Source organism: Oryctolagus cuniculus, chromosome 10, assembly GCF_051225735.1.
Source record: "Oryctolagus cuniculus isolate XC-2025 breed Fujian yellow rabbit chromosome 10, ASM5122573v1, whole genome shotgun sequence".
NCBI lineage: Eukaryota > Metazoa > Chordata > Mammalia > Lagomorpha > Leporidae > Oryctolagus > Oryctolagus cuniculus.
The window spans coordinates 102,020,405-102,081,352 of NC_142876.1; the positions used below are offsets into that span (position 1 = coordinate 102,020,405).

At 50.5% G+C, this 60,948-nt stretch overlaps 2 protein-coding genes and 2 long non-coding RNA genes across 12 annotated transcripts in view; 1 reads left to right on the top strand and 3 right to left on the bottom strand.

Moving 5' to 3' along the window:
- The window catches only part of FBXW12 (F-box and WD repeat domain containing 12), a 17,900-nt gene extending 11,669 nt beyond the window's left edge, over positions 1 to 6,231 (bottom strand). For all 4 annotated transcript variants that reach the window (XM_089306337.1, XM_089306335.1, XM_089306336.1 and 1 more), the window contains exons 1-6: positions 6,073 to 6,231; positions 5,581 to 5,618; positions 5,240 to 5,400; positions 4,410 to 4,528; positions 965 to 1,174; positions 275 to 433 (exon numbers count right to left, since the gene is read on the bottom strand). In XM_089306337.1, coding sequence (XP_089162463.1) covers positions 275 to 433; positions 965 to 1,174; positions 4,410 to 4,528; positions 5,240 to 5,400; positions 5,581 to 5,618; positions 6,073 to 6,162 — 777 coding nt within the window. In that variant the 5' untranslated portion in view covers positions 6,163 to 6,231. The remainder of the gene's footprint in view (positions 1 to 274; positions 434 to 964; positions 1,175 to 4,409; positions 4,529 to 5,239; positions 5,401 to 5,580; positions 5,619 to 6,072) is intronic.
- Positions 6,232 to 22,701: 16,470 nt separating this feature from the next.
- Positions 22,702 to 28,701, bottom strand: LOC149124373 (uncharacterized). 4 transcript variants are annotated; one of them, XR_016214853.1, is made up of 3 exons: positions 27,616 to 27,958; positions 26,972 to 27,218; positions 22,702 to 24,156 (listed from the first exon to the last, which is right to left on the bottom strand). It is a non-coding gene; the product is annotated as an uncharacterized LOC149124373 (long non-coding RNA). The 4 variants fall into 4 exon arrangements; XR_016214852.1 differs by having other exon boundaries at positions 26,972 to 27,222; positions 27,600 to 27,958; XR_016214851.1 differs by having other exon boundaries at positions 26,972 to 27,222; positions 27,616 to 27,957.
- A 13,719-nt stretch (positions 28,702 to 42,420) lies between these two features.
- On the top strand, positions 42,421 to 58,130 carry SPINK8 (serine peptidase inhibitor Kazal type 8 (putative)). 3 transcript variants are annotated; one of them, XM_008260586.5, is made up of 6 exons: positions 42,421 to 42,790; positions 43,583 to 43,831; positions 49,389 to 49,438; positions 50,960 to 51,081; positions 53,306 to 53,348; positions 57,935 to 58,130. In XM_008260586.5, exons 2-6 carry the CDS (start codon positions 43,765 to 43,767, stop codon positions 57,944 to 57,946), a joined length of 294 nt encoding a protein of 97 aa, XP_008258808.1. In that variant the 5' UTR covers positions 42,421 to 42,790; positions 43,583 to 43,764; the 3' UTR covers positions 57,947 to 58,130. The 3 variants fall into 3 exon arrangements, with proteins under 3 accessions (XP_008258808.1, XP_089162472.1, XP_008258807.1); XM_089306346.1 differs by lacking the exon at positions 57,935 to 58,130 and adding an exon at positions 53,448 to 54,164 and having other exon boundaries at positions 42,651 to 42,790; XM_008260585.5 differs by lacking the exon at positions 53,306 to 53,348 and having other exon boundaries at positions 42,651 to 42,790.
- On the bottom strand, positions 43,463 to 49,425 carry LOC138844107 (uncharacterized). Its single transcript, XR_016214854.1, has 2 exons — positions 49,330 to 49,425; positions 43,463 to 43,851 (listed from the first exon to the last, which is right to left on the bottom strand). It is a non-coding gene; the product is annotated as an uncharacterized LOC138844107 (long non-coding RNA).
- Positions 58,131 to 60,948: the final 2,818 nt, after the last annotated feature.

The window sequence follows — 60,948 nt, forward strand, 5'->3', positions numbered from 1 at the left end:
GAGAATAAAGCAAAAGTGAATACAGTTCCCAAAAACTCCCACCTTACTCCCTCTTTTCAAGTTTCATGAACAACTTTTCATTAATAAACATTTGCCATTGCAACTGGACATTTTTAATTCTCTTTGCATTGTTCCTGACTTCAGGAGAAGATTCCATTGTGCTATACCCTCTGGGAGCTGACACTGGTACGACTGTCATCAGGGATACCTCCTAACTGGGCCTTCCTCGGCTTCTCTCTCCCTTCCTGAGGTTGGAACTCAGAGCAGCACCTACCTTCGGGAAGGAACATTGTTGTGTCCCACACACAAAGACCCACTTCCCACACGGAGAGCAGCGTAGAATATCAACACTGAATTGAAAAGCTTTTGTTCTAGAAATTTCTGTCAAGCTAGGCATCTTAAATGTGTAGATGTCACCTGTAGAATCTCCCACCTGAAACCAAAACATTAACAACGTATCAACAGAAGGAGATGTGTACCTTAGGACTCCTTTCGACAGTGCCGCTGACTACAGGGCCAGCCACAACGGCTGCAATCAACCCTCCCAACCAGCCAGCCTAGCAGAATGGTTGCAAAAGACCTTTCTGAGCCCTGCGCACTCTTCTCTAGGGTAGTGATTCATTAGCCCGTCTACTCTATCCTTTTTTATCAGTCTCTGTCCAGATGCAAATCTTTCTCCACTGTTCCCATTTAAGTTCATGGACAGTATGATAATACACACCTGAAAGACAGGGCTATGAAATAAATCAGGCAGCTTCTTTAAGGAGGAGGGCTGGCTAAATGTACCTGATGGCACAGAGGTCCATACAACCAGTAACCATCAGTATGTTCTGACTGACTCAGAGAATGTGGAAGGGATGACCGTAGAGAGGCAGACTGGCATGTGACAGCAACTGGACCTTGACACCTGTGAAGGCAGCAGGCATCGCATTCGTGAGCCCCATCCAGACACAGGCCCACTTACCATGAGTACTGGGCCACGCGCGGAGAGAAAGGCTATCAAGGAGAAGCAGTCGTAAGGCATAAAGAATTCACTCAGAGCATCCTCACGGAGACAGTCCCACACTTTGATAGTTCTCTCCATATCCATAGTGACTGCCACACACAGATCCGGCAGGGTCACCAGATTCGTGATACTTGAGTCCTGGACTGGACTGGACCAGAAGATGTCACCCTAGAGAACAAGAGGGACACCATCTGTGGTCAGCAACTCTTCACATCACTTGTGCTTTTATTCTGCCCATGTTACCTGGAAACCTCTTCCAAATCAGATCCCCCTCCTGCTTCTGGGAAAAGGATGTGACCATGAAGACAAAACTTAGGCAGTACACGGAGACCCAGTAGCCCCTCAAGAAGCTATCAGACTCACTGAGCTCACACCAGTTCTGTCTCTTAATCACGAAACACTCAGCAAATCACAATCATGGATTCTTATGGGACTGTTAGTACACTTCCCAGTAAATGACACAGCAGTTCCAGCTGCTCCACTTCCAATCCAGCTCTCTGCTATGGCCTGGAAAAGGAGTGGAAGATGGCCCAAGTCCTTTGCTCTGACTCCCTGTGGGAGAGCTAGAAAAAGCTCCTAGTTCCTGAATACCTCAGTTCCAGCCATTGCAGTCATCTGGGGAGTGAACCAGAGGATGGAAGACCTCTGTCTCTGCCTCTTTCTATAACTCTTTCAAATAAGTCAATCTTGGGGCCAGCTCTGTGGCGCAGCAGGTTAAAGCCCTGGCCTGAAGCACTGGCATCCCATATGGGCATTGGTTCTAGTACCAGCTGCTGCTCTTCCCTCTACTATGGCCTGGGATAGCAGTGGGAGATACTCAAGTCCTTGGGCCCCTGCACCTGCATGGGAGACCTGGAGGAAGCTGCTGGCTCCTGGCTTCAGATCAGCCCAGCTCCGGCTGTTGCGGCCATCTGGGGGAGTGAACCCATGATGGAGGACCTTTCTCTGTCTCTACCTCACTCTGTAACTGTCTTTTAAATAAAACCTTTTTCCCCCCTTTTTTGACAAGCAGAGTTACTGAGAGATAGAAAGGTCTTCCTTTTTCCATTGGTTCACCCCCCAAATGGCCACTATGGCCGGCTCTGCGCCAATCCAAAGCCAGGAGCCAGGTGCTTCCTCCCAGTCTCCCACGTGTGTGGTGCAGGGCCCAAGCACTTGGGCCATCCTCCACTGCACTCCCGGGCCACAGCAGAGAGCTGGACTGGAAGAGGAGCAACCGAGACAGAATCTGGCACCCCAACCCAGACTAGAACCCAGGGTGCTGGCACCGCAAGCAGAGGATTAGCCTAGTGAGCCACGGCGCTGGCTAAATGAATTAAATCTTAAAAATATAATCTTTAAAAAAGTATCATCTACCATGAAAATTGTTATTCCACCACCAACCATGTACTTTGCAAACAAGACAGGAAAATGTTTACCTTCTAGACTTTTCTTTGCCCTTAAAAAAATTAATGTAAAAATCAATTTTTCTTTTGCCTGCTGAAAAGATTATCCCATGTGCAAAAAAATAAAGGATTTTAATGTATCATAAAAATTGCCAAGTCTGATAAATTACTAAATATCAATGTAAATACTTCTAGGGTTTCACAAAATCTCCTTGCATTTGATATATTTAGAAACTTTTCCATCACTCTCAAATGTAATCACTATTTTAATTTTTAGCACTATCCAAGTCATCTGTTGCAGTGTTAATCTCTTGCCATGTAACAAACCAACAAGCTTTTGGATTGGCTTCATGGTGATATGGGGCCAGCGCTGTGGTGTAACTGGTAAAGCCACCAGCTGCAGCACCAGCATCCCATATGGGCGCCGGTTTGAGTCTCAGCTGCTCCACTTTTGATCCAGCTCTCTGCTATGGCAGTAGAAGATGGCCCAAGTCCTTAGGCCCCTGCACCTGCGTGGGAGACCGGGAAGAAGTCCCCGGCTTTGAATCTGAATAGCTCCGGCTGTTGGGGCCATCTGGGGAATGCACCAGCGGATGGAAGACCTCTCTCCGCCTCTCCTTCTCTGTGTAACTCTTCAAGTAAATAAATCTTTAAAAAAATAAATAAAACCTTTGCAATATAGAAGCCATCTGTCCCCTAAATCTCCAAAATATGAGGGTGGAGTAGGCATAGCATAGGACAGCCGTTGTCACCCAAAACAAGACGATGGGGTGGGTGAGAAGCACCTGTGTATCGTTGATACACAGGAAATTTTAAATCCAGAGGAAAAATTGCTGGTAGTTTGTTGATTAGGATTCAATATCTAAGGAAGATTCTTCGGGACTCTTGGCTCCACTCTCCCGGCTCTTCATCCTGTCCCAAGTCACCCCTCCCTTCCCCTAGATGGTGGGCCAGTCCTGCAGCTGAGCAGTTTTCTCATCTGCTTCCTGACTGACAGTTTTATGATCCGAAGTCTTCTTTTCCTTTTGTGATGCCTCCTCCCCTTTAAATCCAGGCTGGTAGCGTTCTTGCCTTGTCATTAGACCTTTCTGGTCTCCTAAGAACCTTAGTGGAGTCTAGATTGGCAACTCATTCCCTACCACGTCCTATGTTCATGAAAGGGCATTTATCTGAAGACCCTAAGGTACAGCCAGTGCCCAGTTTTCACCAGGAGGGAGAGAGAACTCACAACAGGGAAAGCCAAGAAAATAGCATCATGTGGTCCCCATGCTGGAGTCTTCCAACTCCATCCCAGTGCTCCCTGTACTCCACGCGCTCATCCTGAGATCTCTGTGCCCCTGAGAGGCCATCTGCATTCAAGTACTTTCTGGGAAAGTCAGCACAGCCAACACACATCACTGACCGAGAGGCAGAAATGGGTAAGGAAGGCACACAATGCCAAAAGCTTGTTTATTCTGCTAAGGCACTTGGTGTTACTGGTAGAAAAGCAATTGTTGTACAGGCTTCTACATAGAAATGCCTACTCCTATAACAAAAATAAAGATATAGGGCCCAGCACTGTGGTACAGCGGGTAATGCCCTGGCCTGAGGCGCTGGCATTCCATATGGGTGCCACTTCGAGACCAGGCTGCTCCACTTCTGATCCAGCTCTCTGCTATGGCCAGGGAAAGCAGTGGAAGATGGCCCAAGAGCTTGGGCCTCTGTGCCTGCGTGGGAGACCAGGAAGCAGCTCCTGTCTCCTGGCTTCGGATCGGCACAACTCTGGCCGTTGCAGCCGATTGGGGAGTGAACCAATGGATGGAAGACCTCTCTCTCTCTGTGTAACTCAGACTTTCAAATAAAACAAAAAATGAAGATATAAACACATGCTCTGACTATGTTCTAAACGACAGATTCCGAGTTACCAAACCTGATTTGAAACTGTCTGACACCAGTTCTGAGGAGCGCTTTGCTCTCGGCCACAGGATTCATGCAGGCAGAGGAAGGCATTTCTTTTGCTGCTTGTAGGCCAGGCTCACCTTTTGGACATCCCAGGCATAAAGTTTGTCAAACGAAGACACAGCGCAGACGATGGGTCGTGAGGGTCTGTCTGTTGTGAGGTCATTTCTTGTGAGATAAGCTATAGGTCCCAGGATTCCTGAAAGGATACACAGACAACATCTGGCCAGCAGGTACCTGGCAATCCAAACCAAGTCAAAGTATTTTAATATCCTCTGCACCTTTCAAAGAGGGCCTGGGGAACAAGTGTGGAAAGAGTGGAAATTGGACTTGAGTTGGGCCAAACAATTCCCATTGCAGATTGGCTTTTCGGGAGAGATTGGCCAACTCATTTTACCTCTTTAATTTTCAGGGGCCAGCATTGTGACGCTGCACACTTGTAATGCTGGCATCCCGTTATCAGAGCATTGGTTCAAGTTCCGACTGCTTCATTTCCGAGCCAGCTCCCTGCTAAAGCACCCAGGAAAGCATGGAATGTGGCCCCAGTGAGAGACCCGGATGAAGCTCCAGGCTCCTGGCATAGGCCTGGCCCAACCCTGGCTGTTGCGGCCATTTGGAGAGTGAACTAGTGGATCGAAGACTTCTCTTTGCCTTTCAAATAAATGAGTGCATCTTTAAAAAAAAAAAATTCAAATGATCCCAAGCCCACTCTGGCCTCTCCCTTCAGCACAGACTGGAGGGGATAGAGACGGGGCAGGGAGGGTGTCACAGCCACCTGGTCCCGTAACATTTCAATTCCCTTTTCCCTCCACCAAATGAGAACACAAGACTGCGTACAGGACGAAGACGTACAGGACGAAGACTTCAGAAAGCCCGTTTCTGACGTCCCGCTAGGCCCCCGTTCCCTTACCCACATTCCCAGTGACTTCTTTGCAGACGAAGTCCTCTGGCCGTGCGTGCGCCATCCGTCGTTCCCGCCTGTTCATCTGGAGGAAGACCTGCTTCCACGGCTGAGAACCCAGCCACTCGCAGTCACATTTGCACAAGTGCCACCTCCTCACACACAGCGTTCTGCAAACAGGGGTCACCCAGTCAGGCTGCCTGTGCTCGGTCCCGGGCCCTGAGCTGCTGTGCCTTTGCGGGAACACCCGCCTCATGCTAACCTGCCTGTGTCTCTCTCCCAGCATGGCGGCACACACAGGTGCAGCCTCCTCCCTGCTTCCCACCTTCCCCTCCCCCTCCCTTACTCACTTCCACAGGTGATCACTGTTTGCAACCATTCGCCAGTGCTATGGGAGAGAAAGCAAGAGAAGCGAGCTATCAGTACCTGGAAGCTGCCCTCGCCTCTGCTGCCACCTGTTCTGGAAACTGGGCTCTCGCAGCTCCAAGCCCTCCCAGTGTGGGGAGACAGCAGGGAGCTATGGTTGCTAACATTCCATTCCACGCTTGGGGCCCTCAGAGCCAATGAAGCTAACCCCCAAACCCTCGGTGTGCTCCTCAGCCCGTCTGTAGACTGGGACTCAAAATGGTCAAAGAAGCAACTGAGCCCTAAGGCCCCTGGCCTATCAGAGGCGGAACAAGGGAAACTTGGGGAATGAAGGAAGGCTGTGCAGGACAATGCCGGGGAGCCAAGGTTTCACGGCTGGGGGTGAGAGATGTAAGCCTGTGCAAGAACCGACAAGGTGGAAGGGTGTGGGCAGGCAGCTCGTCAGTTCGAAGCAGCGGAGGGTGGCGAGCCTTGACCTTGTTCACTTGGGAAGCCTGGAGCAAGCTGAACCCATCCAGGAAAGAGAAGATCCGAGCCATTGGCAAGTGGGGCAACTGGACCGCCATCTCACGGGCCCTGAGCCTGCGGCCAGCCTCCTCCCTACTCTGTGCATTGCTCTGAATTTAAAGGCTTGGCCAAAGTCTGCAGCAGGTGGCAGGACTTCCACTCACAGCTCATCTGCTCTGATAGAAGCCAGCTGCATGTGGGCAGACCCCCAGCTGACATCGCTACCACCCCTTCCCTGGGGCCAGGCCCACACAGCTGAGGGCCCTGCCGCCTAAACTGGCTTGTTAGCGGGGGTCGTTGATTACCGGAGTCCGACAGTGCCGCCTTTGCTCTGTGAGCTGGAAGTGCAGGACCCCGACAGCCCCAGTTGCTGATGTGCCTGTCAGAACTCTCTAGGAAGCGTCAACTGATGTTCTTGCCATGTCTCTGTGTGACGTCTTTTCAGCTGCTCCAAAATCCCTGGGTAGGGCATCTTGCTTGCCATGTTGGTGTATCTGCCTCCAGATACTGAATCTGGCCAGCAAGGCCCATCTCTCAATGCCATTACAGCCCCAGGGTTTCTGCCTTTGGGCACTTAGCTTCCTAGGAGAAGAAGGCATGACCCATACAGACTTCGCCCTAGAGGTCTGTGCTAAGGGGGCAGGCCCTGTCTGAGGTCAGTGTTCCTCACCCCTGCCCGTGACACACCCTTTTCTACAGTTCCAAGTCTCCCCAGAATTTGACAGCCCATTCCAATATTTTCTACAGAGTATCATGGGCTGAGCGTGCCCTCTAACATACATGTAGAAATTCTAACCCCAAATGAGATTGGAGGTGTGGCCTTTGGGAGTAGGCCTTGAGGATGGAGCCCTCTCCAATGGGATTCATGACTTCTATTCCCTTATAAAAGAGACTGAGCCTAGCAGTGAAGATGCCCGCACTGCACATCAAGGATCCCTGGGTTGGATTCAGGCTCCAACTCCTGACTCCAGCTTCCTGCCAAGTCAGATCCTGGGAGACAGCAGTGATGGCTCAAGCGACAGGGTCCCTAGGACCACGCGGCAGACCCAGATGGAGTTCCCACTCCCAGCATCAGACTGGCTTGACTCCAGCCACTGAGGAAGTAAACTTTGTGTTTCTCTCTCTCTCTCTTTCTCTCTCCCTCTCCCTCAAATAAACAAATGCAATTTTGCAGGAAGAGGGACCCCCGGAGGGTTTTCTAGCATTCTGCCTACCATGTGAAGATACAGGAAGCTGGCAGGCTGCAATCCCGAGGAGGGCCCTAGCCAGAGCCTGCCCAGGCTGGCCCCCAACCTCACACTTCTGAGATCAAAACCCTAGAAATAAATTTCTGTTGTCTAGAAGCCCCCAGTTTATGGCATTCCGTCACAGTGGGTGGAACAAACTAAGACAGACTAAGCAGTGCTGAGCCCTCCTGTAAATGGTGGCCTCCAGCCTGGCCCACAATAGCAATGCCAGGTTCCCATTTTTCTTGCAGTGTTATTTGCTCCACTAACCAAAACAAGATGGACCTGTTCAGAGAGAATGAAATGTCCTCCTCCTTAGAATTTAGAATGGAAACTTTCATGTTCACAGAGCCATGAACTGCAAACCCTACAACTACGGGAGGCCACATTTTTCCTTCTCTTCAATTATTCATAGGAAATGAGTTTGAAGAGAATGTGGCTTTAAAGAGAGAGAAACTGCCATAAACAAACAACATACTGGTTTAGAGAGAAAGAGAGTCTGGATAGTGTCTTTTTGTGTCAGTCATTCTAATCCTTCCTAAGTCCTTCCATTTCCTAAGAACTTTACATTTTACTCATTATTAAATTAAAATACAATTCCTGCCTTTGGTTTACCCAATTCAGGTGAATGGGCACCTGCTGACTTGACATACAACCTGAATTTTGTCATATAGGTAAAATTAACATGAGGGACTGGCACCCGGTGCTCTCATCTCCTAGCAGAGTGCCTGGGTTCAAGTCCTGGCTTTGCTTTCAATTCCAGATTCCTGCTATTGCAGCCCTGGGAGGCAATGGCGATGGCCCAGACGGGGCTCTGTTGCCCATATGGGAGAGCTGGACTGAGTCCCAGCTCCTCCTCAGCCTGGCCCATCGTGGTGTGGGCCTTTGGAGAATGAACCAACGGATGGGAGGCCTCTCTTTCAATGAAATAACTGCTACATGGGTCTGTGGCCCATTAGTGACAAGCTTCCTTCCCACTCTAAGGGGCCGGGAGACAAATATTAGGACTCATTTTCAGGTTGCTGCACTCTTACCCTTTTTCTAAATTTTTTTTATTTGAAAGTTAAAGAGAGAGAGGTAAAGAGAGAGAGAGACAGAGAGAAAGAGGGGTTTTCCATCTGCTCGTTCACACTCCAAGTGGCTGCAATGGCTGGAGCTGAACTGACCCAAAGCCGGGAGCTAGGAGTTTCTTCTGGGTCTCCTACAAAGGTGCAGGGGCCCAAGGATATAGGCTATCCTCTGCTGCTTTCCCGGGCACATTAGCAGAGAGCTGGATCAGAAGTGGAGCAGCCGGGACTCAAACCGGTGCCCATATGGGATGCTGGTACTTCAGGCCAGAGCTTTAATTCACTATGCCACAGCACTGGCCCCACCCTAGCCACTTTTGTGTGTGTGTGTGTTTTTGTGTGTGTGTGTTTGACAGGCAGAGTGGACAGTGAGAGACAGAGAGAAAGGTCTTCCTTTTGCCGTTGGTTCACCCTCCAATGGCTGTCATGGCCGGAGCACTGCAGCGTGCTAATCCGAAGCTAGGAGCCAGGTGCTTCTCCTGGTCTCCCATTCGAGTACAGGGCCCAAGCACTTGGGCCATCCTCCACTGCACCCCCGGGCCATAGCAAGAGCTGGCCTGGAAGAGGGGCAACAGGGACAGAATCTGGCGCCCTGACTTGGACTAGAACCTGGTGCGCTGGCGCCACAGGCGGAGGATTAGCCTATCGAGCCACGGCGCTGGCCGCCACTTTTTTTTAAAAGATTTATTTATTTATCTGAAAGTCAGAGTTACACAGAGACTGAAGAAGAGACAGAAAGAGAGAGAGGTCTTTCATCCATTGGTTCACTCCCCACTTGGGCGCAATGGCTGGAGCTGAGCCAATCCAAAGCCAGGAGCTTCTTCCTGGTCTCCCATGAGGGGCCCAAGGACTTGGGCCATCTTCCGCTGCTTTCCCAGGACATAGCAGAGAACTGGATAGCAAGTGGAGCAGCCGGGTCTTGAACCGGCACCTACACAAGATGCTAGCACTGCAGACGGCAGCTTTACCCACTAAGCCACCATGCTGGCCCCCCAGCCACTTTTTTAAAAAAGATTTATTTATGGGCCAGTGCCGCAGCTCAATAGGCTAATCCTCTGCCTAGCGGCGCCGGCACACCAGGTTCTAGTCCCAGTCAGGGCGCCGGATTCTGTCCCGGTTGCCCCTCTTCCAGGCCAGCTCTCTGCTATGGCCAGGGAGTGCAGTGGAGGATGGCCCAAGTACTTGGGCCCTGCACCCCAAGAGAGACCAGGAGAAGCACCTGGCTCCTGCCTTCGGATCAGCGTGGTGCGCCGGCCGCAGCGCGCCGGCCGCAGCGGCCATTGGAGGGTGAACCAACGGCAAAGGAAGACCTTTCTCTCTGTCTCTCTCACTGTCCACTCTGCCTGTCCAAAAAAAAAAAAAAAAAAAAAAAAAAAAGGAAAAGAAATCGTTGTCATGGCCGGCACTGCTGCTCAGTAGGCTAATCCTCCGCCTGCAGCGCCGGCACACCAGGTTCTAGTCCCAGTCAGGGCACCAGATTCTGTCCCGGTTGCTCCTCTTCCAGTCCAGCTCTCTGCTGTGGCCCCGGGAAGGCAGTGGAGGATGGCCCAAGTGCTTGGGCCCTGTACTCACATGGGAGACCAGGAGGAAGCACCTGGCTCCTGGCTTTGGATCGGTGCAGCGCGCCGGCCATAGCGGCCATTTCGGGGGTGAACCAATGGAAGGAAGACCTTTCTGTCTGTCTCTCTCTCTCACTGTCTAACTCTGCTTGTCAAAAAAAAAAAATCATTTGTCAAAGAGCTTGGGCAACAGGAAGAGGGCAAAGACTGTGGATGGGTGGTCAGGTTCCGCAGTCACATGACAGCCTCCTCCACCAGCTAACAATCAGAGAACTAAAAATCACAGAGAGAGATTCAAAGTCCAAGCTGTCAGTTCACCAGATGTAATTTGGCGATGTCCAGTGTTGAGGAGCAACAGTTAAAAGGATCTTGACTTTTCAACATCAGAATATTTACATCAGATGCACAGCTTAATGGATTCTCATGGTAACAGCCCCAAGACAGAGGCCTACAATGTGGCATGGCAGGTGCAGCCACTGCTGCAGTGCCAGCATGCCGTATGGGCACCAGTTCTAGTCCCAACTGCTCCACTCCCAATCCAGCTCCCTAGGTCTGCACCTGGGACAGCAGCAGAAGATGGTCCAAGTGCCTGGGCCCCAGCATGCACATGAGAGAATCAGATGAAGCTCCTGGCTCCTGGCCATTGTGGCCATTTGGGGAGTGAACCAGTGCACAGAAGATCTCTCTCTGTCTCTCCCTCTCCCTCTCTGTATCTCTGCCTTTCAAATAAATAAAATAAATATTTAAAGAAAAAAATAAAGAGTTCTGAGACAATGAAGTGAAAAAAATTAAGTTTTCAATTAATACATGCATCTGATTTACATATTAAAAAGGAAAATAGAAAAATAATATACCTTGATGTTCATGCATATATGCAAATATTAACAACATATCCAGAAGTATATATGCAAAATCTGATCCCACGTTTATATTTAGGAGTGTGTGAGTAAGAAAGACTGCTGGTTTACTCCCCAAATGCCCACAGCAGCCAGGGCTGGACAGGCAGAAGCCAGGAGCCCAGAACTCAACCCAGGTCTCCCATATGGGTGGTGGGGACCCAACTACTTGAGCTATCATTTGCCGCCTCCCAAAGTGTGCATTAGCAGGAAGCTGGAGTTGAGGCTGAAACCTGAAACCTGACTTGCAGGCCCACACAGAGGTCCATTTTGCTTACTTCTCTGTCGGCAGCAACTCTGCCCAGTCCTCTCTGTGCCAGGACCTCCAGGCTCCCTCCTACGACCAACAGGCGAATGGCCAAGGCGACAATTAGATAGAGAACACCGGCCCGCCGCTCTGGTTCACTTCCTTCTGACATTCTGCTCACTTAAATGCTAGTGGCCTGGCAGTTTTCTGAAGATGTCACACAGATTAATTTATTAAAATCTTATTTCCTTTTTAATCTGTTTTTCACAGGAGCAGGAATCTTCCACAGGTCATTCCATCACAGTCAGGAAAGCAAGTCTGCATTCCTGGCTTAAATGGTGTCTGCAAGCCCATGACTCCCCTCCAGCATGAGTTAAAAACTATGCAACCTGTTGTCTCTTTAACAGCAAACTTGGCCGTTTAAATGCAGGGGAAGTGGGACCGTTGCTGTGGCACAGTGGGTTAAAGCCCCAGCCTGCAGTGCCACTATTCCATATGGGAGCTGGTTCTAGTCCCTGCTGCTCCTCTTCTGATCCAGCTCTCTGCTATGGCCTGGGAAAGCAGCAGAAGATAGCCCAAGTCCTTGCGCCCCTGCAGCTGCATAGGAGACCTGGAAGAAGCTCCTGGATCCTGGCTTCGGACCAGCTCAACTTTGGCCATTTTGGCCATTTGAGGAGTGTAAACTCTGTCTCTCAAATAAATAAAATAATTCTAAAAAATAAATTAACAAGTGCAGCGGCACAGGCATTTAGTCTAGTGGTTAAGACACAGACAGCCCCCACTGGAGTGCCTGAGTTCGATTCCTGGCTCTGCCTCCTGAGCCCAGCTTCCTTCTAATGCAGCTGGAATGGCTTAAGTAATTGGGTTTCAGCAACCCACATAGGAGATCCGGATTGAAGTCCCAGTGCTAGCTTCAGCCTGGCCCAGTCTTGGCCACTGTGGGCTTTTGAAGAGTGAGCCAGTGGAAGTGGATGGGAACGTGCTTTCTTTATCTCTCCACCTCTGATAATGATGATGATGATAATGATGATGATAATAATAATAATAATAATGATGTTAAGGCAGCTCAAACTTCCACTATTTGAAACTGATTTCTTTTTGGTCTCACAAATGCACCTTTTCTCTGTCCTACTCATGTGAACGCCGCTTGGATTCCTTTGCTTGCGCAGGTTCAGCATCTGAAAGCTCTTCTCGATCTCTCCTTGTGACACTAACGGCATTTAGCTTCTCGGCAGGCCTCCTCATCTCCTTCCCCTCTTGGCTGAAACACTGCTCTCTGTACAGTTTTTCCTGAAATAACTCTCCCCACCCAGCTCTGCCTTTTATGTTATTTCATTTGTCCTCATCACCCTTAATAGCTCCTGGAATTAGACTGTAAATAAATTATTAAGCAAATGTCTTTATTCATCTGCTTATTGTCTGTTTCCCTTCTGTGGGACATAATTTCTTTAATGGAAGGAATCTGTTTCTGTAGCTTGGCACTGAATCCACGTCGTCCAGACTTGCTTCTGGGGCAGAAGATTTGATTACAGTCTGAGACAGATGATGGGATGGGCGAACACACTCCTGACAGACAGGAATTACGAAGGAGCGCTGGCACGGTCACGGTTACCAACCACCACGGCGGCGGAAGGAAGGGCAAACACAAATGAAAAACGAGGCTTCATTCCCTGTGTTGACAGGAGGGGAAGAGATTTCCCTTCCTTCCCTTTTCTTTAAGCCCTGGAGAACTTGTAATTACAGTCTCTCTGTGTCTCAAAATATACACACGGTCGGCCCTTCATTTCTGTGGGTGTGTAGCCAACAGCAGGCTGGAAATATTTGGAGAAAAAATTAGATCTGCACTGGACATGCAGAGATTTATTTTCCTTGTCCTAGTCCCTAAACAATACATATAACGACAGTTTGCATAGTGTTTGCATCGTCTTAGGTGCAACAGTGAGTTGGAGACGATTTAAAGCACAGGAGAGAATGAGGGTGGGTTCTGTGGGAATACTACACCATTGTATATAAGGGACAGATTTGGCTGCCCACAGAATGTGCTGGAACCAGTCCCCATGGGACAACTGTAACTCTCACCAGAAGCTAAATAAGACTCTTGCCAGCTCTGTGGCCCAGGGATTTCTTTCTCCAGGCACTAACACTTTGGATGTTCACATTTCTTTTTTCTCTTAATATTTATTTGTTTGAAAGTCAGAGTTACAGAGAGAAAGAGAGAGAGAGAGAGAGAGAGAGAGAGAGAGAGAAATATCTTCCATCCACTGGTTCACTCCCCAAACAGCCACAACAGCCAGGGCTAGGCCAGGCTGAAGCAAGGAGTGTGGAATTCCACCCAGATCTCCCATGTGGGTGCAGGGGCCCAAGCACTTGAGCCATCTTTTGCTGCTTTCCCAGGTGCATTAGCAGGGAGGTGGATCGGAAGTGGAGCAGTTGGGACTCGAACCCATGCCCATGTGGGATGCCCACACCACAGGCAGCAGCTTTACCTGCTACAACGCAGCGTCCAGCCACTTTCTTCTCTTTGACCTTTGTGGAGAAGACTTTGTTCTCAGTTACACTCCCTGACACTGATAAAGAAAGGAAACAAAGATTTCTCTGGAAGCTACTTGAGTTTCAGACACATGTGAATCATACTCATTTGTCTCTGAAGCGTAGCCCAAGGACCAGAGAAACATGAGCCAGCCCAGCAAAAATGAAGCAACAGAGACCCAGGTCCATGAGTCGCAAGAGGTTTAGTTTGTCTTATATTTCCCCACACTTCCTTGAAAAAAAAATATAGAATTGCAAAATTAGATTTTTTTTCTTTTTGCTCAGTGAAACCTGATAAAATCTAAAAACTATGCAGTAAGCATGGCTGCATAAGTCCAACCTGTCTCTTGCCCTTTTCTGAACAGACCTATATTTTTCAGATAAATATTTGCTGAGCCCATGGAGTTAAAGATGAGCCCTCCAGGGGGTGAAGTCGCCACCTGCAATGTCGGCAGCCCCTTTGAGCGCCAGTTCGAGCCCAACTGTTCCGCTTCTAATCCAGCTCCCTGTTGATGCATCTGAGAAGACAGTGGAAGATGGCCCTGCATCTTCACGGGAGACCTGGATGGAGCTCCTGGCTTTTTCGCTGTCCTGAGGGAGTATGCAGATTAGGGAAGGGCTCGATGACAGACAGTTGAAAGAAATGCAAATGCTCATGGCTGTTGTTTCTAGGGAGAGAGAAAAACCTAGAATGATGGATATCATTATTCACAGCTTCCGGTAAATATTCTCTACAATGAGGTTTCCTAGCTCCTCCGATCAAGATGAGGCCTAATTCTCTACCCTTGCATCAGGCCTGGCTTTGCGGCTTTCTTTGGGCAATAAATGCAGCCAAGGGGACACTGTGCCCACTTAGTGCCTGTGCTCAAGACCAGCGGCTTCCTCTGTCTCCCACGGGGACAGTCCTGGTCTGGATGTGTTGAACGACAGACACAAAGCCTCCCGACTCTCTCGGGTGAGGGGACTGTGCCCACCTTCCAACCACACGAGGGATGCCACTCAGGAAGAGTGTCCAAGTATCTGCCACCTGGCTTCAGATGCACAGGGAGCCCAGATGAGACGGTGCTGAGTCCAAAATAGCCTGGAAGAGCCCAGCTGAGCCAGGCCCCAGCTGGTTGATTTAAAGATGGAAAGCTTTGCGAGTGTCTAGGGTATAGCAATAGTTGTATACAACTGGTAAAACAACATGTACTCAAACGCTTTCAGCAAGGTATGCCTCTTGAAAAAACTTCACGATCAAGTTTACCTTCTAGTTAATTCTTCACTACAATTTCAAAAGAGTACTGTTTCAAAAATGTGTTGCTTATATGAAAAAAAAAAACTTGCTGAGAGTTTGCAGGCCCATAATATTTTTTAAGATTTATTTATTTGGGGGCTGATGCTGTGGCACAGTGGGTAAAGTCACTGCTTCCAGTGCTGGCATCCCATATGGGCACTGGTTTGAGTCCCAGCTGCTCCCTTTCTCATCCAGCTCTCTGCTATGGCCTGGGAAAGCAGTAGAAGATGGTCCAAGTCCTTGTACCCCTGCAACCACATGGGGGACCCAGAAGAAGCTCCTGGCTTCAGATCAGTGAAGCTCTGGTCGTTGTGGCCATCTTGGGAGTGAACCAGCAGATGGAAGATATCTCTCTCCTCTCTCTCTCTCACCCGCTCTGCCTCTGGCTCTCTGTAACTGCCTTTAAAATAAATAAATAAATCTTAAAAAAAAAAAAAAAAGATTGATTTGGGGGCTGGTGCTGTGGTGCAGCAGGTTAAAGCCCCAGTCTGCAGCACCAGCATCCCATATGGGTGCCAGTTTGAGTCCCGCCTGTTCCACTTCTGAACCAGCTCCCTGCTAATGTACCTGAGAAAGCAGTACAAGATCACCCAAGCTCTTGGGCCCCTGCATCCACATGGGAGACCCAGAAGAAGATGCTGGCTCCTGGTATCAAAACAGCTCAGCTCTGGCTGTTGTGGCCATTTGGGGAGTGAACCAGCTGATCGAAGACCTCTCTCTCTCTCTCTCTATGTCTCTACCTCTCTCTATAACTGTCTTTCAAATAAAATAAATAAAATAAAGAGGTGGAGTGACAGAGAGGGAGAAAGAAAAAAAGAGAGAGATCTTCTGTTTGCTGGTTCACTTCCCAAATGGCCACAATGGCCGGGGCTGGGCCAGGATAAAGCCAGGAGCCAGGAACTCCAACCATCTTCCAAGTGAATGGCAAGGGCCCAAGCATTTGGGCCATCTTTTGCTGCTTTCCCAGGTGTATTAGTAGGGGGCTGGATTTGAAGCAGAGTAGCTGGGACCCAAACTTAGATGGGATGCCAGCATCAGAAGCTGTGGCTTAACCAGCTGTGCCCCATGGGTCATAATTTAAGAGTCAGAAAATATCCCCTGCTGGATAGATAATGAAAATAAGCACGAACCTGCAAAACAACAGGAGGTTGCATCACACCAAAGGCACGCTCACCGCAGCCGGCCGTGAAGGAATCCGAGGCGTCTCTCGTTCTCCACTCGTGGGAGGCATGTGACCTTACGGAAAAGCCGCATCCCAGGAGCCACTGTTTGGATTTAGGACTGGTATCGTCAACATCAGTGAGAGCTGTTCCAGGTCATGACAAAGGAAGCACCAAGCTTTGCAGTGAATTAACACATGGCGTGTCACCTGCCAGCAGTGTGGCAGCACGATGTGGCTCCAGCGCCCTGTCTGGCCATAGAGCCCACTTATTTTTTTTATTTTTTTATTTTATTTATTTATTTTTTTTGACAGGCAGAGTGGACAGTGAGAGAGTGAGAGACAGAGAGGAAGGTCTTCCTTTGCTGTTGGTTCACCCTCCAATGGCGCTGCGGCTGGCGCGCTGCAGCCGGCGCACCGTGCTGATCCGATGGCAGGAGCCAGGAGCCAGGTGCTTTTCGTGGTCTCCCATGGGGTGCAGGGCCCAAGCACCTGGGCCATCCTCCACTGCACTCCCTGGCCACAGCAGAGAGCTGGCCTGGAAGAGGGGCAACCGGGACAGAATCCGGCACCCTGACTGGGACTAGAACCCGGTGTGCTGGCGCCGCTAGGCGGAGGATTAGCCTAGTGAGCCGCAGCGCCAGCCCACAGAGCCCACTTATGCAGATAAGATAGAAAGAAATGGTGGAGACACAGCCATCGCTTTGCCACTCGGTTCCGAGGTCAGGCAGCCCACCGGGAGTGTATTCACCTGAACCCATCCTGACACAAGGGGACTTGAGAGACGCGACTCACCACACTTCTCCGCAGGACATCCGCTCATCTGCTGGGTTATAATCTCACGACTTTCCTGCTGTGGATTCTATCCATCTTGTGCACACTGCTACTGAAACTATCCTCTGGAAACACAATTTTGACCAAGCTGTTTGTTCTTTTTTTTTTTTTTTTTTTTTTTTTTTTTTTTGACAGGCAGAGTGGACAGTGAGAGAGAGAGACAGAGAGAAAGGTCTTCCTTTGCCGTTGGTTCACCCTCCAATGGCCGCCGCGGCCAGCGCGCTGCGGCCGGCGTACTGCGCTGATCCGATGGCAGGAGCCAGGTACTCATCCTGGTTTCCCATGGGGTGAAGGGCCCAAGTACTTGGGCCATCCTCCACTGCACTCCCTGGCCACAGCAGAGAGTTGGCCTGGAAGAGAGGCAACCGAGACAGAATCCGGTGCCCCGACCGGGACTAGAACCCGGTGTGCCGGCGCCGCAAGGTGGAGGATTAGCCTAGTGAGCCGTGGCGCCGGCCCAAGCTGTTTGTTCTTAATGTCAGCTTTCGAAAACTGATGATGCTACTTTATGACTGATACACTTTTTCTTATATGGAAAAATTGTTCAGGAGAACCCACAGCTTCTGCTCAGAATTAGGAGTTCGGTGGCTCTCATTTTGGTCAGCCTCAGCGTCTATCCTCCAGAAGTCAACCTGCAGCTGTGAACCGTGCTGAGAGGAGGGGCCCACGGCCGACATGCATGAGCCCATCCTAAAGGGCCCAGATTTTTATTTATTTATTTAATTTGAAAGTCAGAGTGAGAGAGAGATCGATCTTCGATCTGTTGACTCCCCAAATGGTCACAATGGCAGGTGTGGGGCAAAGCTAAAGCCAGAAGCCACGAACCTGGAGCTCCATCCAAGTGTCTCACATGGATGGCTGAGGTCCAAGCCCTCAGGCCATCCTCCACTGCCTTCCCAAGTGCATTAGCAGGGAGTTGGATCAGAAGCAGAGCAGCCTGGACAGGGTGGGACCCCTGCAGGGGGCGCTGCAGGTAGCAGCTTAACCTGCTGAGCCACAGTGCCAGTGCCCCCTGCTGTCTTCTAATGAAGAAATGTCTTTGCCTGTAATGAATAATGGACTTGCACTCCATTCTGAATAAAGTAACATTTAAAGTAACATGGCCTGCGGGCACTGGTGTGTGGTTAAGTCACTACTTGTGATGTCCACATTCTACATCGGAGCGCTGGTTCAAGTCCCAGTTCCTCCATTTCCAATCCAGCTCATGCTAATGCAGCCTGGGAGGCAGTAGATGATAGCTCAAGTCACCCACATGAGGGACCCAGACAGTTTCTGCCTTCTGGTTTCTGACTTCAGCCTGGCCCAGCCCTGGCTCTTGGGGAGTGAACCAGCAGATGGAAGATCTCTCTCTCTCTCTTTCTCTGTCAATTTGCCTTTAGCTGGTCCCCCACTAACTGGGAGTCAGGCTTGACCACTTAGCACCCCTCTCCCCTGCAACTGGCAGGTAGAGGTCAAAGTGCTGTTCCCTGGGCAGGGGGAGGGACAAAGGCTGAGGCCAGTGTCCAGGTCCCCACAGAAACTCTGTGTTTCTGAGTGACAGCAAGCCTAAGCCTCCTCCCTGCCAGGTGACACTGCTATTTTTACTTCAGGATGACCACACACCCTAACTTTGCTCCAGCTGCCTGTCTCTGTTCCCCAAGGCAGTCCTGCCCCCAACCCCAGGCTGCCTGTCCCTCCAGGCTGCTGATACGGTGCCCAGTTCAGGCCCAGGCGCATCCTGCTTCTCCCCTTCCCAGCGAGGTGGGGACGCTCCCTTCCTCATCACCTACCCTCCCCCATGGTGACAGCAGGCCCTGGTAGCAGGAGGCCTGTGCCTTGGGAAAGAAAGAGCAGCTGCACTGGGGGAAGATGTAGGTGAGACCCAGAGCCACAGGGAGCCACGGGAGGTTGTTCTAGAAACCAGGGGGCTGGGCCTCCTATCACATGGGCCTCCTGCCGGCTGCAGGAAGGGCTGCAGGAGGGAACCCATGCTCTTCAAGGATTCAGGAAGGGCTGGGAGTCTCCTCTGTGGTAGGTATAACGGGAGGATGTGAGGCTGACGGCCAAGACCAGAGCCTGCCGTGCACACCCCACACACGGGGAGGTCATCACCCGGAGTGTGAAGGGGAAAAAGAGACTGAGGGATGGGGCACAGAGACCACGGAGGATTCTGAGCCTCAGAGTCCCAGGGTGGGTGGGAATGGCTCTTTCAGGCAGAGCTGTCCAGGGTGGCTGTGAGCAGAGCCCTGGGGGAACAGGCAGAGGGCAGAGGAAGGACTGGCCCAGGCCACACAGCACAGAGGGCTCTGAGCAGGGCAGGGAAGGGATCCACTTTCCATGTGTAAGAAGCTCCTGCTGGCTGTGCTGGGGGCATGGGCCAGGCCCCAACAGGCTAAGGGACTCCTGTGAGCTTCCACACAGCTGTGCAGTGGAGATGCATAGTCTGCAGTTGGGATCAGCATAGTCTGAGGGTAGAGCTGGCAACTTGAGGGCGTGGGGGGGGAACTCACCCGGCCTTGGGGACACTGCCCAGCTGTGTCTTCAGTCTCTCAGCCTCCGGGTCCCCGGGCTTGCCCACCCTGGCCCTTCTCTGCTGCCCCTGTACCATCTAGAAATGATGGGGTTGAGGGCTGTATCTCAGCCCCTGGTACTCCCTCCAGGCAGAGCAGCGGGCTGACTCTCCACCCTCTCCCAGGTGACAGGAGTGACAGCCCCAGGCTGGCCTCACCACGTTTGTGGCCCACTGCTGACCCCACAGCCTGAGTCCTGACAGCTCAGTGGGCCCACGTCTGCCTCTGCTGAGACGCTGACTGTGTGGTCCTGCTGGAGGTGTGGCAGAGAGGGAGGTGAGTGTGCTCCCAAGGGCCGGGTGGGGGCGGAGAGGAAGAAGGGGATGCCCCGGCTGGAATTCTGGGGAGGCTCTCATCAGAGGTGGGTGGGGAGAGGCTGTGCCTGGGCTGCCCCGATCTGGCCTCCATCACTTGCTCACCATGGAGGACTCTGGAGGAATCAGTCACGAGGCAGGGGCCCAGCTCAGCTTGGGATCTGCTGATCTTGACAAGCTCAGCACACCTGGGCAGACACATCTGCGAGGGGCAGGGCACAGGGGATGAAGGGTGTGGGGTCCTAGGGGGAGCTGGTGACAAGGTGGGAGGAGGTGTTTGAAAGACGCTAGAGGATGTGGAGGAAGCTCATGAACCGGTGCTGCCCAGCTGCACTGGGGGAAGATGTAGGTGAGACCCAGATGTAGGTGAGAACAACGGGAGGTTGTTCTAGAAACCAGGGGGCTGGGCCTCCTATCACATGGGCCTCCTGCTGCCTGGACACCTCCATCCTGTACACACAGCCCTGTCTCATCTTCCCAGCTGGACATGGAGGCTTTCACGTGGGGTCTGTGACTGATTGCTCTCGGGGAGCCCAAGTGAGCTCAGGCCCATGCCTGCCCTGTGGGCTCCCTGGAGAGGAAACCACATGCAAAGGCCCAGGGGTGGCCCGGTATCTGCAGCAAACTGGACGGCTCAAGTGTGTGCAGAGGGAAGGTCAAGGCAGGGAGGGGGTTGCAAGGGTCTGCAGGGGACAGGTGAGGGAGGTCATGGAAGTCGGAGGGGACTGCTTCCTGCACTGAAGAGAGGGGTGCCAGGCATGGTGAGAAGCACAGCAACACTGGGGACCAGCATTGGGCTGCTGAGCAGAGAAAACCTATCGCTCCCCCATTCGCGGAGGAACGACACTAGACCCTGTGCTGTTCTCTTGTCTGCTCGGCCCTTCCCGGGTTTGCTGCTGGTCCTTCCCGGGTTGGCTGCCGACCCCTCCACCTCCGTGGAGGGGCGGCTCCCCCTGCCACTTTCCCCACTTCCACAGAGGAGTGGCACACGGCCGGCCGGCTCTCTCAGGGGCTGCTCAGGTGTTCCTTCAGATGTTCCCCCAGATGTTCCTGGTGCATGTTGTCTCTCTCCTCCTTTATAGTCCTCTTCCACCAATCCCAACTCTGCTACCCACACGCCGAGCATGCTGCTCTCCTCCAATCAGAAGCAGGATCAGCTCCTGCAGCTTATCAAATTGGCAAGAGGCAGCTGCGTAGAGGTTGTTTGGTCTCTCTCTCAGCGCCATATTGTGGGAGAGCAGATGCATAGAATAAGTCTTAATTCCAGTAATTTAGTCTCAGTTGCTCCCCACAAAAACCCACACTGGGGACAGAGGGGAGCGACAAGCTGCCACCCCGTGCCCAGCCTGCTGGCTTCCCCTGGCCCTGCTCTCAGGCTGAAGGACAAGCTGACCTGAGCGGGGAGGCTCCAGGGCCATCCCTGGCTGTGATCACTGGCAGTCACGGCACACTAGAGACTGTGCACAGGGCAGGCCAGGCCATGCCCGAGGGCCGGGGGCCTTCCTGGGTGCTCTCTGGGCTTCTGATGATCCCGGAGGGAGACCTGAGGGACTTCCCCTCCACACATTCATGCTCACATGGAAATAACGGTAACTGGGACCCCGGAACCTGCCTGAGCCACGGCCCCCTGCCCGCCAGCCCTCCAGCTCCCTGGGCTGCTGTCTTTGCCACCAGAACTCCTCCTGCCCCCCCGCCCCGGACCTCTGGCCCACAGCTGAGCACCCCTTGGACACTAGAGTGGTTGAAGGCACGAGACCTGGGCCAGGCCTCCCAGAGGGACTGCTCCACGCCACAGCTCCCAGGAGAAAACCTCAGGGAGGAAAGGCGCAGACCTGCACGAAACAGGAAACTCAGCAGCACAGACAAGCGACCCCTGAGCCTCACGGGGCTGTGCCCAGGTCACCTCTGTGACTCCAACAGCGTCTGGTCCATGGGACGTTGTTATCGTGTTGTAGACCTCGGGGCAGAATGAGCACACACCCAGCAAGAGCTACTGTTCCCATGGCACTTTTTGAAAATGTCACCAGGGGACCAGTGTGTTGGGAGGTCACCCAGTCTGCATTTCTGCCCCGCATGTGGCTCAGGGCCTCATCCCTCCCAGACCACAGTGAGTCTTTCTGGCTGCTGGGGGTGACCTTCGTAATTCTCTGAAGTCACTTTTCCATGCAAGTTTTCAGATGCACTCCACCTAGTGCCCGGCCCCTGCTCAACGTGCAGCCCACAGGCCAGGCAGTCCTGTGCCGGGAGGCGGCAGAGCAGTGAGAGCCGTGACCGGGTCAGGGGAGCATCCATTTTACCATCAGAGGTGGAAGATGGGGCCATCACTAAGACCCCTCTCCCCTTCCCTCCCCAGAACCACGGACGAGAACAGAAGAGCGGGGCTGGGGAAAGGCCCCATCCCTGCAGCTCGTCCACGTGGGGCCCAAGGGTGCCCCTCCTCTCCAGGTGGCCTCAAGCCCCCCTTTCAGCTCACTCCCTGCTCTGCCCAAGATGCTCTGGAAGGCCAGGGTGCTGCCAGGGGCCCTGTGGACTAGAGAAGCCCCAGGCACAGGCCGCCCTGTCCTCTGCTGAACAAGTCCCGCCTGCAGCTGTCTGAGGCCACACCTGGCCGATCCCGCACACCATGTTGTTAGGCTCGTGGCCCTCAGGGTCTCCTTGTTCTCCACTGACAATGCAGGGAGATATGGGGCATGGACTGTCGCAGCTCCTCTGAAAGACATCACTCTAGACTAGGAGCTCAGTGCCCACCCCTCCTCTGCATCTGCAACCCTGCAGGGTGTGAGCCGCTCCTGCCCATTCCCCTCCCCCACCCTGGGAACAGTCCTCTTCTCTGTTGAGGTAATCCCCACAGAAGTGACCTCGGGTAGCACTGGTCTTTCTGCAGCAATCCACATGCAGTCTAAGCAGCCAAGGATCCAAACATCACACTGGCCCCATCCGTGTAGACAATCACGACTTTTGTTCATGAGAATGGTGAACAGAAGGCTAAATAAAATGCAGTACAATTCAGGGCTCAGTGCAAGGGCCCCTCCTCTTGTGCATTTCCCTGGCATGAGGCTACAGGGGAGCCACCTTCTCCAGACTCCAGGGCCTGCCTCCTGGGCAGGACACAGCACACCCACACAGGAAGTTTACTGTCCTTCTGCAGAACCCCTGGCAACCCTGGTTCATGTCAGTGGGAGTAGCTGAGGTCCTAGCTTCCCCTTGCTGCCTCTCTAGAAGCAGCTTTTTTGGTGGAGAGGGAGGCCACAGGGCCTTTGCTGGGGGCTGGGCTGGGAGTGGGCCTCCTCATCACGCCAGGTTGGGGGCCATCTGTCCTGGGCACCCCCCTACACACATGCAGCAGTGGTTGGCAGACAGGAAGGCGCACTCACGGGCACTGCCCCTGTGGTCCCAGCAATCAGGGAGGCACCGGGCATCAGGACGGCTTTGAGGGGAGGGAGCGGCCTGAGCCCGCCCCAGTGTGGCCCTTCTGCAGCACTGGGCACCAGCTCAGGACAGGGGACCAGAGAGTCTTCCTTATGGCCCATCTCGAAGCCCAGGCCCACCAGATAGTTTTGAGCTTCAGGACCTGGGCAGGACCTGGAGGCTCCACGACTGTTATTTCTCCTTCTGGTCCAGTGGAGCCCTTGGCTGGGATCTCCCAGCATGGCCTGGGGGAGAAGCGGCTGTCCTGTTCCAGAGGCCCAGCTGCAAGCCCAGGCCCCCCAGGCATTCGTGTGTTTCCTGTTCCTATTCCTTCTCTGGGTCCTCTCTGTCCCATGCTGAGCCGCTGGTGGCCCATGTCTGCCTCCGTGGGCTCTCCCCAGGGTCACAGGTCAGCAATCCAACAGGTGCTCAAGCTCTAGACTCATATAAGATGGAACCTGGTCATAGCCAGGCAGGACGTTGTCCTCCAGCTGCACCCAGTTCTTCCCAACAAAGGGCAACGAGCTTTTCGCCTCAGTCTCACAGTTCCTCACCCAGGACGGCAGCGTCCTGCAAGATGTCTAACTGTTGTCCCTCAGTCAGTCCGCAGCTCAGGTCTGAGCCTGTTAGTTAATATTCAGCCCAGCATCCAAAATGAGATTTTCTAGTTTTAAGTCTCTTATGCACTTAGCGCACTGCTGGTAATGTCGGACTGAACACTGGACGGACACGCCTGTCCTCCACAGGCGGCCACGCTCCGCCACGTGCTGTTCAAGATCCCCGAGCTGGCATATATTTGCTGTGTGCTTTATCCACAACAGCCTTATGGTATCCACTTTCACCCACACTTGCTGGGTGCTCGGGGAGTCGTCTCTGGTAATGATTTTCACAGACACCTGGGCTCCGCTTTCCAGATGGTGGCTAGCTCCACCAGGCCAATGGTCCTGAGAACCTGGTATCCATTGAGTAGCTCCTCCTCACTGTGACTGCTGTCATCAAACATCAAAATCTCTTATAAAGAATTGCTTTAAATAAAAATGCATTAAACTAAAAAAATTCAATATTAGGGGCCAACGTTGGGGCACAGTGGGTAAAGTCACCGCCGGGGACACTAGCATCCATACGTACACCAGTTCATGTCCTGGCTGCTCCATTTCCAATCCAATTTCATACTAATGACCTGGGAAAGCAGCAGCAGACAGCCTAGTTTTTGTGCCCCTACCACCCAAATGGGAGACCTGGCTGAAGCTCCTGATTCCTGCAGCCTGGCCTAGCCCTGGCTGTTGCAGTGATCTGGGAAGTGAACCAGCAGATGGAAGCTACCTCTGTCTCTTCCTCTCTCTCTTTCAAAAAAATAAATCTTTTAAAAAACAAACAAACAAACAAAAACAGCCTATTAGGGGCCAGCATTGTGCTATCATGGGTAAAGAAGCTGCCTGGGATGCTGGCACACCTTATGGTCACCAGTTTGTGTCCTGGCTGCTCCTCTTCCAATCCAGCTCCCCACTAAAGGCCTAGGAAAAGCAGTGAAAGATGGCCCAAGTGCTTGGGGCCCTGCTACCAACCTGGGAGACATAGGGATGAAGCTCCTGACTTCTGTCTAGCTCAGCCCCGGCTGTTACAGCCACATGGGGAGTGAACCAGTGGATGGAAGGTCTCTGTCTCTCTCTCTCTTTCAAATCAATAAATAACTCTAAAAAAAAAAAAAAGAAGAAGAAGAAGAAGAAAAGAAAACCTATTTTCCAAAAATCAAAAGAGAACAAATACCCATGAGGATATGTAGAAATAGGAAGCCTGAAACACTAGGTGAGAATGCAAATTAGTATAACCGTTATGGAAAACAGTATAGGGATTCCTCAAAAAAACATTTAACCAAGATGTACCACACGACCGGCTATCCCACCTCTGGGATTATATCCAAAGAGAAACCCGCACTCCCACCTTCACTGCAGCCCAATTCACAACAGCAAGGACTTGGAGTCAACCTAGATGTCCCCCAACTGATGGCTGGATAAAGACAACATGGTTGCAATAGAAGTATACTCGCAGACAAGCTGCTGCTGCTGCTCTGCTGCTTCTTCTTCCTCTCTTTTTTTTTTTTTTTTTTTTTTTTTTGACAGGCAGAGTGGACAGTGAGAGAGAGAGACAGAGAGAAAGGTCTTCCTTTGCCATTGGTTCACCCTCCAATGGCCGGCGCGGCCGGCGCGCTGCGACTGGTGCACCGCGCCGATCCGATGGCAGGAGCCAGGAGCCAGGTGCTTCTCCTGGTCTCCCATGGGGGTGCAGGGCCCAAGCACTTGGGCCATCCTCCACTGCACTCCCAGGCCACAGCAGACAGCTGGACTGGAAGAGGAGCAACCAGGACAGAATCGGTGCCCCTACTGGGACTAGAACCCGGGGTGCCGGCGCTGCAGGCAGAGAATCAGTCTATTGAGCAGCAGCGCTGGCTGCAGACAGGCTTCTTAAAAATAGATTTCGTCGGGGGCTGGCACTGTGGCGTAGCGGGTAAAGCCGCCTGCAAAGCCGGCATCCCATATGGGCCCCGGTTTGAGACCCAGCTGTTCCACTTCTGATCCAGCTCTCTGCTATGGCCTAGAAAGGCATTAGAAGATGGCCCAAGTCCTTGGGCTCCTGCATCTACATGGGAAACCCGGAAGAAACTCCTGGCTCCTGGCTTTGGATTGGTGCAACTCTGGCTGTTGAGGCCAATTGGGGAGTTAATCACTGGATGGAAGACCTCTCTCTCTCTACCTCTCCTTCTCTCTCTGTGTAACTCTTTCAATTAAATTAAATAAATCTTAAAAAAAAAAAAAAACTGAATCTCACTAACAATCATCTATGTCAAACATTGTTTAAAAAAATAGATTTTTGTCTAAATCTGTGCTCCTGTGACTCATGGAGCCCAGCACTCCCATAGCCACCAGCACCTCGAGACCAGGCTATGCTACGTAACCATGCGTTTTAGTTAACAATGCTATATATAACCATAGTGGCTCATTAATGGTAACAAATGTACCAAACCAATGCAAGATGTTAAAATAGGTGGTCATGGGGCTGGTGCTACAGCATGGTGGGCTAAGCCTCTGCCTGTGGCGCCAGAATCCCATATGGGCACCGGTTCGAGTCCCAGCTGCTCTTCTTCCTATCCAGCTCTTTGCTATGGCCTGAGAAAGCAGTAGAAGATGGCCCAAGTGCCCTGCACCCATGTGGGAGACCTGAAAGAAACCCCTGGCTCCTGGCTTCGGCTTGGCTGCAAGAGCAATGAGGGTTAAAGGAGGTCAAGTGAGCTCTCATTGGCCTTGGCCAGATGTCTTTTTCGAGGCTGTTTTGCTTGCAATCAAGAGGAACAAGACAAGCAACAGCATCATGGCTAGAGGAGGTCACCACACACTGACAACATTTGTGCCACCAAGAAGACGGAGCCATTCCAAACGAGGCCCTGTAGAAACCTAACCAGGAGCCTCCACAGTATCTGAAGAAACAGACCTACAAGGAAAAGCTCAAATCAATCGTCAGGGTGGGACAGGCGAAGCAGAAACAAAGCCAGAGGGAAACTTCCCTGTGTTGAATTTTCAACCGCGTGACTGGTTTTGGCCAAAATGGACGGCAAGCAGGTAGGGGCCCTGAAGGGTGCTAGTGGGCGGCCCCACACCTGCCCCTACACTGGCTGCTCCTTTCCTGACCTCAGCTCCCGGCCGGCGTGGAACAGCCCGCGTCGGGGGAGCCACACCAGGCCTAGTCCCCAGAAGTCACGTGTGTGGCCCTGTTTCGCAGAGGGTGCTGGAGCTCGGCTCTGGCACCTACCCAGATCCTGTGCAGGCCAGGGAGGCTCTCAGGAGACGCCAGGCACTGGAGCTGCAGGTGTGGGCAGGCTCTGCTGAGGACTCCTGCTGCCCTGGTGCTCCCGCCAACTCCTGGGTCCTGGCTCGGGCCGTCAGGTCGCACTGCTGAGCGCTGGGATGGAGGCGATGGGCTCTGTGCCTGCCTGGTCCTCGGCCTCCCTGTCCCAGTGAGCAGGGACCTGCTGCGGGGCGCCCACCTGCTGGCCCTCCTGGCTGAGAGAAATCAAAGGCCGTCACCCCTCTGCTCCCAGGAGGGGCCCTGCCTCTCCCAGCACGCCCACCCTCCTCCCTCCTGTCCATGCCCGGGATGGATCCCTGCCTGGCACACTGTAGGTGCTCGTGGATTCAGGGACCCAAAGGAGGAGGAGGCAGAGAGAGCGGTGGCTGCAGGGGTCAGCCTACGGAGCGGCCCCCGTTTCTCCCCCTCAAGCCCAGCTGCTCCTCCTTTCACAAGCCCAGGGTCAGTCTGTCCACCTTCCTGGGGTGCCTGCCTCAGGTGAGCGCGGTTCCGGGCAGCACAGCAGGGGGAGGGGTGGGGGGACCATGCCCGGCCGGGTACGGCTCAGGGGTGCGCGAGCGGCCAGCGCCACCTCCACGGGTCTTCACCGTCTGGGGAAAGGCAAGGCACGAGCGAGACCCGAGGCAAGACGTGGGTGGACACTGGGTGTTGGGCTCTCGGTCAGAGGCGGCGGAACCCGGCTGGCGCTGAGAAGCCAGGCCGAGCTGGAGGCCCGGTAGGGCCAGAAGGGCTGACCGGCCAGGGCGGCCCAGCTGCAGGTCGGTTCCCCAGGCGCCTGCAGCCCCTGCGAGCGGCCGTGCCCGACGGCAGGGGGCTCGGACCACGGCGCCACCGCCCGCCTCAGCCGGCGGCGACCCAGGGAGGCAACGGCCGCGTGGCGGCCACGCAACGGTTAGGCGATGGGCGGGGCTGCGGCGGCCGGGGCGGGGCTGCGGCGGCCGGGGGCGGGACTTCCTGTGTCCGCTGTGCTGAAGAGGGACGAGGTCAAGTTGGAGTCTCCAGAGTCGGGAGCCGGTTAAATTCGTTCACTCATTCATTCATTCCTTAAGGACTTTCTACCCCGAACTTAGCGCACCCCTCACCTGTTGTAAGGAGGACGACGGTTCCTGGCCGCTCCCTCCCTCTGTAAGCCCCACCTCCCTCCCTTAATAAAGCAAAGGAGGTGCTGGGCTCGGCAAGCTCGGGTCCCCCTCAGCCTTTAGCTTAAAGGAGCGTCAGAGTTCTGTGCGGACGTCGTGAGGCCCAACTCAAAGATGAGACGGGCTCAGAGGGGTGAAGCCGTGGGACTCGGATCCCTCGTCTCTTGGGGAGCAGCCCTGGCTGGAAACCCAGACTGCTGACTCCAAAGACAGGGCTTGTCTGCCAGCCACCCACGCTCAGAGCCCTGGCTGCTGCCCTGACGCCAAAGACCACGGCACCCCACAGGGCTGGGCCGCAGGGGCAACCCGCAGAGGTGACTGGCTGGAGGTGACAGGGTAGGCTCCTCGGAGGAGGTGACAAAAGCCAGTGGTTGGGCTTTGCCAGGCACAGGGACGAACAGGTGCAAAGGCCCAGAGGAGTGGAAACATGGGGCGCAGGTTGGTCCCCAGTACACAGCCCCAGAGGGCAGGCAGCACTAAGGCCATGGACCACGGGGAGCCTGATACGGTGCCTATGGAGGGAGAGGAGCCACACTGAGCAGCCAGTTTGCTCAAGAGCGTGGGAGCTGAGGTTATACACACACACACACACACACACACACACAACCACCAAATGCACAGAGAGAAAGCAGAGGGCTGGCCTAGGGCTGACAGATGGGAGGGGGATGGGAGGGGTTCACGAGGACAAGGCTTTACTGGAGGGCATAGGATGAAATGTTCACAAACTGGATTTTGGCAATGGATATAGAACTCCACTGGCATACTAAAAACTATTGATTCATACACATTAAGTGGGTGAGCATGTGGCATATAAATAAGTGTATACTGCCTTTTTTTAAAAAAGGGAAAGGAATGAAGAAAGGAAAAAGAAACAAAATCACTGCCTTGTCCAAAAGAAAAACACTACACAGTGTGTGCAAGAAGACCCTGTAGACTTCAGGAAAAACTAGAATTTAAATATTGGGGAGCCGGCATTGTGGCATATCAGGTTAAGCCTGTGCCTGTGATGCCAGCACCCCATATGGGCACAGAGTGGGGACCCGGTGGATCCACTTCCAATCCAGCTCCCTGCTAACGCACCAAGGAAAGCAGCAGCTGATGACCCAAGTCCCTGGGCCCCTGCTACCCACGTGGGAGACCTGGAAGAAGCTCCTGGTTTCTGGCTTTGGCCTGACGCAGCCCCTGTTGTGGCCATTTGTGGAGTGAACCAGTAGATCGAAGATATTCTCCCTCCCCCTCCTCCTCTAACTCTGCCTTTCAAATAAATAAACCTCAAAAATAACATGAGGAGCATAATTTAGTGTAGGAGTTAAGCTGTCTGAATAAGAGTATCTGAGTTTGGTTCCTGGCTCTGGTTCCTGACTCCAGCTTCCTGCTCATGGAGACCATGGAAGGCAGTGGTGATGCCTCAAGTTGATTGCTAACACCATTTGGAAGATATGGAATGCCCTCCTGACTTCAAAATCTGGCCTGGCTTAGCCTCAGCCATTGTGGGCTGTGTGAGCATGTTTCTTTGCCCCTCAAATGAACACAGTGAATATGCATATTCCATGAACTTTTTGAAGACCCATTCCATGCACTTGCACACACAGATGCTACATAAAGTTTTCTAAGCTGCCTGTAGATCAGGTTTTCCTATGCAGGTACAGTGAGGGAGCAGAGAGCTGAGGGCTGTGGTGGGGTGGGGGCAGTTCACCATCTACTTGTGCCTGATCGGGAGGATGAGCAAATGACATCGCACTGAAGTGCCCGGGGCTCAGCCCCAGAACTCTGCAAGCTCTTGGCCATGGGTAGCAAGCAGCAGAGCAGAGCCCACCTCAGGTCTCCCAGTGGCCTCCAACACTCAGAATGGGGCCTGGGCCACCGAGGTGCTGGCCAACCCCCACTCCCCAGGAGTCCCTCTGTGCCTGCTTCTGCAGCCTGAGCATGCAGGCTGTTTTGTCATGGGGAAAGTCGCTAAAGACCCAGGAGCATCTTGCATCTGTGGGCTCAGCAGGGAGTCCCAGGCCTCATTAGCCACTGACCATTACCGTGGCCAAGAGACATGGCAGCAGACGGTGGCTCCAGCAGCTGCCGAGAGACCCAGGCACCAGTTCCTCTGGCACTGGAACTCACCCCCCAATCTGTGCTCCTCCAACTCCTGCTCTCCCATCATAGATAGGAATTTCTTCTGGCCTTGAGGATTGGGAGCCTTGATATTAGCACTGGGATGGCTGCTCTGGGGAAAGCCAGTGGGGTGATCTACAAAGGGGAAGGGGCAGGGAGGAGCCCTCAGAGTCAGTACACTGTCTACAATTCCCTCTCAGGTCCCAAAAATAAGGAGCAGACTGAGTCCTGGGTGGGCCGGAGGAAAACGCTCAGGGCAGCCCTTCACCCTGACTTGGGTCTGAGTTACTCCATACCCCGATCTGAAGGTCACGGACAACAGTCCTCTCCTTCGAGGCCCTGGGTCTCCCTGCATGGCACTGAGTCCCAGAGGTGCTGGTGTCCTGAGCTGGGCAAAGAGGACCTTATGCAGTCACTTTGCACAATTCTGGGCAAGCGAGCAAATGCTCTGCTCTTCCACTGGTCTCTGACCCCTTCCCACAGTGCACCCCATCACCAAGGCACCTCATGTCCAGTCGCATCTCGTGCCACTCCCAGCTGGTGAGGTCCCTGGGACTGTGATCCTGGCAGTGTGGCTCTCCACAGACAGACCCTGGATAAGGACAGGAAGTCAGAGTTCCATGACAGGTTTGCAGGAGTGAGCACCGTGAGAAGGGCCCACTCGCTTTTGGAAATAGAATCCCTGGTTCGTACGCTAGATTGCACTGAGTTATACATCAGAGACAGTGATGTTGCCTTTACTCTCCCTTTGTTCGCTTGCAGTTCACCTGCGGCTGTAAGGCCAGGAAGCTGCATAGCAGGCTGTCATTTGTGTATACCCCAGGTCTGGGCACCTTCTCTTCCTAAGCCTTATACATTGGCCAAACACAGACGGGTACCAAGGCTGTGGGAATAAAAGTCCCACGACGGGGCATGGGAGTTGATGGGTAAATGTAGCCTTCACACTCAGGTAAGAGGATTCTGAGTTTGCTCCGCACCATTTCTTAGAGAGACTTCCCACAGTGGGAGTCAGTAGAAACCTGCTTGCAAATGCTGCCTTGGATGGTTTTGGTACCCTCCTTGTCTCATCTCCCCACTTCACTTTTTCTTGCATGATATCACCTTCCAAATAAAGTATGTCATTTAAGTCTTTGTCTCAGGGTTTTCTTTGAGGAAACCAAATCTATAGTAAGTGGTCAACTGTCAATCAGGTAAATAATCTACCAGCAATCACTGGAATAGTAAGGGATCAACAGGCAAGATTATGAGGACTGTTTTGCTGGTGATAAGTGCCATGCTGGTCATACTGGAAAGAGACCTGACACATTGGGGACAGAACGGGAAACACTAATTTATGCTTTAGTTCTAGTAATTGAGATATATGGGGCAAGAAGGATTGAAAACATTCTGGAGTTGGGTGTTTGGCAACCATGATCTGAGGACATAGGCAAACAGTGAAAGCCAGAGTTCCTTCATACCAGCATCTAAACAGACCCTCACCTCCTGTGGGAGAAGGAAGACTGAGGACAGGACTTAGTTACAAGGGAAGTGGCTGTGTAAAAGACGCTGAGGGCCGGGTGTTTGGCCTGGTTGCTAAGACACCTGCCTTCCCTGTCAGCGTTCCCGGGTTCAATGTCCCGCTCTGACTCTGGCTTCCTGCTAACGCAGACCCTGGGAGGCAGCAGGTGATGCCTCAGGTAGCTGGGTTCCTGCCACCTACACAGGGGCCTGGATTGAGTTCCCAGCTCCCAGCTTTGGCTGGCTCCGTGCCAGTCGTTGCAGGCATGTCAGGAGTCAACCAGGGGACGGGAGCTTTCTCTGTCTCTCAAGTAAATACTTTTTCTAAAGAAAATGGCATTGGTGGGAAAAAAAAAAGGTCCCTACCCTTATTGACTTCTATCTCCTTGACAGCTCCATTACACGCTAATTTTTCCCCCTGAGTTTCTATTTCACTGTTTGTATCATAAATGCCTGGTATCTAAGGTTCGCAAGGGAAACATCCCTCCATGCAACCATAATTCCATCTGGAAAGTGGAATTAGATTCTCTCCATTCATTTCCTGCATCTGAGGAGATCTGCTTCCCATCACTCTGGAAATTGCTGGAAGGTTTCATTTCTAGTTACTTCCCGCAGTCTCTGGCCATTTCCATTAAGCACTAGTAATTGATGATAATTGTTTATGATAATTAATACCTTAGCTAAGTCTTCTTTATGGAACTTGCAGGACGTCCCCTACAGCACTTCATTCCTACTGCAGATGATAACCACAGCTCTCAAAGGAGATGGGAACCGAGACCGCTGACGTTATACCCCAGGCCTAACTGCTCCTCACGCACACACACTGACTGTACCCTCACACACACACTGGCCTGGCAGCACAGTCGGTCAGATGAGGGTTAGCGCACATCAGGGAAGACGCAATGTTGAGGAAGACACGGCCAAACTCACCAGCGAGGGGAAGAGCCATTTCCTGGAACTGCATGAAGCCCTGGTCACAGTCCTCCCCTCCGTTGGCCTTGGAGCTGCCTTTGTCTTCTGAACTTGTCTACCTCTTCTCTCTGATAAAAATCCATACTCTTGAGGCTGGCACTGTTGCACGGTGGGCTAAGCCTGCGGCCCCAGCATCCCATATGGGCAACGGTTCTAGTCCTAGCTGCTCCTCTTCTGATCCAGCTCTCTGCTATGATCTGTGAAAACAGAAGATGGCCCGGGTGCTTGGGCACCTGCACCTGCGTGGGAGACCTGGAAAAAGCTCCTGGCTCCTGGCTTCAGATTGGCTCAGCTCTGGCTGTTGCGGCCATTTGGGGAGTGAACCAGCGGATGAAAGACCTTTCTTACCATCTTTCCCTCTTTCTCTGTCTGCAACTCTACCTCTCAAATTAAAAAAAAAAAAAAAAAGCTTTTAAAAAATCCATAATCTCATTTTTATCTGCTAAATAAATAACACACACTCCTCCAGATATGTGAACAATGTGATGAGACCACTAAAGTAACCTCACATGGACTCTGGCCACATGTACCTGAATGTATTTTTTTTTTTTTTTAATGAGAATGTGATTCAGGTGGGCACTGTGAACAGGCCTACAACCCCATCTGAATCCTCTTCATTCAGCAAAGTGCTGGTGTCCTGAGAAGGCATTGGCCACCATGGAGTCGACTCTATCACCGAGCTGAATGCCATGAAACCACTGGCTGTGCAATTCTTAGAGAAGAAGGCAGACTGAGCCCTGGCAGAGAGTGTCAGAGCTACTGCCATTGTTTCCACGGAGCCAGAAGGCTGAGCATTTGGCCCTCACATTCAGCCTTTTCTTGATCATCCTAATCCCATCACACACTCCAAGTGTGGCCTTGTCATCAAACATAAAAAATGCTGTAGGCCGGCGCCGCGGCTCACTAGGCTAATCCTCCGCCTAGCGGCGCCGGCACACCGGGTTCTAGTCCCGGTTGGGGCACCGGATTCTGTCCCGGTTGCCCCTCTTCCAGGCCAGCCCTCTGCTGTGGCCAGGGAGTGCAGTGGAGGATGGCCCAAGTGCTTGGGCCCTGCACCCCATGGGAGACCAGGAAAAGCACCTGGCTCCTGGCTCCTGCCATCGGATCAGCGCGGTGCGCCGGCCGCAGCGCGCCAGCCGCGGCGGCCATTGGAGGGTGAATCAACGGCAAAAGGAAGACCTTTCTGTCTCTCTCTCTCTCTCACTGTCCACTCTGCCTGTCAAAAAAAATAATAATAATAAAAAAAAATAAAAAAAAATAAAAGCTAAAAAATGCTGTATCAGAATCAATCAAAATGGCCCAAGGCCAGCATTGTGGTGCAGTGGGGTAAGCCACAACCTGGGGCATCCCATATGACACCAGTTCAAGTCCTGGCTGCTCCACTCGCAATCCAGCTCCCTGCTAAAGCACCTGGGAAAGAAGCAGATGATGGCCCAAGTGCTTGAGCCCCTGCCACCCACATGGGAGACCCAGATGCTTTAGCCTAACCCAGCCCCAACTTTAAGCCATTTAGGATGTGAGCCAGAGGATGGGAGATATCTTCTAAGTCTCTCCCTTTCTCTTGTAACTCTGCCTTTCAAATAAATGAAACTAAAGAAAACAAAATCAAAGTGGCCAGTTCTGCACCACTTGTGTAAGAAATCTGCCAAATTTTGGAGGAAAGCAGTATACATGGATTTTAGGGAGACCCTTGCTTCAATCTTTAACCAAGTCCAGAGGCCATATGGACAACAATAAATTCATGCCAGCTTCTTCTGGGCTGGGCTTTTACACAAATTGTGCTTTCTCTCTGAAATAATCTACTGCCAATCACTTTAGCCCTCAACATTTCATAATCCTTCATTTGATGATGAATCCCGATTTTGTTAGTCTCCAGTGTTTCAGTTTCATATCCATATCTAAAATTTTTATTGCTTGTTTTTTTTTTCAGCTCCTTTTCTGTTATTTGAGTGCTGTTACCCTGGGTCCTACCATCGATTTTTAAAATACTTTTTTAGATATTATTTTCATTTTTCATTATTCATTATCTAGCCTCTAATGTGAACTAAACACTTCTGTTGTTTTATTTTTTTGAAGGCCAGGGCTGAGTCAGGTTGAAGCCAGGGACCAGGAGCATCAGGACTTGGTCCATCTTGACTGCTTTCGCAGGTGCATTAGCAGGGAATTAGATCAGAAATGGAGTAGCCCAGATACAAACCAGTACCCATATGGGATGCTTCTACTTGCTGGGCCACAACACTGGCCCCACACTTTTTCTACTGGAAGAAATACTTTAATAAAAACACATAATCAAGTGACACTCTTACTTTTACAAAAAAACAAAACTTCTTTTTTTTTAAATTCAGATAACTTTATTTAAATTGAAAATTATTAAAATTGTGTTTAGATTTAAATAACGTTGCTATAAAAATCATAAGTATTTCTTTTTTTTTTAAATTTATTTGGGGCCGGCGCCGCAGCTCACTAGGCTAATCCTCCACCTTGCGACGCTGGCACACCGGGTTCTAGTCCCGGTCGGGGCGCCGGATTCTGTCCCGGTTGCTCCTCTTCCAGGCCAGCTCTCTGCTGTGGCCAGGGAGTGCAGTGGAGGATGGCCCAAGTACTTGGGCCCTGCACCCCATGGGAGACCAGGAGAAGTACCTGGCTCCTGCCATCCGATCAGCGCCATGTGCTGGCCGCAGCGGCCATTGGAGGGTGAACCAACGGCAAAGGAAGACCTTTCTCTCTGTCTCTCTCTCTCACTGTCCACTCTGCCTGTCAAAAAATAAAATAAATAAATAAATAAATTTAAAAAAAATTTAAATTTATTTGACAGGTAGAGTTATAGACAGTGAGAGAGAGATAAAGGTCCTCTTTCTGTTGGTTCACTCCCCAAATGGCCGCTACACTACGGCCGGCACTGCGCCAATCCGAAGCCAGGAGCCAGGTGCTTCTACTTGGTCTCCCATGCGGGTGCAGGGACCCAAGCACTTGGGCCATCCTCCACTGCCCTCCTGGGCCACAGCACAGAGCTGGACTGGAAGAGGAGCAACCGGGACTAGAACCCGGCGCCCATATGGGATGCCGGCGCTTTAGGCAGAGGATTAACCAAGTGAGCCACAGCGCCGGCCCCAAAAAATCATAAGTATTTCTAAGTAAGGTAGAAGTATTCCGGGGTTAACAAGACCAGATTTAACTTTGCACTTTATCCTTTAAATGAATTGTAGACAAGGGGCTGTCATTTCTTTTCTTCAGTTCATAACTGACAAGTGACAAGAGAAGATTGGAGGATTTAGATTCAAATGATCACTTTTGATAGATTTTTTTTTTAGATTTTATTTATTTACTTGACAGGCAGAGTTACAGATGGTGAGAGAGAGAGACAGAGAGAAAGGTCTTCTTTCCGTTGGTTCACCCCGCAAATGGTAGCTACGGCTGGAGCTACGCCGATCCAAAGCCAGGAGCCAGGTGCTTCCTCCTGGTCTCCCATGCGGGTGCAGGGCCCAAGCACCTGGGCCATCCTCCACTGCACTCCCAGGACACAGCAGAGAGCTGGACTGGAAGAGGGGCAACCAGGACTAGTACCCGGCGCCCATATGGGATGCTGGCGCCACAGGCGGACGATTAACTGAGTAAGCCACAGTGCCGGCCCCTTTCATAGTTTTTTAATTCTTAATTCTTATTTCTGTCTTTACACATATTTGTTTCCTGATGTAATTGTTTAAATCCTCACATTTCTGTATCTTCATCAGCTCCTTCAGGGTGTCGACGATTTTGAGTTAGTTGTTGACGGAAGGGCATAGCGAGGTGGGCAGCTGACAGGTGACTGGATGGGTGATTCAGGAGAGCATTCCATGGAGAGCATTCCACATCTCACAGAACAAAACCTGAAAGAAGGGGCTGTTTTGTGACTGAACTGAGAACGGGTCTCTTTCTAATGCCTGGCTTACTATAATATCCCATCTACAGTTGCTTCAGGTGTTTTATCTGGATGGGTACAGTGTATTTTCCAATCTGATTGGATTTAAACTAGAAATCAAAAAGTGAAATAAAATACAGGTTAAAGAAAAAGTAAAAAAAAAATGCATAGGTTGAAGAAGAAATAAAGAAAGAAATGCGAAATTATTCTAAGCTGGGGCCAGTGCTGTGACACAGCAGGTTAATGCCCTGGCCTGAAGCACTGGCATCCCATGTGGGCGCTGGTTCAAGACCTGGCTGCTCCACTTCCAATCCAGCTCTCTGCTATGTCCTGGGAAAGCAGTAGATGAAATGATGGCCCAAGTCCTTGGGTCCCTGCACCCACATGGGAGACCTGGAAGAAGCTCCTGCCTCCTGGCTTCAGATCAGCACAGATCCAGCTGTTGCGGCCAATTGAGAAGTGAACCATCGGAAGACCTCTCTCTCTCGCGCTCTCTTTCTCTGCCTCTCCTCTCTCTGTGTAACTCTGACATTCGAATAAATAAATAAACCTTTTAAAAAAAAGAAAGAAATTATTCTAAGCTGGATGAAAATGAAAAAACTGTGGTGGCCTAAAATCTGCACCCCTGTCCGCACCAAGATATCCCGGCACCCAGGGATCCTGGCAGATGTGATTAATTAAGAATCTTGAGCTGGCGCCGTGGCTCACTAGGCTAATCCTCCACCTGCGGCGCCAGTACTCTGGGTTGTAGTCCCGGTAGGGGCACCGGTTCTGTCCTGGTTGCTCCTCTTCCAGTCTAGCTCTCTGCTGTGGCCCGGGAAGGCAGTGGAGGATGGCCCAAGTGCTTGGGCCCTGCACCTGCATGGTCTTGGCTGAGTGAAGCTGATTTGAATTTTTGGCCTTCAGAACCAGAAGAAAATAAAGTTTCATGCGCTTGAGTTCACTTGTCACAGCAGCCATGGGAAACCCCAGTTCACAGCAGTACTGAGGCAGCAGACAGAGAAGGGCTAACTCGGGAAGCTGAGAAAAGCAAATTCCAAAACTTTTTCATCGTCTGTTTCTTCTCTTCTCCAAATCTCTGCCTCCCTCAGTCCTTGACCTTGAGGCAGGATACAGAAGGGCTGTTTGAGGAGGCTGAGGAGAACAAAAGACATGGCAAGCCTAGCAAACCCTCACTTAGAAGCTGTATATAGACATGACAATTGCCAGATGGCGTATGGGCCAGATGACCTCAAAACCACTCTAAGAGCCCCTGGCACAACAGCCAAACACCCGTATAAAAGGCACAGCCGCCCTTGTCTTAGAGGCCTAGGGCTCTAAGGCCTGGCCTCATTCTGAGCTTCTGCTCCCTTGGCCGCTCCTATTCCCTTAAGGAGTGTACTTTCTTTTCCTGTGATAAACTTGTACAGTTACACTTACAGTGTGTGTGAGCCTCTTTCAAAGTCATTGTCTGGGCTGGCGCCGCGGCTCACTAGGCTAATCCTCCACCTAAGGCGCCGGCACACCAGGTTCTAGTCCCGGCGCTGGATTCTGTCCCGGTTGCCCCTCTTCCAGTCCAGCTCTCTGCTGTGGCCTGGGAGTGCAGTGGAGGATGGCCCAAGTGCTTGGGCCCTGCACCCACATGGGAGACCAGGAGGAAGCACTGGGCTCCTGGCTTCAGATCAGCGTGGTGCACCGGCCGCAGCGCACCAGCAGGGGCGGCCATTAGAGGGTGAACCAACGGCAAAGGAAGACCTTTCTCTCTGTCTCTGTCTCTCACTGTCCACTCTGCCTGTCCAAAAATAAAATAAAATAAAATAAAATAAATAAAAAAAGTCATTGTCTGAGGTCCAGAAGGACCTGGTTCTGACTTTCTGCTCTTGACTCTACCAACACTACCATGCACCAGAGCCCAAAAGCAGAAAGAACCCACTTGTCCACCAAAGGATAAGCCAACTGCAGCATTTTCATTCATGCATGCATTCTTGTCCAGCCATTGCAACCAAGCCCTGTTAGATGCTACGATATGGATAAATCTCACACATATTATAAATGATGGGACTGTTGAAATAAAACACTTAATTTCTGGAGCAGTTTTATATATTACATGGAATTGTATTTTTTAAAAGTATTTATATATTTATTAATTGAGTGGCCAGCGCTGTGGCATAGCGGATAAAGTTGCTGCCTACAGTGCCGGAATCCCAAATGGGTGCCACTTCAAGTCCCAGCTGCTCTACTTCCCCTCCAGCTCTCTGCTATGGCCTGGGAAGGCAGTAGAGGATGGCTCAGGTCCTTGGGCCTTTGCACCCGTGTAAGAGACCCAGAAGGAGCTCCTGGCTTCAGATCGGCACAGCTGCGGCCATCTGGAAAGTGAACCAGCAGATGGAAGACCTCTCTCTGTTTCTGACTCCCTGTAACTCTGCCTTTCAAATTAATAAATCTTTTTTTTGAAAGGGAGAGTTACAGAGAGGCAGAGACAAGAGAGACACAGAGGTCTTCCATTCCATTTTTCACTCCCAGATGGCCGCAAAGGCCATAGCTGGACCAATATGAAGCCAGCAGCTTCCTCTGGGTCTCCCACGTGGGTGCAGAGGCCCAAGGACTTGAGCCATCTTCTACTGCTTTCCCAAGCCATAGCAGAGAGCTGGATAAGAAGTGGAGCAGCTGAGACTCGAAGCAGCACCCATGTGGGATTCCAGCACTACAGGCAGCACCTTTTTTTTTTTTTTTTTTTTTTTTTTTTTGACAGGCAGAGTGGACAGTGAGAGAGAGAGACAGAGAGAAAGGTCTTCCTTTGCCGTTGGTTCACCCTCCAATGGCCGCCACGGCCGGCGCGCTGCAGCCGGCGTACCGCGCTGATCCGATGGCAGGAGCCAGGAGCCAGGTGCTTCTCCTGGTCTCCCATGGGGTGCAGGGCCCAAGCACCTGGGCCATCCTCCACTGCACTCCCTGGCCACAGCAGAGAGCTGGCCTGGAAGAGGGGCAACTGGGACAGAATCCGGCGCCCCGACCGGGACTAGAACCTGATGTGCCGGCGCCGCTAGGCGGAGGATTAGCCTAGTGAGCCGCGGCGCCGGCCTTTTGTTTTGTTTTTGTTTTTTTTTTTTTTTTTTTTTTTTGACAGGCAGAGTTAGAGAGAGAGAGAGACAGAGAGAAAGGTCTTCCTTCCATTGGTTCACCCCTCAAATGGCTGCTATAGCCGGCGTGCTGTGCCAATCAGAAGCCAGGAGCCAGATGCTTCCTCCTGGTCTCCCATGCGAGTGCAGGGCCCAAGCACTTGGGCCATCCTCCACTGTACAGGCAGCACCTTTACCACCACACCACAGCGCCAGCCCCAGAATTGTATCTTTATTTAACATATGATATATAGAAAGATTAATGATACCACACCCATGTCAGGATAGGCACTAACCAAACACCAGTTTTCTTTGACTCTCTTTTCACTGCCCTTGTTATTTATTTATTTATTTACAATTTAAAAAAACCAAGTAGCCCCTTGAGTCTATCATTCACATGGGAAACCAGTCAGGCAGCAATGCAAAAAATGCCTCTAACCTGAGCTCCAGGCAAGTACTCTGCGTGCTGCTTGGCTTCTACTTTTTCCACTGTTTAATTGGAAGACAAAAGGGAAGCTGTGAGGGGAACTTAAGAGGATCTTATTTGGTTTTGAGGGACACACCGGGGTTCAGCCTAGTGTAAGTAAAGTACGTGGGGGTGTTGGAGGAATGTACAAAAGTCCCAGCACGTTTCAGAAGAGGAATTGGGCACCGTTACCAAGATCCAGCTACATGGGGCCGGCGCTGTGGCGCAGTGGTTGTGCCGCGGCCTGCTCGCCCCATCCCACAGGTGTGGAGTCACAGAGAGGCTATTTCAGCAGAGAACATTTCTGACGTCCTGCTGTGGCAGTCCCAGGTAGAGGAGCAAAGAACCATCATGGGAGCCTGCAGGCTGACCGCCCTACTGCCCACCTCCCAGACTTGAAGAGGTGACCATCAGATGGAGTTGGTGACACCCGAGTGTTGTGGGTGGTGGGCTCGAACAAGAATCAGACTCACCAGCCTCCAAGTGGCAGTGGCGTTACAGGAGCTTGGGGTGAGAACAGCCAATGTCCACAGCTGATTAATCCTTTCTCTGGTACACCGGCTCTAGAGAACTGCCATTTTGTATCCAATAAGGTTCATTTGCTTTCTATGAACAAAAATTACCTCAGTCAGGCCAGGCGTGTGGCGCAACAGGTTAAGCCACCATCTGCAGCTCCAGCCTCCAGGTTTGAGTCCTGACTGCTCTACGTCGATCCAGCTCCCTGCTGATGTTCCTGGAAAAGCAGCAGAAGATGACCCAAGTGCTTGAGCCCTGCACCCATGTGGGAGATCCAGAAGAAGCTCTGGCTGCTAGCTTTGGTCTGGCCCATCCCTGGCCATTGCAGCCATCTTGGGAGTGAATCAGCAGGCAGAGAATCTCTTTCTCTCTGTAACTCTGCCTCTCAAATAAATAAAGGGCCGGTGCCATGGCTCACTTGGTTAATCCTCCGTTTAAGGCGCTGGCATCCCATATGGGCGCCGGGTTCTAGTCCCAGCTGCTCCTCTTCTAGTTCAGCTCTCTGCTGTGGCCCGGGAGGGCAGTGGAGGATGGTCCAAGTACTTGGGCCCTGCACCCGCATGGGAGACCAGGAAGAAGCACCTGGCTCCTGGCTTCAGATCGGCACAGCGCCGGCTGTGGCGGCCATTTGGGGAGTGAACCAACAGAAGGAAGACCTTTCTCTCTCTCTCTCACTGTCTAGCTCTATCTGTCAAATAAATAAATAAAAGAAAAAAGAAAAGAACAATATATTTTTAAAGATTTATTTATTTATTTGCAAGTCAGAATTACACAGAGAGAGGAAAGGGAGAGAGAGAGAGAGATGTGCCTGGGAAAAGCGGCAGAAGATGGTCCAAGTCCTTGGGCCCCTACACCCACGTGGGAGACCTGGAAGAAGCTCCTGGCTCCTGGCTTCACTCTGACCATTTGGGGAGTGAACCAGGAAAAGTGAATCTCTTTCCCTCCCTCTCCCCCCACCCCAACTCTGCCTTAAACACACACACACACACACACACACACGAAAGAGTTGAAGACATTGTGTTCTATCACAGAAGTTCTGAGAATGTGCACTTGACTTCCCAGAACTAGATGGCATGTCTTCAGTTGAAGCCATTCATTCAGGACTTGGCCCAGGAATTAGTGATGCCCAGCAACCTCTGAAATTCCCCTTTAAGAGAGGGCACTGTGGCACAGTGGGTTAAGCCGCTGCTTAGGACACCTGCATCCCATAGCACAGTGCCCAAGATGGAGTCCCCACTCCCAATTACAGATTCCTGCTGATAGACATCCTGGGGGGCGGGGGGCGGGACAGCAGATGATGTCAACCACGTGGGAGACCCTGATGGAGCTCCTGGCTCTTGGCTTCAGCCTGGCCCAGCCCTTGTTGTTGTGGACATCTGGGGAGTGAGCCAGCAGATGGGAAGATGGAAGATCTCTTCTCTCTCTCTCTCTCTCTCTCTCTCTCTGTCTCTCATACCTCTGCCTTGTTGGTGCTTTGAGGCATTTTAATTCCAGTGGTAAGGGCTACCATTTAAGGGAATGAACACCCTCTGCCAGAATTCCTCAGCGCTGCTAAGCGAGACTGAACTTGGCAGATTCTGTATTAGGCAGCTTTCCACTTTAAGAGTCTATGAGTCAGTACAATAAAATTCTAAAGTAAACATTTGCGTACAGTGAATATTCAGTTCTACTGATAAAACAATCGCTGCGAATGCAGATGTGATCATTCACAGCACTGTACACAACCTGAAGCTTCTGTGACTTTAATAATTACCCTATGAATAAAAGGGTAGCAAGTCAAACACTGAGCACGACATTCTTTAAGATAGTAAATTTGGGTTTGGCAAGAACAGCTAGATTTCAGGATGGAAATGGACAGGGGACACCCCTCTCAGAAAGCTGAAATCTGAACTCAAAAGATTCAGGTGTTAACAAAACTTGGAGCTGACAGGCTTGAATTGCGCCCACACTTCCTAACTTGGAAGCACTTTCAAGGCCGGACACTTAGAACCCCGCCTCTCTTGCTGTTTCAATATTGACAAACTGTCCTGCCCAGCCAGTTTCTCGGAGCCACTGTGGGAGTCACAGCAGGTAAAGTGGACTTCTCACTTCGCAGACTTTGGAGTAGGAAAAATGTTGCGTTATTTATTGTTTGTTTTCACTCAGGAAGGTCTTGGGGAGAAATTACCTGGGTAGATAATGTGTCTGGAAAATGTGTAGCGTGAAGAGGACAGAAACCCAAAAACAGGGTCACTGTGCCAAGGAAGCTCCTGGGAAAGACTCCATGGCTTTCATTTTGATCGTTTTATTGGTTACTAAGTACTAACCCCAAGTCACAACATTGTGAAGAGTAAGATTATGGCAGTCGGGGGAGGGCACTTAGCTTAGCAAATTAAGACACCCACGTCCCCTTCTGGAACAGCTGGGTTCACTTCCTGGCTCTGGCTCCTGACTCCGGCTCCCTGCGAATGCAGACCCTGAGACGCAGCAATGATGGCTCAAGTAATTAGGATCCTGCTGCCCACACGGAAGACCCGGATTCAATCCCCTGCTCCTGGCTTCAGTTGAAGGCAATGGCAGGCATTTGGGGGTTGAACCAGCAGATAGGATCTGTGTGTGTGTGCCCCCTAGTCTCTCTGCCTCTCAAAAAAAGAAGAGTATGAGAGTGAATTTAAGTGATTTGTCCCCTCCTGTTTGTTGATTTGTCACTGAGCTTCCTAATGACTGCCCTTTGCTCAGAGTTCAGTATAAACTTTAAAATAATTCATCGGAAAACTCTTGTTTATTCTCCCTTGCAAATATTCTTCACTTGCTCTTTTTATTTGGCATCTCCTCAAATTCTGTTGTTAAGGTAAATTTTTTCCTGATGTCCAATTGTTCTAGGGAAACGAATTGAGCAATTTAATTGTATCAGACGCAGTTCATTCCAAGTGATCTGAGTTCAGAACAGAGCATTCAGGCTTCGCCTCCTGGCCCGTGCAGGATCTCTGTGGGAAGTTGCACTTCAGGCAGAGTTCTCCCTTCCTGCCATCCAAGCTGCGCATTTCCCCAGCTCTCCCGCCACCATGAAGGGGATCTTCTCAAAGCCCACCCTTGTTCTAGCCATCTCCGTGTGGGCTGCTTTTGCATCAGGTGAGTGGCTTCTCCCGGATCTGTGGTGGTACCAGAATAAAGGGGAAATCAGCTAGAGACATGCCAGTCAGTTGTGTTTCATGCTAATTCCTCATGTTACAGACGTAGAAACTAAAGTCCAGAGAAAAGATTCATACAATAGTGTTAGCTTTACAACTGGGAGTCAAATCCAAACCTTCCAAATCCAGGACTGCTGAGGCTTCCAAAAAGCCAGGTTACCATCCAGGACATTCGTATCTTAGAAATGGGGTGCAGGCAGGGTGGCTCAGTAGGTTAAAGCCCTGGCCTGAAGCACCGGCATCCCATATGGGTACCGGTTCAAGTCCTGGCTGCTCCATTTCTGATCCAACCCCCTGTTATGGCCTGGGAAACAGTAAAAGATGGCCCAAGTCTGTGGGCCCCTGAACTCAAGTGGGAGACGCAGAAGAACGTCCTGGCTCCTGGCTTCAGTTGGGCCCAGCTCCAGCCATTGCAGCCATTTGGGGAGTGAACCAGTGGATAGAAGACCTCTCTCTCTGTCTGCCTCTCTGTAACTCTGCCTTTCAAATAAATACATAAATCTTAAAAAAATAAAATAAATCTCAGAAATGCCCACTATGACCGCCTGTATGCTTAGTATCACAAATCCAGAAAGGACTTCTTTTGGCTATGAGCAAACACTCTCAGGTGCTCCTCTGGTTAATGGGCAGTGTCGGCGACCATGGTGCTCATGGTTGATGTGCAGGTGTGCTCTGTGGGCCTCAGCATCTTCTTCCATTCTGAAATTTCCACACTGAAATTCTTTCTCATCTCTCTTTGATATCTTACTCTCCATTAGCTTGCTCTCTCACTCTTTTTTTCCCAAGCTTCTCACATCTTAAGACATAGGAAAACTCAGAATTGTTCTTCATGCCTCTTGTACCTGAAGAGAAAAACAAAAGAGGTCTTCCTCTTTGTCCCCGTCTCTTCTGGAGGGGTCCAGGTGGATTTCCTGCTTGCTCAGCCTCCCCTCCGTCCTCCGAGCATGCCCGCCGGCCTGGGCTCCCCACGGGCACACCAGGCACACCGTGACTCAGCTGCTCCGTCTCCCCGACAGTCACTCTCTGAGTTGGCCCTCTGTGTGCCCTTTTCCAATAGTCAGGTTTAACCAAGGGAACACTCCACACATCCCACAAACCCACACCGGTCTCCGTCTCCGTGAAGGGTCTCATTGCTGTCCCCTGAGAATACCTGTATCTTCTCCTCTGTTCCCTGGCACCCAGCCCATCCTCCAGGCTGCTACAATGGGTGTCTTTTTTTAGTGCAAATCTTATCTTAGTTCTGCTAAACCTAAAAGCCTTTGTGACATAAGGGGTCTTCATAATGTTCATGAAAAATGTGGGCCATGGATAAACGATGCATGGATTTTAATTTTTTTTTTTGCACTGAAGTAAACATGTATTTTAATCTCATTTTTCCTTGTACTTCTTGAAGTACCCTTGTATAGCCCCTACTACTGTCCAGGGCTTCCCAGCTCCCATTTTAATCTTTTTTTTTTTTTTCAGAAATATTTAGTGACTTTCTTTAAAGGTTTATTGTATTTATCTTGGAAGTCAGAGTTAGAGAGAGAGAGAGAGACTGAAAGAGAAAGAGCTGTTCCATCTGCTGGTTAATTCCCCAAATGGCCACAATGGCCAGGGCTGGGCCAGGCTGAAGCCAGGAGCCAGGAACTTCTCCCAAGCAGATGCAGGGGCCGAAGGCCACCTTCCACTGCTTTCCAAGGCATATTGGCAGGAAGCTGGATCGAAGTGGAGCAGCTAGGACATGAGCTGGTGCCCATATGGGATGCTGGCATCACGGGTGGTGGCTTTACCTGCTTTACCACAATACTGCCCCTCCATTTATTTATATATCTAATAACTACATGAAGGTATATCAAAATGTTTGTGGGGGAATTGGAATTAAAAGACAAGCTTGTTTTTGTGGAAAAATATTGAAATCCATGCAGAGTTTTTTCATAACACTCAATTACCATGAACTTTTTTGAAGACCTCTCAAATAACGTGTGCTAACATTGTAGACACTGCTTCTGTGGCAGGAGTGGTCTCTGCCCTCACACTGTGCCCTACCAGGGATGGCAGATACACAGACACCACAGTCCACCAAGTTTTAACATGCACTTTGAGAAGTGCTTTAAAAGGTAAGAATAGGGAGAGTCTGCAGCACGTAAGCTGGATCTCACATTCTCACCCCCTGCCCAGCTCAGCAGGATGGGACCTCCACACTGGGCAGGTGTGGCCAGGAAGGTGAGCCTCTGTCTCTCCCTAGCTTATAGCTCAGGACAAAGATTTCTCCCTGGGAGAGGAAGGTCACCAATGTTTTTCATGGCTCCACTCCAGCTCCGTGGAGAGCAAGGCCAAGACGGAGGGGCTCTGCTTCTCCACTGCTTCCGTTCTGCCCCAGGTGAGAACAGTGGGTTCATGGCAGCTGGCTTGTAGGTTGGAGGTTCCACACTGGGAGGAAACAAGCCGAGAGGATCAGAGGCCACTGCCTCTGCACAGTGTCCTGCACGTAAAGCGGATGACAGAGGTAAGCAGGCCACTGTCCAGAGCAGCAGAGACATTTTCCTGGGACGAAGAGGCAAGCATAAGGACAGAGAGCTCCAGAGACTTCTGCAAGGAAGACTACAGAGTTATTGCAGAAGAAGAGGTGACTCTGCGTTTGGAATAGAACGGGAAAATCCAAGCCTGAGGGCCTGTCAAAACTGCCAGATTTGGTTGGTTGGCAGTGACAAGGAAGCAGGTGGCTCTGTGAGAACAGCCAGTGCTTTCCCAGAGAGAAATAAAGACTGCTATGAAGAACTCCCTGGGGGTCAGAGCAAACCTCAAAAGCTGGTCCTAAAACCACACTGTAAAGGGGGGAGCGGGTGTCGAATTTTAATTGGATCACACTGTGGAGTAATTTATGCCTTTGAGGATTTTCTTAAAAGAAATTTGATTTGTAAAAAAAAATTTGAAGTTATCTACTTGAAAGGGAGAATGGCAGAGAGAGAGGAAAAGATCTTCCATCTGCTGGTTCACTCTCCAAATGCCCACAACAACAGGGTTGGACCAGTCCAAAGCCAGAAACCAGGAAATCCAACCAGGTCTCTCTTGTGGGAGGCAGGGGCCCAAGTACTTGTGTCACCAGAGAAAAGCCATGGGTTCTTGTCTTTTTTTTTTTTTTTTACAGGCAGAGTGGACAGTGAGAGAGAGAGGGAGAGAGAGACGGAGAGAAAGGTCTTCCTTTTGCCATTGGTTCACACGCCAATGACTGCTGCAGCCGGCACATCGCGCTGATCCGAAGGCAGGAGCCAGGTGCTTCTCCTGGTCTCCCATGTGGGTGCAGGGCCCAAGGACCTGGGCGATCCTCCACTGCCTCCCTGGGCCATAGCAGAGAGCTGGCCTGGAAGAGGGGCAACTGGGACAGAATCCGGTGCTCCGACCGGGACTAGAACCCGGTGTGCCGGTGCCACAGGCAGAGGATTAGCCTATTGCGCCACGGCGCCAGCCTGGGTTCTTATCTTCACGCAAGAAAGAATTCAGGTGTGAGACAGAGAGCAAAGTAGTAAGATTGTATTGGGGACAGGGCACCTGTCAGAATGGAAGGGATAGGGAGAGAGTGCCCAGTCACTGGGACCGGGGGAGAGTGAGATTACATGGTTGAATGGAGAGAATACACCTGGGCAGGCCAGGCTGGGTGGGCTCAGCAGAGAGCAGAGGGCTGAGCGAGCAGTCTTTGTTTAGGCTCCCAGTTTTTAAGGGAGTCTCTTTACTCCTCCCCCTTCTCCTTTAGGGTAAAGCGTTTTGCAAATTCCTCCCCAGGTTTGCTGCAGCTGAGGGGCCCCATGTTATCAGGTCAGGTAACCCCTTTGGTCCTGAGGAGAGAGAATTCTCCTGGGAGCTTTCTTTGGAAGAAGGGCTGGGACCACCTGGCAGGTTATCAGGGTCTGGGCAGGACTTTGAGGTGCAAAATGCTGGGCTTCTGGGGCTTCCTCAGCAGATGCCCCTCTCAGGCCCCTGTCACACAAACAGGCTAATTTCTAACTTCCTATCTATCCCCTGGTTCACTGCCTCCCAGGCACCTTAGCAGGACTCAAACTGGCACTCTGATATGAGATGCAGGCATCCCAAGTGGCAGTTTAACCCACTGAGACACAACTCCTGTCCCTTAGCACCTCTGAGAAGTGTTGGAAACAGCAGAGCAGTCATCTAGCAATTACCAGGACTTAACAGTAATCGGGCCGGTGCCATGGCTCACTTGGTTAATCCTCTGCCTGTGGCGCCGGCGTCCCATATGGGCGCCGGGTTCTAGTCCAAGTTGCTCCTCTTCCAGTCCAGCTCTCTGCTGTGGCTCGGGAAGGCAGTGGAGGATGGCCCAAGTGTTTGGACCCTGTGCCCACATGGGAGACCAGGAGGAAGCACCTGGCTCCTGGCTTCAGATCGGCGCAGCGCACCGGCTGTAGCGGCCATTTGGGGGGGTGAACCAACGGAAGGAAGACCTTTCTCTCTGTCTCTCTCTCTCTCACTGTCTATAATTCTACCTGTCAAAAAAAAAAAAAAAGATTCAATGAGTCAGTTTAAAAAAAAACAGTAATAGGAGTGGAAGGGGAAATTGTTGGGAGGTGGGCACAAGTGACTACTAATGGGTACAGAATTACTTCTTGGATAATGACAATTTTCTAATTTTTGTGGTGATTATGCTGATGACTGATGTAAATATACTAAGTACCAATGGACTGTATATATATTTTAAATAGATGAAGTCTATGATATATGAATTATATCTGAATAAAACTGATGTGTTGGGCAGGCATTTTGGTTCAGTGGATTAAGCCACTACTTAGGGCCATCCATATCCCATATCCAAGTACAGGTTCAAGTCCCAGCACCTCTGCTTTCAATCCAGCTTCTTTTTTGATACACTTGGGAGGCAACAGATGTTGGCTCAAGTGTCCAGGCTCCTGCCACCTACATGGGAAACCTGGATAGAGCCCTGAGCTCCTGGCTTTGGCTTGGCCCAGTCCTGGCTATTGTGGGCATCTGGGGAGTAAACTAGCACATGGAAGATCTCTCTTTTTGTCTCTGTGTGTGTCTCTCTCTGCCTTTAAGCAGATAAAAAATAAATAATTGTTAAAAATAATAAACTATGCTTATAACATAGCTAATAGTATAGCATATATACTATATATTATAAAAGAAGAAAATGTGTCATTATTATATTATTACACAAATACTTATATACAGCACTGATATAACCGCAAAGACTGCCTTGGAGTGAAGATGTTAGCCAAGTTAGCTTTAATGAACGTCTTCAGGCATTCCCAATCCAGCTACTCCATGGTAATCTGTAACTCAGCGCATGTTTTCTAAAAACAGCTTCAGGGATCACTGTGGCTGTCATTCACCCATGACAGGCAAGGGCCAGCATTCAGATCCACAGAGGGTGAGGGGCACAAGGTTCCTGATTCTACATGAGTGCCAGCGCCTCCCTCATCCTACCTCTTCCCTGAAGGCAGAAGACAGAGAAGCATCCCCTCCATGTGTGCTTTGTCTTCCAGATTTCCCTCTTCCATTGGACTCCAAGGAAGCTCACCTAGAAGAGACAAAGGTGAGCTCTGTTTCCTTGCAGAGAGTTCTGGTTTTGGTCCCAGCCCCAGCTCCTCCTTCTGGCAGGTGGGGGACAGAGGAGACTTGCATGGGAATGACACAACCATGGAAGCTGAGTCACCAAGTACCTGTAGCACATTTTATATGTTCCTGATCCCTCTTCCTGTGCGTTATCCCAGTCAGCTCCTACAACTCTCCTGTGGATAGAAGGTAAGGATTTTGCACCACCAAATGGATGACCAGGTCCCAGCTCAAATTCAGGTTGGTCCTACATTGCAGTGGACACTCTTTCATTCATAGTATGCCTGGCCACATATCCCTCCTCCTTCATACCAAGACCCTATGATCTGTCAGCCCCATCCTATGTCCTACCCTGCTGTGACCAGTTTTGAGCTGCTGCCATCTGAGGCATCACATATGATAAGCACTCAGCCAGGTTCATGAAAACGTCTAACTTTGAGAGACATTTCCTACTTTTGCTACCTACCAATCACATTTTGTGGTTGGTAGGGTCAAGGGTTTTCATCTTTTGTAAACATTTCTTTTCAAATCTATTTTTAAAATGATTTAGTTGTTTGTTTGAAAGGCAGAATTACAGAGAGAAAGAAAAGGTGAGAGACAGAGAGAGAGAGAGAGAGAGAGAGAGAGAGAGAGAGAAATAGAATGCTTCCATCTGCTGATTCACTCCCCAGATGGCTGCAACAGCCGGAGCTGGGCTGGTCTGAAGCCAGGAGCTGGGAGCCTCCTCTGGATCCCATACGGGTGCAGGGACACAAACACTGAGTCATCCTCCACAACCTTCCCAGTCCATTAGCAGGGAGCTGGATCAGAAGTAGAGCAGCCAGGACTTGAACTGCTGCCCATGTGGGAGTCCAGTGCCACACAGCCATGCCACAACACCAGTATCCTTCGTCTTTTTTTTTTTTTCATGTTTATTTATTTGAAAGGGAGAGAGAGCGAGAGAGAGAGAGAGAGAATATCTTCCAATCTTCCATCCACTGGTTAACTGCCCAAATGGCCACAATGGCCGGGACACTCCACAAATGTCTCCAACAGCTGGGGCTGGGCCAGGCAAAAGCCAGGAACCAGGAACTCCATCTAGCTCTCCCATGTGGGTGGCAGGGACCCAAGTATTTGGGCCATCTTCTGCTGCTTTCCCAGGCACATTAGTAGGGAACTAGATTGGAAGCAGAGCAGCTGGGACTTGAACTAGCACTACGATATGCGATGAGGGATCACAAACTACAGTTTAACCTGCTGTGCCACAACACCAGCCCCAGATTTTCATCTTAATAAGGAATTTACGTGGGACTAGGGAGTGCACAGATTACATATAATCTTACAATTATATACACCTTGGTGGTGCTAAGTGCCAGGATCCAACATAGGCTTCTAAAGGCCATTCTCCCAACTCCCCGTGTGCTGCTCCTTCCTCCACCCCCTCCCCTGGCTCCTAGCGCTGATAATGGTCCAAGGGCCCAGGGGACGGGGTCTGAAGCAGTGGTCTGTGTCTCACCTTCAGGCTGAATGCATGAAGAACATAAACAGGTGCTGGCTTTTGTCCTACTTCCAGCCTAGTGAGCTCATATGTGGCAGTGATCGGGTCACCTACAGTGGAGAGTGCCACCTCTGCTTCAAAATCCTGTAAGTACAACCTTCTTCTTCCATGTCTCAGCCCAGGAACCTAACGTAGGCCAACTCAGGGTGACATCCTCATCCCACTTCCTGCGTCATCCAGGTGGATCTTCCCCTCCAGAGACTCCTGCATTTCTTCCACCCTGCCCTGTTTTTCCGAAAGGTTTATGGGACCCTTTCAGACCTTGCAGAGGCAGGGAGCCACTGAGGTGAAGGACCAAGTGGAGGGATCTCAGCAGCAGTAGCTGGCATCCAGATCATGTGTCCATAGAATGCCCAGCCCCCAGCCAGGCCTGGTGAAGCATCTTCCCAGCTAGTGGTTCACTGAGCTTTGAATGGCATTATTCCTCAACACATGTTCCTTTAGTTGTCAGCACAGTATGTGGTTTAGTCTTTGGGCCCATCATGTGTTAGAAGCTTTGGGTGCCACCCTAGTAAAATGCCAACTGTTTTGGCCCAGTGTGAGTGGGGAGACACAAAGGTTTGCATCCAGGAAGCTCCTTAGGAGGGAGCTTTCTTCTTTAAGAAGGAAATTCACACTCTTGCCCAGCTAACTTTTAGAGAGTAGGTCCAGTATCTTAAAAGAAAAAAGCAAAAACACAGAGATCAAACTCTTGTCTCTCTCCCCTTCCTCCTCCTGGCTTTTCCCCAAGAGAAGGAACAATAATCTTTTTGACTGGAATGGGAAACATTTGGCTGGGCATAATTGGACTTCTTTTATTTTATTTTATTTTATTTTATTTGCATTCCTTGCTACAAACACTAAAACACAAACTAGAAATCATAAGAGTTGTGAATGCCAGCCAGCGCCGCGGCTCACTAGGCTAATCCTCCGCCTAGCGGCGCCGGCACACCGGGTTCTGGTCCCGGTCGGGGCGCCGGATTCTGTCCCGGTCGCCCCTCTTCCAGGCCAGCTCTCTGCTGTGGCCAGGGAGTGCAGTGGAGGATGGCCCAGGTGCTTGGGCCCTGCACCCCATGGGAGACCAGGAAAAGCACCTGGCTCCTGGCTCCTGCCATCGGATCAGCGCGGTGCGCTGGCCGCAGCGCGCCGGCCATGGCGGCCATTGGAGGGTGAACCAACGGCAAAGGAAGACCTTTCTCTCTGTCTCTCTCTCTCACGGTCCACTCTGCCTGTCAAAAAAAAAAAAAAATGTTACGTTTCCCTTTCCCTTAAAAAAAAAAAAGAGTTGTGAATGCCAGTCTCAATTGCTGGCACAGACACCTGGCAATCAGAACATACAGCCTGGGGACCCCCAGCACCTCAGACTCAAAGGCCACCAGAGGCAGGAGATGCCTGAGAGAGGGCCTCCGAAGAGCTCCCTTTCACTACAAAGAAAACACACACACACACACACAAACTGTACTTAGCAGTTGTCCTGAGGATAACAAGAAAAATTTTAACTTGTACCAATCTAATTTGTGTTAATGCTAACTTAATTACAGAGTATTGTTTTCATGGAGGAAAGACTCCCAAGGGCCTTCCTTCTCCATCTGTACAGCTAGCCCTGCCCAAAGCTCCCTTTCCAATGAAGACATCAAAGCCAGAGAGGAGTGACTTGCCAAAGGTCTCATAGCTATCAACGGGCTGAAATGGATATATATTTTTTTTTCAATTGAGATGAAATTCAGATGACACAAAATTAATTACTGTAAAGTGAACAAATCAGTGGCAATTGTCTCCTATACACTGATGTTCCAAAGCTAATGCTTTCCCAGGCCAGCTAGGGAGTGCCAGCCCCAATAAATAATTTTTTTTTTTTTTTGACAGGCAGAGTGGACAGTGAGAGAGAGAGACAGAGAGAAAGGTCTTCCTTTTGCCGTTGATTCACCCTCCAATGGCCGCCGTGGCTGGCGCGCTGCGGCCGGCGCACCGCGCTGATCCGATGGCAGGAGCCAGGAGCCAGGTGCTTTTCCTGGTCTCCCATGGGGTGCAGGGCCCAAGCACCTGGGCCATCCTCCACTGCACTCCCTGGCCACAGCAGAGAGCTGGCCTGGAAGAGGGGCGACCGGGACAGAATCCGGCGCCCCGACCAGGACTAGAACCCTGTGTGCCGGCGCTGCTAGGCGGAGGATTAGCCTAGTGAGCCGCGGCGCCGGCCTAAATCTTTTTTTTTTAAAGATCACTATTAGCAGAATGTTTTCTCCTCAAACTCACGCAAAGATTATGAGGTAAAATTCTGTTATATTATTTGCCCCAGAAGGAAAAAAATAATTTCAGAATATTTTATTTCAGATTTGATGGGCTTAACGTAACTAAACTGCACGATGGATCATGTGTAAGTAAAGTCACTTTTACTTTTCATTTTCAGAACTAAGATATATTTAAGAACTCATTGTAGCCGGCGCCGATTCTGTCCCGGTTGCCCCTCTTCCAGGCCTGCTCTCTGCTGTGGCCAGGGAGTGCAGTGGAGGATGGCCCAAGTGCTTGGGTCCTGCACCCCATGGGAGACCAGGAGAAGCACCTGGCTCCTGCCTTCGGATCAGCGCGGTGCACCGGCCGCAGCGTGCCGGCCATGGCAGCCATTGGAGGGTGAACCAACGGCAAAAGGAAGACCCTTCTCTCTATCTCTCTCTCTCACTGTCCACTCTGCCTGTCAAAAAAAAAAAAAAAACTCATTGTTGTAGAGAATTTTAATGTTATGAAAAATTTAAAACATATAAAAGTAGACACAATAATATGCATAATGAACCTCATATCCCTACCACATAGATTCAATACATTGTAAAGTTTCTGCCCATTTCCTTCCTCTGTTCTTTTTTTTTCTCTATTGTCTTTGATGAAGTTTATTAACCCAAGTGTCAGGTATCACGTCAGACACTCCTACATGCTCCAGAATGTACCTTTAAGAAATAAGCCAGCTTCCTTAACACTCACAATGTTGTTATTACACTGAATACACCTCATATCCAGAAGACACATGTTTTGACCTAATAATCCAACAGTAAAGGACATCTGTTCTACCCTCTCTTGTTCTTCTCATGCCCAGTATCTGAGATAATGACAAAAAAACCCTCATTGGAATGTGAACAGTTATTCTGAAACTGAATGGAGCAGAACTTTCGTCAGTCCTAGGTCTAGATGCTGTGTCACTGACGTTGGGGCCATTGGATCCAAGCAAGAATATCTGATGCCACTGAGCTATTTATGGCTTGATGAGGCCTGGCAATAGGACTGGGACAAGTCCTTGCAGAAGAGGAAAATAAAGTAAAGCAGGACAATTATATCTAATTTAGTAATAATTATATCACAATATCCTCCGATACAATCTCCATCATGAGTTCATATGCTCATCTGATTCTCAAAGCAGCATATGTGGTACTCCCTTAGGAAAGGTCCAGACATTGAATGTTTCTGTACCCATTAAAGAGAAATCAGAAGGACTGCTATGCATGTTCATTTGGGGTAACTATAAAGAGAACTCACATGACTCCTACCCCGTCAGAGTCTCGTTGACATGGGCTAATTTATAAAAAATTCTGAATTCCCTCCTCTCACATTTGGACCCACCTCAATCCTTAGCCCTTATCAAATGCACCACTAGCCTTACCTTATGTCTGTTTCAAACTCTTAGTGTCAAAGGGATGTTTTGAGAGGCAGAATTACAGAGGGAGAGACAGAGAGAAAGGTCTTCCATCTGCTGGTTCACTCCCCAAATGGCTGCAACCACCAGAGCTGGGCCAATCCAAAGTCAGGAGCCAGGAGCTTCTTCCAGGTCTACCACATGCATGCGTGGGTCTAAGCACTTGGGCCATCTTCCACTGTTCTTCCAGACCACAAGCAGAGAGCTGGATCGGAAGTGGAACACCCAGAACTTGAACCAGAGCCCATATGGGATGCCGACACTGCAGGCAGATGCTAAACTTACTACGCCACAGTGTCAGATACTTTTAAACTTGGGATACCTACAGAATGATGTCCAGAGTGTGCCAAGGGTCACTCATGTGCTAAAGTGCACATAGAGATTTGATAAAAAATGCTTCTGTGCTCATATGCATGCATACATGATTTCACTAAGAGCCAGCCTTAGTGAAAAACCGGTGGAACTACAATGGGCTCCTGATCACTCCCTAAAATCAGTCCTAGAGAAACAACTGAAATTTGAGGGAAGCAGTGATTCCAGAAGAAAAAAGGGAGAAAGGTAGAGGGAAAGAAACAGAGGCAGAGAAGAGAAGGAAGAGGACAAGGAGAAGAAGAGGAAGAGGAAGGGGAGGAAGAAACATGAGACCACTCTTGGGGAGACACAAGGCTTTCGTGAACTGACCTGGGCTTGGTGGAGGGGCTGCAGCCTTGAGGGAGGGCAGAGGTGTGAGTACGGAGCAGGGCTGGAGGACCCAGGCCACACAGCCTTGGAGGGCTCGTTACTGACCTTTCGCTGCAGGAACTGGCTGCAACAACCCTGAGCAGACCATTTCTAAGGAATGATGTTTGGGCAAGAAGTATATTATATAGATCACAAAACATGTGTCCTACAAAATTTTATATTCAAATATCATAATATAAATCCTATTCTTAAGATAGGCCTAAGACCTAGGCCGGTGCCGCGGCTCACTTGGCTAATCCTCCGCCTGCGGCACTGGCACCCTGGGTTCTAGTCCCGGTTGGGGCGCCAGATTCTGTCCTGGTTGCTCCTCTTCCAGTCCAGCTCTCTGCTGTGGCCTGGGAGGGCAGTGGAGGATGGCCCAAGTGCTTGGGCCCTGCACCCCATGGGAGACCAGGAGAAGCACCTGGCTCCTGCCATCGAATCAGCACGCTGCGCCCGCCGCGGCGGCCATTGGAGGGTGAACCAACAGAAAGGAAGACCTTTCTCTGTGTGTGCGTCTCTCTCTGTCAAACTCTGCCTGTCAAAAAAAAAAAAAAAAGATAGGTCTAAGATCGTTATCACATAAAAAAAGCACATACTGAGAAACATCCAGCAGGGTCCGCAAAAAGAAGTTAGGATGATGAAATATTTTCTTAAAGTCTATTGTTAATTAGGAAAACTTAGTCTAGAATCAAAGAAATGGGGAAAATAAAGAAATTATATTCAAAAGAGCCCAGCACAAAATCCTAGGTAATGTCAACACGGATATATGGGAAGCCAAGAGGCCATGAGAGGCGCCAATGTTTGGCACAGAAATACTGTAGCAGGATTGCAGTGCAATGGGTTAAACCACGGCTTGGGTTGTCGACATCCCATATTTATCATTCATTTACATGAAAGGCAGACAGACAGAGAAATCTTCAGTCCCCTGATCCATTCCCTAAATGGCTGCAATAGTCAGGCTTGGGCCAGGCAAAAGCCAGGAACTAGAAACTCCACCTGGGTCTCTCACATGGTGGCAGGGGTGCAAGAACCAGGATCACCCTCTGCTGCCTTTCAAGGCACATTAGCAGGAAGCTGGACTGGAAGCAGAGCATCCAGGATTGGAACTGGCATTCAGAAACGGGATGTCAGTGTTGCAAGTAGTGGCTTTAATCCACTGTGCCCCAAAGCTGGCCCCTACTTTTTAGGTAAGGTAAGAAATTAAATATATATCTCATGGTTCAGCATTTCCAAGCCTAGGAAATCACAGAAATTCTCTCATTGCTTTGTAACGTGACTCAAACATTTACTGCAGTGATATTCAGGGTGGCAGTTGTCGGGTTTGTGGACAAGAAACCAACTGTGGAGGGGTCCTCAGCTGATCAATGCTGCTTACAGAAGAAATCAGGTGTACAGTTAGCAATCTGGGCAGACCTTTCACTTTTCTATTTAAAAATATATATATTTGAAAGGCAGAGGGAGAGAGAAAAGAGACAAAGAGATCTTCCATCCACTTGCATACTCCTCAAATGGCTGCAACAGCCAAGTCTGGGCCAAGCCAAAACCAGAAACAAGAACTCCATCCTGGTCTCCCACATGGATGGGAGGAGCCCAAGCACTTGTGCCAAATTCTGCTTCCTTCCCAGGGGAATTAGCAGAAATTCAGATCGGAAATGGAGAGGCCAGGTCTCAAGCCAGCGCTCTGATATGGGATGCTGGCGTCACAAGCAGCGGCTTAACCTGCTGTGTCACAACACCCTCGGGAGATCGTATTAAAGCACTGTCCAGAGAGGAGAAGCAAGGGACTGAATAATGCAAATAACACAATTGCCATTAAGTATCCTGAAAATAAAACAGAAACAATGATACAAATTCTCACAAGTACATAAGACAGAAAAGTACATGTTGAATTCATGAGAGTGGTTAGCTATAACGTGAGGAAAATGGGAATGAATGAAGAATAGCCCCTTCCCACAGGCCTCCACCAAAACAGCACAGAAACTGTATGCAGCAAGATCACAACAAAAATAACATTTTTAACAGAAGAACCAATGACTACTGCTTAGCTGCTGACCACGTGCCCTGTGCTGTGTCACATGACGTTCTGGTTTCTCTCCACCTGTGCTCCACACAACCACCTCACCGGGAGGGCGCTGCTGTTAGCAACATTAATACTCCAAGACACAGAGGTCCGCAGTGGCCGTGGACATGCTCAGGCCCACAGAGTGCTCTCTGACATCACCTTCTACACCCCCAACCTCCAAGTGCTCTGACAGCATCCTGCCTCAGCTCAACTCCACTGCCTCTGCCCACACTTTTGTGCCATGGGAGTTGTCAGAGATTCTGCTGGGGTCCACAATCACTCAGGCATGCACAGACTTCCCTCTCCTTTTCTCTGCCCACTTCCACTCTTTATCCTGCAATGAACTTCAGATGTCTTGAGTCTGCCTTAATTCAGAGGATAATTGTTTGGCATTCCTCCTGCTGCACTAAGGGTATGGTTAGCAAAGTGATAGCCTTTTTTATTTTTCCTCAATTTCTCCAAATTAGGTTTCTCTAAGCAGATACTTCTCTTGCAGGAAAATCCCTGAATTTACCATGAAGAATAATCTGAATCTCCAGATGACCAACTGTATCCCCTTTAGAGAATTCTGATGCTCGAGGAAACCACCAATTAGGATCAAACTCATTGATTTGCTTTTTCAGTATATGATTCTCAGCAAAAATCTGGCTGGCCACCATTTCTCTTGGTTAATAAAAAGCTTGTTCAACTAATCAAGTATTCTGTGTTCTCATTCCCAAACTACAAGACTCATGCCATGAGCTTCCATGATATTGTCAGCAAATGATACGGTGAACCTAAAAAGAGGGAACAGGTGCCTCCGTAGCAGTATGCTTCCAGCCTGAGGGCACTGGTCATTATGGAGCCGAACATGTGCCATGCAAGTGACATGGTTTCCAAGACAACAGGTTTGGGTTTCAGAACTTTCAACCAGAATTTCATTCAAAGGAAATGCATTGTGCATAATACCTGGAGTTGTGCCTGGCCACAGTGAGATTTCTAAATACTTCACAATTACTAACTTAGTCTTAAAAAAAAAAACTTAAAAATAAGGCTCAGGGGTGGGCGCTGTGGCATAGCAGGTAAAGCCACCACCTTCAGTACTGGCAGCCCATATGGGCGCCGGTTCAAGACCCGGATGCTCCACTTCCGACCCAGCTCTCTGCTATGACCTGGGAAAGCAGTAGAGGATGGCCCAAGCTCTTGGGCCCCTGCACCCATGTGGGAGACTTGGAAGAAGCTCCAGGCTCCTGGCTTTGGATCGGCGCATCTCTGGCTGTTGCGGCCATCTGGGGAGTGAACCAGCAGATGGAAGATTCCCCTGTCTCTGCATCTTTTTCTCTTTGTGTGTAACTGTGACTTTCAAGTAAAATAAATAAATCTTAAAAAAAAAAAGTAAGGCTCAGAGGGTTTCACACAGCTCCATGAGGAGGTTTCTACTAAAGGCCAATTGTGTAGATCCTTATGGGAAAATTTGGTTCTGGCCATAGGGAAACATATGTAAAGAGAAAGGATGAAGAAGTGCACTTGTGTAATAAATGTGTCTCCTTTCTTGATATGCTTTAATGTTTTTAACTTTCCCCAGATTATAAGCTGTAGGCTAATGATATCACCCAGGAGTAAGGAAATTCACTCAGCACAGTCTACTACTGACAGAAGTTATAGTTGCTTGCTTCAACTTCTCAGTTCTCAGTTTACAGCATAAAAATAATGACGCTAGACTGAGATTCTTTCAGAAGTTCTGAAATTAATCCCAGGCAACATGCAGTAATAATAAATAAGGAGCTGGGGCCAGCGCTGTGGGACAGAGGGTTAATGCCCTGGCCTGAAGCACCGGCATACCATATAGGTGCCCGTTCTAGTCCCAGCTGCTCCTTTTCCAATCCAGCTCTCTGCTATGGCCTGGGATAGCAGTAAAAGATGGCCCAAGTCCTTGGGCTCCTGTACCCACATGGGAGACCCGGAAGAGGCTCCTGGCTCCTGGCTTCTTGAATTTCCTTATAACACAGAGATCCTACAATTCTAAAAAGGTTTTTTGTTTTGTTTCCAAAGATTTATTTATTTATTTGAAAGTCAATTGCAGAGAGAGGGAAAGACAGGAAGAGAGAGATCTTCCATTTGCTGTTTCATTTCCCAAATGGCCACAATTGCCAGGAATGGGCCAGCCCTAAGCTAGGAGCTTCATCCACATCTCCCACATGGGTGCAGGGGCCCAAGCAGTTAGGCCACCTTCCTCTGTTTTCTCAGGCACATTAGCAGGGAATTGGATTGGAAATAGAGCATCTGAGACTTGAACCGGCACCCATATTAGATGCCAGCAATGCAGACAGTGCCTTAACCCACCGTGCCACAGCACTGGTTCCTCTAAGAAGTTTTAAAGAGGAAAAAAAATTAATTTGATATCACTGTTTAGTGTGGCACATATTTCCCTCAGATGAGAGACCTGCCAATATCTGCAGAAGCCAAATAGTTAAAGATTGAAAGCAATGATGAAACATACATGTTTGTTCATTTCCATCTACTTGAGAGGCAGAGCAATGGAGTGTGCACGTGGTGTGTTGGGGGGTGGGGTGTCTTCCATCCTTTGGCTCACTCCCCAGACACCTGCAGCATCTAGGGCTGGGCCAGGCCAAAGCAAGAAGACAAGAACTCCATCTGTGTATCTAACAAGAGTGACAGGGGCCCAAGCACTTCAGCCGTCATTTGCCGCCTCCCAAGATGCATTAGCAGGAAGCGGGATCAGAAGCGGAATAACCAGGACTTTAACTGGCACTCTGTTATGAGATGCAGGCATCCCAAACCGTGGCTTAACCTGAAGTACAACATCTGCTCCATGATGGTGAAATTTTTAGTTACCACTAGAACATACATTAGTCTCTAACAACAGCACACATATTTATTTAGTTGTCAGGCAAGGAAATAAGCCGGTAAAAAAAAATTATATTGAGGGCTGGTGTTGTGGCACAGCGGCTTAAACCACTGCTTAGGACTAAAGCATCCCCTATCGGAGTGCCTGTCCAAGTCCTGGCTGCTCCACTTCCAATCCAGCCTCCTGCTAATGTGCCCGGGGGGCGGGGGGGTGCAGAGGATGTCCAGGCACTTGTGCCCCTGCCACCCATGTGGGAGACGTGGATTGAGTTCCTGGCATTCAGCTTCAGCTCAGCCCAGCCATGGCTGTTGCATGCATTTGGGGAACCATCAGCTCTCTCTCAAATAAATAAAATAACCAATTAAAAAAAAATACTATCAGGAAAGAGGGCAGCAACTTGTTATTAAGCAGAAAAATCCTTTGGGGTCCAAAACAACTGAAAGAGAAGAAAGGTAAGGGTCTCTGAAGAAACTGAAAAAAGTTACCCAGAGGGGTCTGGTATTCAGGAAACTGAGATGGTGTCTTTTAGTAAAGAGAAAGAAGTCATGGGGTTTGGGGGACACCTCTCAAAACTGGGCAGCTATAAAGAGCAGTTACAGAAAGGGGGCCAGTGCTAGGCCTCCTCCTGCAGCGCCAGCATCCCATATGGACACTGGTTTGAA

Coding starts and splice junctions, on each gene's coding strand:
- SPINK8 (XM_089306346.1), top strand. CDS start 43,765: ATGAAGGGGATCTTCTCAAAGCCCACCCTTGTTCTAGCCATCTCCGTG. Junction 49,439..50,959: donor CTCACCTAGAAGAGACAAAG/GTGAGCTCTGTT, acceptor TCTCACCTTCAG/GCTGAATGCATGAAGAACAT. Junction 51,082..53,305: donor CACCTCTGCTTCAAAATCCT/GTAAGTACAACC, acceptor ATTTTATTTCAG/ATTTGATGGGCTTAACGTAA.